This window comes from Aquila chrysaetos, chromosome 7 (genome assembly GCF_900496995.4).
Source record: "Aquila chrysaetos chrysaetos chromosome 7, bAquChr1.4, whole genome shotgun sequence".
Lineage (NCBI taxonomy): Eukaryota > Metazoa > Chordata > Aves > Accipitriformes > Accipitridae > Aquila > Aquila chrysaetos.
Genome location: NC_044010.1, coordinates 17,543,808 through 17,615,896, shown reverse-complemented (window position 1 = coordinate 17,615,896; position 72,089 = coordinate 17,543,808).

Below are 72,089 nucleotides of genomic sequence, written 5' to 3'. Positions count from 1 at the left end.
CTCTTCAGCTGCCATGTCTGTGTGTTCTGCAACCGCATCTCTCTTCCCCCTCTCCAGCTGTTTGTTTTCATTAATTTAATCTTTTTTTTTCCCTGTCTCTTCCTCTGTCTCTCTTTTTTTTTTTTTAATTATTTTTATGCAAGCCAAGTTACATGAAATGCTTTTGCAATCATACGTTCAACTATTTTATGATACGTGGTACAATCATTACAACTGCTAATATTACAATTAAAATAACTAAGCCATGCATAAGCAAATCTTTCAACCATCCCGTAATTCCCAAACTTGTTAGCCATCCAGTTAAACCTGTGTCAGTTATCGTGAGCCTTTTACTGTGAATCATATTGATATCGGGTGTTAGTAACGTAAGTTGTCCGAGGCTACATGGCCTCCTGTTAAGTTTCGATGGAATTCCTCTCCCACGCTCTATTCCCACAAATTAAAAACATCCGCGTAGGTAAAGCAGCTGGAATAGAAAAAAAGAGTGTGATATTCTGGAATAGATATAGTTACACCAAGCTGTAGCATTTCTATATACAGGCAAAATAGCATTTACATTCTGACCCTTTTGAGTGGTGTTATGGGTGTAATTAAACATCACACAGGGATTCATGATGACTGATCCTAAGAACTCTAACTCTTGAGGTTCTTGCATTTCTTGAGGCAGGTGTGCATACAACAGGAAAAGTAAACATGGTATCTCCTTGCTGTAGAGCTTTTCCTCGACAGCATTGCATCAAACTATGTGTATTTTTTCCCAAATTATTAAGTGAATCGTCATGGATTAGACAGAGGCACAGAGTTAGAGGGAGTAGCAGGAGAAAGAGATACAGGCAGTGCAGCAAAGCCAGGTTCCGTTTTAAGTTCTGCAGACCCTGGAGAGGGAGTACCAGGCGATTGGGGTGGGGGGGTGGGCGACGGCGGCGGCACGGCAGCGGTCCCGGCCGCGCAGAGGCCGTGGGAGGCAGCGGCGGGACGGCCGCGGCAGGCAGCGGTGGAGGTAATGAGGGATATAAATCTGGCTCTTTTTCAGAGTCCACCCTGCCTGATACAAAAGAATTATTATCAGAATCAGAATGCTGCTCGTTAGCGGCCTGCTTACAGACTGCCTCCTCAAAAGCAGTATCAGGCTGTACCCGCCTGCAAAAGTTCTTGCAAGGCCGCCACTACCGGACGCGCTTCCCGTTGTTGCTCTCTCTCCAGTACATGGCGTATCATGTTACCTAGGGACGAACCCGCTGGCAAATGAGAGACAAGCGCTGCGCTCTGTGGGTTACCTTGAGCCCTAGCACATTCAAGCACAATCGCCTCTTTAGCCGCCTCCGGGAGGTTTGCCGCCTACACAGCAAGCTGAAGCCGATCTAAAAAGGCAGTAAACCTCTCGGCAATCCCCTGCGGAACTTTCACCCAAGGGGGGTCCGCTCTATCCATGGCCGCGACACGCCCAAGTGCGGCCAAGGCAGTTGTTGCAAGTGCCGTAAAGTCACGCCCGCGTATGCCCTGTGCCTGTGCCTGAGGCGTTGCAAACCGTCCCTCCCCATGAGCTGCCGAACCACCCGCCGCAACTCCTCTCATGGATAGTGGCGGGGGGGGGCGCATCAGGTCCTGCTGGTGCCGCCTCTGCAGGAAAAACCTCCGTCTCCGCCGCACCCTCCGTGCCCATGTCCGCGATCAAAGACGGCCCACTCTGCGAGCCCCGCTCCACGGCCGCCCGCTCCGTCTGAGTCCGACCCGCTGTCCCCGAGGGCGCTGTCCCCGCTGCTCCCGAGGCGACGCTGCACCCGCAGATGCAGCAGCTCGCGCCGCCAGCCAGCACGCCTCAGCCTCCCGTCCCGCCGCGACCACCTGCTCCACCTTCCCCCAACTCTGCGATCGTTCAGCAGCTCCGCGCTCGGATCGGAGCAAGGACTCCGAATCTCTCCCCAATTTGGGGGGCTCAAAACTTATCTAGGAAACTCAGTGTCCCCCCGGCGCAGCATCCATTGGATGCATTCGCCCGTGGGGCCCCTCCAAATCGAACCGCGGGCACCCACCTCATAAGCTAACACCTTTAATACCTTAATCGCTTGCGCAAGCCCCATCGTCGCCTGTGCGGCCGATCACGTCGGGGTCACCACTATGTAGCAGTGCTACATATCAAGGTGCCGCGATTAGATCACTGGTCGGCCTGGACCAGGGAAGAGACAGATAACACACATGGTGTGAGTGCCAACTCCGTCCTTTATTGCGCAGTTAATTCCTTTTATACTAACAACGGTAGGTGGGATTACTGATATGTCATAGGGAGGCGACGACTAGCCTTCTACCTTTCCGTGACATCGCGAGATCTTCCGAACGGTGTTCCCTACAGTCAGGGAACTCTATATGCCAAGTCTGATCTCCTTCTGTTTACTAGCTGTCAGTGGATTTCTCTTCTATGATCTGTCTCCCCTTGAATCGGATTTTGCACCCCAGAGTATTGTGGGGGTCCCAGATACTGCATAGACAATCGGTTCCTTTTTTGTGTGTGGAGCCTGGCTCCTGCTATCTTAATTTGATGCCCCCTAGTTCTGATACTATAGAGGAGAAATTTAACAATTCATCCCTATCCACTCTTTTCACACCAGTCATGATTTTGTAAATTTTTCTCATATCTTCCCGCAGCCACTTCATTTCCATGCCAGAGAATGTTAGCTTAGTTGTGCTCTGTACAAAAGCTGTCCTACAACTTTGATTTTCTGCTCATTTTTTCTGCACGTTTCATGTTACTATATCCGTTCTGAGATTAAGGAATACACAACATTCAAGATATGGGTATACCATGGATTTATACAATGGCATAATGAACTTCTCCATTTTATTCTCTCTTCATTTTGAAATAGTTTCTAACATATGATTTGTCTTTTTTGACTACAATTGAGCACTGAGCAGGCATTTTCATGGAATTGTCAATCACAATCAAAAGATCATGCTCTGAAGCTGTAATGCTCATCTCAGCAGCCATCACTTTAAACGTGGAGTTGAGATTATTTTTCTTCCATCTGACTAACAGTACTTTTACCTATATTGAACAGCATCTGACATTTTATTGCTCAGCCTCTTAGTCTCATAAGATCCTCCTGCAATTTTTCATGGGTCTTGTCCTTCCTACTTTAATAACTCAGTATCGTCAGCAAACTTTGTCAGCTCACCACTCACCCCCCTTGGGAGGTTATATTTATGGCCATATAGAACAGTAGGGGTCCCAGTAAAACTCCGCTGATGATTTTCTTTCACTGCTTGAGACCCATTCATATTACATCATCTTTATCTCATCATTAAGCCAATTATCTAGCCAGGATTTTTTCCCTTGCATACGGCCACCTAGTTCTCCAAAAGCTTTTAGTGAAAGAATTTATTGAAAACTTTTTGGAAGACTAAATAGGTTATATATGTATCTAGATTTCTGTTGAAATCCAACTCTGAGAACATCAATAGGTTTTTAAGGTATTACTTCCTCTTTGAAATGACATGTTGGCTTTGTCCAAGCAGATCGTGTTTGTCCAGGTTTCTATTCATCCTGTCTTTTATTAAGGCTTTTACTAACTGGCCCAGTACAGGTATCAGACAACCATCTTGTTCCTTTGGCATCTTTTTCCTGCCTTCATTTTATTTTCTTTTTTAATGACATCATATTTTTTACCTTCAGGTACCAGCACAGTTTTAGGCAGGAATTTATAACCCATCCTGCTTCATCCTCAAGCTCCCTTGAAACTCCTGGGTGGACACCATCTGGTCCCGGTGAGCTCCTACTGTCATTTTGTCCATTTGTGTCATGACTTTTTCTACAATGATTTCAATTTCATATGGATCCTCTGACAAGTCTCCCAGGCAAAAGGATTACAGCATGGGAGTCTATAGTACTTTCCATAGTGAACGGCAGTGTAAAAAATTAATTTGGCTTCTCTGCTATTTTTGCACCTTCTCTGAGTGTACTTTATGTAGCCTTATCGTTTATTGGTCATACAGGCTTTTTGATGGTTTCTTGTCCCTGTTAGAGGAAGGATTTATTATTAGGTTTTGTTGCATGTTTATATTGAGTCTGTCAGTTTGATTTTTGTGTGTGTGTGTCTGTGTGTTTTCATTAGTGTAGGGCTCAGCCTGTTTGAAGGATGTCTTATAATATCCCAAACCTTAGTGTTTAAATATTCTGGCTTTTTCCTGCTCTTTTAGAGGCGTTTCTTAAGAAGGTTTATATGTTTTTTCAGAAAACTGTATGTATTTACTTTGCCATTAGCTCTGGATATTTGGGATGTTCAGTTTGTTTGAAATCCAGTTGCCATGACTGTTCCAGTAATCTGTTGACAAATTCTGAACAAACAGTTAATTCTTTCATCAGATACATAGAGTAGCCTATAACTGGTGTTTATGTATTTTTTCAAATTAATCCATTTGTAGTAGAGCTAGTGAAAAGTATCTAGAATTCTAATCAGCTGATTTCTTGTTAATTTGAATCTGTATATAAACAAGCTTTAAATGAAAAGGGATATGGAAATTATTCAGCAAGGGAGACCCACAGAGACTTCTATGATTGCTCTAAACATGAGGGATTCCAGACGGGATCCCCCACAGGAGCTAACGTATGGAAACCTGAACATTGTGCAGATTCTGTAAAAATTCAGTAGAGCGAAGATGCCAGTTTATTCTTCATTGCTTACCCATCTCATCGCACATTTAAAAAAAAAGATAAAAAGAGGAAAAATATTTTCAAGGTTAAATTCCTGTCTTGTCATGACTGAAAAATTATCGAACGCCTCTAACAACTCCACACGATACTTTTTTTTTTTTTTTTAAGATATGCAATGTGTATTGAGGTCATACTGTGGGCAGTCTTTCCCACTGTTTTGGGGGGCTGCTGTAAATTGGAATATCACATTATGTTGTCAGTTACAGAAATTATGCAAGATTTCTCAGGAGCACAAATGAAATTCTGTTTTGTGATTTTGATTCCGGGAGAGGGACTAGGGAAGGGAGATGGGAAGAAGTCCTGGAGTCTAGAGGTAAGATGAGGTGATGGGAACAAAGGGCCTGGAAAGGCCTTTGGAGTAGGGGATGGGTTAAGAGAAAGTAAACTGGGAAGGAAGATTGTCCTATCCCTTCTGGGAAAAGAGAGACAGAGAACTAGGCCAGGGATCTTGACGGCAGCATCATTAATGAGGAAAGGGATGAGAGTGGATGTAGCAACAGCACCCACCCCATGTTATCTACAGCCATCTCTCAGAAAAGCACATCAAACAGGCGCTGGTTAGTCAGACTCCTTTTGACTCCAAATCAAATTAATGAGCCTTACCTAATCTGAATGGCCAAGTCTGAAATCCAGACATTTTCTTCAATGCAGATACCAATGCTCCTACAATCACAGCCTGAGATTTGCTTAGTTTGTTCATTTACTTGGCTCGTTCTCTTAAACAGAATACAGGAATGATACTTTACAAGCCTGTGAATAGGGAATTTACTCAATAAGTGAATTCCTAAACTTTTACTGAGTAAGCAATGGCATCAATTACTCATTTCAGATACGTTGATTATTGAGCACCCAAGTATGTAAAAATCTTGGCTGTGGGATGAAGGCAAGCACTCACAGGTCTGCCCTGTCAAGCACAGAAGAAAATTTCACCTTGAAAACTGACATATTTATCTTATTTTTTGGCATGCACTAAGTTAGATTCCCATGTTGGAGATGTCAGTGGCTATCATGCTCACTGTGCAACATGGAAAAAGGCTAAAGATTATCTACACGGCTCTCAACTGTGGAACAGGTAGGTGGCATGATCCTCCATTTTTTGTCCTTGGGGTTTTTTTTGTGCGTGTAGTGGCTACCACAAGCATCATGAGTTTTGTAAATGGAGCTATAGAGGCTTTAACTAGCCCTAACTGCCTCATAATTAATTCCTACCAGGGCATCTTTTTCCTGCTCTCGTAAGAAAAGTTAAGCAGCATTAGTATCAAACTTGGGAATTAGAATTGAAAAAAGCCTAAAAAGCATAGGTATTTGCTGGCTAAGGTCACAAGGTCATGAATTTTCTGCTCTCTTAAGTATCTTCGGCAAAGATTATTCCCAGGTTTCTCCATTTGCAATGCTATTATTTAGAAGCCTAAGAAGAAGCCCAGATTTGTCAGTAAAAAAAAGGAGGGAGAAAACTGGGGATACCAGAGCAAAACAGTTTATGGGCCTTTCTTCATACACACACTGGCACAAATAATAGAAGAGGATTAAATTTAATCTGCTTAGAAAAAGAGGCAAAATTTAAATGAGGTAAAACACAGAGGGAAGCAAGAGAAGCAGAGACAAGCAAAATCACTCAAAGGCAGTTAGTGAAGTGCCCATTAGTTAACTGCTAACATGGCACAAGATATAGCATTTTATTGATTGTATTTTATTTTATTGGTAAAGGGAAGCCTCATGTATGTGCGTAAACTACATTTCTGCAGGTTAATCTTAGGGACATGTATTTTTAAGACATATAATTAATGGGAGCATCTGTCAATGACATAAAATGAGAAGAAATACAGATATTTCATAGAGAGTAATTCTACCCCACTCCTCTGCTATTCAAGAGATAAGAGCTGAAATGCAGCTTGGAGAGAGACCCAGGGGAGTAACGTGCGTTGGAACTTTATGTACAGGAGCAAGAACGAGTCCCGTTTCAATGGAAAGTCCTCTTGCAAGGTTATATTAAAGAATGAGGTCATTTCACATTTATCCCAGTTAACACAGCACTCTAAAAGCTCCTGAAGAATATGAAGTATAAGAATTAATTAAAATACTAGGGAAAGGTGCTTCTGTGTGGAAGATGAATAGTGTGACTGGTGATGCTTACGCAGGGGAAGCAGCAGCAGGCTGTCAATTTCTGCTTGGAAAAACAGTTTTCTCTGGATTTCTAACTTTATAAGTAACAGAGGTAACTGCAAAAGTAGATCAGCACACTAGCATAAACAGATGCCTGCTTATAATGTCATGTTTGCATACATTCAAGACACCTACTTACCCTGTTGCTAGTAATGTGTTGATTTGTAGTTTAAGCTGGCATTAGGCACCCATTGGATTTCATGCGTAGATAATGAGGAATTCAGAGAATTGGCAGCTCACAGAGATAACACTACAGTTTGTCTAAAAAGGACTCTCTGTTGGCACTACAGCTTGGCAAACAGCACTGCTTTGGTGGAGAAGGGGTGCTCAGCTGAAGCACAGCCTCAGGTCTCTTGCTTCCATGCCTGGCAGAATGCACATGCTTTTGGGATGACCTGTAGCTACAAAAATCAGGTTCTGAGGCTTCACTGGCAGTGTTGGCTCAGCGCTCAAAAGCGGTCTCCTGCCCAGCCTCTTGATAGGCTTCAGAGGAAGCTGCTTATTGACTTCTCTGGAAAAAAAGGCAAATTTCATGTTCATACTAATCTAAATTTTTGGAGACATGGCAGAGGAAGAGGGGTGGGAGGGAGAGAAAGTTCTCATGTCACCTTCACACAGACTGTTGATAAGGATAGGCCAGTCATGGCCAAGAAGCCCCACTGGTCTCTCCTGCAGGATGAATTGATGAAAACCTTGTATATTTATATTTCACCTCACTTTTTTTTTCTTCTTCTTTTTTTTTTTTTTTTTTTAAATCTTCACTATCAAATTAGAGTTAGAAAGTGTTCCTTTTCATATGGGATCAAAACACCCGCTTGTCTTGTTTTGACCTTTCCTGCATAAAATCTTACTAGGTTTAGTGTACCTGGTGTATTGATTCTGTGACTACAGCTGCACATAAACCACTAGAATCTTATTTTGAGAAACATAAAGCCAACCAAGGAGGGATACACTTGCTTCCAAATATTGCTTTTCCATTGGATAAAGGACTAAAAGCTGCTTCATAGGTGCTTTGACTTTTTTTTTTAAGCTGTTTGGCTGTGCTTCTTTAAGAGGACTTTAACTTAATTTGCCCTCTTTGCTTCTGTATATCAGATTATTTACCTGCTGTTCGCCTTCCCCTTTAAAATGGTAAAGAATCATTGAATGAGATTGGATTATCCCCAAAATGTTGCTATTCCTTTTCATGTGGAGATTATACATGCGATCATTGACTAATAATCTTCTAAGCCTCCTCTAACTGAGGCATGGATGGAAATTGCTGCAGTGATTAGAATATGATTAGAGAACACTGTGTTCCTTATCAGTTGCAAAGAGAAGGATAAAAGGTTGGAGCGTCTAGACTTCAATTGAAGAAAAGACACAATGGTTCTGCACATCTAGAAAAAGGACTTCAACCTAGGAGATGTAAAAAAAAATAGATTGGGGCTTAGCAGTGCTTGTCCTCAGCACTGATTTCAGCTCGCTTCTCAGGTATTTGGCTGGAAAATGACACCAAGAAACAAGTTTTGCTAATCTGAAAAACAGTAATTCAAACACGCTACTATCACCTCAGAAAACAGGACATACATATTTATGACAAAAATAAGCACTGTCAGATTAATGACCTGCCTAATGCTGAAGGGGACATGTCCATGACTTTGTGTGGGTTTCTCCTTCCTAAAAAGCCCCTTCTCTCCACTAACAAAAAAGTAAGCTCTAATCTGTATAAGCTATATTATAAGGCAATTAATAGTGTTCTACCACTGAGGTCATTCATCAGCCTATGAGCTTCTCAAAGATTTAACATAATGATCCTTCTTTGTTCCATTTTCCCCTACTCCCAATATCTTTAGCACAGTTGCTAATTATTTATTTTTGTAAAAACACAAATGCTCCAGTGATCATTGCCAACAGTTCAGCACTAATGAGCAGCTCTCTTGTGACTAACCATTGTGTGCATTCAATACGAGAAAGCAAATCAGTAAGGAAAAAGCTTTAAGCAATGTTATGTTGTTATAGATAATAGTGAGGAGTAAAAAAATTATCTTTGCAATTATTAAAAAGTTTGACTATCATCCTGAGAACTGAATCTTATTGGACTATAATTATTATCCCTACTGCTACTATTATTTTTATTGGGGCAGCAATGTTTTGTTCATGATGACATAACTAAGGCAGTGGAGAACCACTAACACTGTTTGCAGCAGTTACTTTCTGGCTGAATAGAGAACAAGGAAAGCTTTTATTTTATCCTAAAATGCAGTTCAAGGTTGCCTGTAAATCCAACACGTTTTTATCTCTGTCAAATATGTCAGTCACGTCTGAACTCTATAGAAAATCTTTGAAGTATGAGTAAAAATTTGTAATTTTTCAGAAAGTTAATTAATTTAGCAGAGGACAGGTTCTGATGGCAAATATTTTATTCAGCTTCACTAGAACTCTCTTCTCCGGGTCTGCACTAGAAGTCAAGACCCCATTATATCATCTGTTCTGACCACCTGCATATCCCTTGACTTTAACGTTTCACCAGTTTATGAAACAAGGAGGTTCTGTGATGTGAATTCTTGGAAGCCTACTGTGGCTTGAACCCATACTGCAGCCTTTCAGCAGGAACTTCAGTACGATCAATTTCCTTACTTTCTTGTTTTCATAGAAGTTGTAAGAACTTAATCTTTTTGAAAATAAATTAGCCAATTAATATGAAAGATTGTCACACATCCCACACATCTTCCTTTTGGTATCTCTAGCTATCTACATCTGCTATGAGCGATGCACCAGAACTAGGTGCATAAATTCCAATAGCTGTCTCGCCCATGTTGGGACCATTCATCTCTTTCTGTCTCCAAGGACTTCATTAGGCCTTTTAACAGTAATACTGTGTTCACAGTTCATGAACAGGCAATCTCTGACCTCATCTTCACCCGACTCATTGTTTTCAAGGCTGTGTCCCCTGATGTCTAAAATATATTCTGCAATCTAGATCTCTAGGTATTACCCTGAATTTTTGGCTGACTTAAAATATATACTGATGGACCACTATTATTTAACCAAGAGCTTCATTTCACTCTTTAATAATCTGCTGCATCTCGTTGCTACCCATTAACGCTTCTGTGCTCTGCAGATTCTAATATGTTTACGCCCTTGTCCAAGTCATAGATAGATGCTATTAATATTGTTGTAGAAGTGTAGCCATTTAATTTCTTATTGTAATGTAGGAACCTTGTATCCCTGTAGAGCATGTTAATTCTTCAAAGTGTTCAAAGTTGGGTGTAACAGTGAACTTCAAAACATAGATCTGAGAGAAAGATGAGTTCATCTCCCCAGAAGAGTCTCTACTTACTATTAGTTCAAATATTCCCTGTTTTTTTGCTTTACAAGTATGTGGCTACTGATATGCACCTTCAGCCCAGTCCATTGACGGAGAACACATATGAGTCATTCTTCAAATATCAGTGAAAACAGAGATTGAGATATGTCTTTTTTTGAGAACTTCATAGCTCATCCAATACTGAGATTCTTTCTGGAAGAATTTTTATCTATTCTATGTTTCAAAAATATTTGTCTTGTTGTATTTTCAATTCTTTGTTTTACATTAGTTTTTCCCCAAAATAATTGTTAATTTTTGTTAAATTAGACTGTTTTCTTTTCTCAGCACTAGACATTTCACCAATACATAACTCTTATAACATCACAGCTTTATTCAGAAGAACATCTTATTTCATTCAAATGCAGCGAACACTAATTCTGAAAGTAGTCCCACTTTTATATGAATGTCATACTGTGAAAATCTTTTCCAGTTATGGTCTTTTCTTCAGCCTAAATGCTAGTGGATGTATCTTGCATTGATTTCTGATGCTATAGTTGCTCTGCAGATAGCTTCTTTCTTGCCTGCTGGCTCAGAAGTGCCAGCAGCCACTTGTAGTCAGTAGAAAGGTTGCCTTGGATTCAGATAAGCAATGTATCAGCCCCTTTGTATGCTGTAGCTGCTGTACTAAGAATCCCCTTGCTTTCATTTATTAGCTATGGTGTAATGTATGTGTTCCATGGGGTTGACTCTTGCCATTACCTTCTTACAAATTTGCAGTAGTAGCAACTGCCTGTTCAGAGCAGAGCGTGAATGCATTGCTGAAGGTAATAGTGGAGAAAAGGCAATGGAAATCAGAAAGTTTTGAAGTTTTAAAAGATACAGTGATTGTTTGTATGAAACAGCTTTGCAGATTTGTGCTGACAATGCACAGTTTGTTTCTTTGTTGCAAATGACATTTCCAGAAATTATGCACACAGGTCTTTTAAATGAACTGATTTATCTCTTTTTTGCAAAGGCACCATCCCATACCACCAAAGAACCCAGCCCCCACCCCCAAAATCCCCTCCCCCGCAATCTCTGTGAAAGTACTAGGCATACAGAGCTTAAGATAAGGGCTATTTGTTTATTCTGCTGAATTACTGTGTGGCAGAAGTGACTCTCAGCATGATCCGGCCTTTCCCGTATATCATCACAGCTGCAGTACGTGCTTTACCCACATAATCTCTCTGGGTCTTGGGCATCGTTGCGGTTCAGCTGGCACTCAGCCATGCTCATACAGTGAGTAAAGGCAGAGAAATCAGACTGTTCGATCAAAACAATGAATTATAATGGTTTGGGGTGGGTGCTGACGTTGTGATTTCTGTCTGCTGTCATGAATGTCAAGGTGAGGAAATATATTTACACAATACTGAGTAGATGTTGTAATTCGGGTAAAGTGAAACTTAAGAATTACTTGGGAAAGGAGAGTTGATGCTTATCGCATTCACACCCATACACTTTAGGGAGGTCATTGGGGCAGTGCTAACATAAAGAAGATCACAGATCAGGTTTGGATTTGTTTTGCAAGTCCTACAATGTCAGATAATATAAACAATGTGATTTAGGCATACCAAGTAATTTTTATGATCCAAGCAGCCTTTCTTCCACATTGTCTTTGCACAACTTACTGAATTTTCTAAGAATACTTAATAGACTCTATTAGGTTTTGTTAAATTAATATTTTATTAATTTAAATTAATTATAGCTTGATAATCAGCTTGTTGAAGCTGTTGCTTTGGAGTGCTTGATAGTGAAGAGGAATTCTTGGTTACCTTAGGCAAGAAGGAATATAGGTTTTGGTTCCAGCCCAAACCCATGAACTATTAATAGCTCAGACATAGACATTGGTATCTAAAATGGATGTTGAGTTGAAAAGCAGACTTAGAAGTTTTTAGATGAAGTAAGGAGACAAAAATCTTCCTCGAGTCCTTTGTCATGCTTCTAGTCCACTGAGACTTTTTAACCAAAACAGCTCCTATATTTTGTTAAGCTTCAGACTGAAATAACCCTGAAGAGAAAGTATTGTAAGGAAATGATGCTGAGGAACAGTCTGGCTCGCTTCCTCCAGTAACTTCTATAGATGTGTTTTAATGGAAGCGTTCCCTCAGGTATGAATGGGGGGAAGACAGCAGCGTTCACCTTCCCACCCTCCTCAGCCCCAATCCATGTTCTCACCCACCCCCACAGACAGAAGAGCTCTCAGGGCCCATTTTACTTGGTAGATAAGAGGATTGGTTCTTAGCGATGAAGCCAAACCCAGTTTTTGTAGGGTTTTCATTCTCAGCCTCTCACCTGTTACTTCAACATTTTCAGTCTTTCCTAAGTTGTAGATGTTATTAAGAAGCTTCTTTTTGTCTGTGCTGGGTTAGGGAGTGTGGAAGCAGCTGCCTGGGTGCAGAAACTTCCCTCAGAAAGACTCAAAGTGACTCAGAAGGAGCCCTGTTGCACAGGTGCATCGTGCAGTTTCTCATCTATGCTGTGGAGCAAAGGCTGCCCCTGGGAGCAGCTATACCCAGGTGGCAGTTCCCTTTGGTCAGCAGGTCTGCTGCTGGCTGCTGATGTGGGCTGCAGTAGCACCTCACGCTGTGGCTTCTCCCGTGATGGGTTCTGGGATCCCTCTTGGGAGGATGGCATCAGGTTGAGCTGCAGGAGGTAGCACGAGCTTGGGACCCCAGTTTGAGGTGTAATGGGAGGGCGATGGGTTATCCTGGCAGGAAATGTAAAGAAGCAAGGTAGGAAGGAAAGGATAGAGAAAAAAAAAGGCTGCCTCTTCTGCCTTTTTGCAGATCTACACAGAGCTGAGAGTGACAACTGCCAATGGTTGTGATACTTGCTGCAGCCAGTGATACCCAAGCAAAGAAAGTTGGGAAAGCTCTTTCCTAGCTTTTGCACTAGATGGGGAAGAATTTCAATTCCTCTTCAGCCTGAACAAATTCAATTCTGTATTTCCCATCTCCTTGAGGAGAGTCAATTATGGGCTGCTCTGGAAAGAAACCACGCTACACGCTTCATGGTGAAGCTGTTACAATTTTCAGAAAAGATTGTAAGATTCGTTGGGCCACAGAGAAAAAGAGAATGACAGAAACATTGCTGTACAACCTATTGGTTAGGCATTCCATGATAGAAAAGAGATACAGGTTTTGGTCCCTGCTTTGCAGAATATTACTGCATTTCTCAATACTGTAAAACAGATTAAAAAACAAATCTTGGAGATGAATCAGTTGTTTCCAGTCAAGATAATTGACCTTGAAAGTCTGAACCTAATAATGTACAGGGTTAATTGTTGATGTGGCAAGAACTGCTGAGATTTCTTTTCATGTTAATATCTTGTCTTTAAGTCAGCAACACTTAAAAGAGATATGGGACTACAGCAAAGGCATGAGACTGCTTTGAAAAATCTTTCCTGAGGAACTTCCTAAGGCTTGGCACAATGGTCTGTTAGTTTTATAGTATTTCTTTCTGTAATACCTCTTTCTGTTTTCCTTCCAAAAAGATTATTTCCACTTTTTTCCTCTGGCCTAGATTTTTTCCTCCCATAGAAACATTTACCTGCTCTTGGCAGTGTGTGAGCCTAACTTAGAGACTCTTTTAAGATTCATGACTTTCTCCACTGACTATGAAGGAAGTTGGGGAAGATTAGGGTTTCATCTAATCATCTAATTTAAGATTTCTACAATATCTAGATCTGCGCTAGGTTTCTAGACTCTACTTATCATCAAGGGAGTGAAATGTCAGTATAAGAAATTATTTGATTCATTCTAAGTGACAGAAACTGGATCAGAGGAGCTACTGCCTAGAAGTAAATGCTTCTCTACACTGACTGTGAATATTCTATCTCCATGTAGACCTGTAGCGAGGTACAGTCCATTGCAAATAGCTGTGTTTGTACACATGCATATCAGGCTTAGTTGCATGCCTGCTGTTGCACTGATTAGTTTCCAGGATCTTCTAAAATGTAAAACACAGTGAAACAACTTAAATAGTTTGGGAACTAGTTAATGAGATATTACTCTATGCTTAATACAATGCATGATGTTATCAGCCAATCAGTTACTGATTATTGACTCTAAAGTCTAACATAGTGTCCACTGGTAGGATGGTTGCACAAAAATAAGCTGAATGTTGACTCTTATCTTTGACTTTGTAAAATAGTCATTGCTCATGCCTCATATTTCTGTTTGTTTCGGTTGCTAAAAATATATAGGAAGTCTCCTTTTAACTCTTGGTGGTTCACATGTATCTTCCTTCGCAAGACCCTGGGAGGAGATTGGTGTTTCCAATACTATATGAAAGGAGTGTGAGTTGAGCATGAAACTAGGAGCTTTATGACTGAAGCCTCCCTGGGACGTTTTCTGCTGTTTTCCCATTTGATTGGTAAGTATGAGGCCAGCCAGCAATGCTTCCAGTTAGGGGAAATGGGAGAGGGTATAGTTACCAGTTTAATGAGAACCACAGCCTTGCACAGGAGCACATGCCACCTTTCATTAGGAAAGGCAACAGCTCCCCAGGTGCAGGAACTCATCAGAAACTGGGAGCCGGGAGGAGCTGCCTTTCGCAGAGTAAAATGCTGTTAATCAGCAGTTCTCTGGGCAGCCTGCTTCGCTTGTGCCCAGAGGAGCTTGGGAGGCCTCTAACTCTTATCTGACTGTCTCTGTGCAAGACAACAATTCTCTCTGAGTTTCTGCAGATATTTCTCTCCTCCTTAAAATGCAGGAAAGGTTTAAAACTTTTTTTTTTTTTTTTTTTTGAAAGTAGGGGTATTGAATGCCACTGTACTTTGTATGTGTTGAACAAAGTGGAGGTCTGCAAGAGTTGAAGCTACAGGTATTTTAGGTCCTAATCTGACTTTTAAAGTCCTGCTGTGCTGTCAAGTGCAGACTGACATTTGGTTGCAAATGGTTGATTCCCTTCCATGTCTGGCCTGTGGGCTGAGGACATATGGAGTGCGTACATTCATTATGTTTTGAGGTTCTTTGGGCAGCTCAACAGCCTTGCGTTGCATGTCCTGAGCTAGTTTTAAGAAGCCATAATGTGGGAGGGTACTATGCAAATATATTAATAGGGCTCCCCCAAACCAAGCAGCTGTGATAGGCACTTTGGCTAATAAACCTTTCCTTTTCATAGGAGTCATTGTTCTGTTGACCGTGCTGTGCTGCTAGAGTTGCACTGTTTCCAATTGCAGACCTTGCAGCAGTCAGTGCAAACAGAGCTATGTGTGCACCATGCTCCACTGCCTGCTATGTGTGACCTTTTCGTAGTTAGTGGCAAAAGGAAACAAGGCAGAATAACTGCCCTGAGCATTCAAATATTGCTTTCAAAGCTTCAGTAAACAGAGGATTGTGTAACCAGTCATGGGCTTTTTTGGTAAGTATTTTCAGGTTGAAGTATTGTCACCAAAGTGCTGATTTGTGAGAATGATTTTAGAAAATTCCGAACAGGAAAGAAAGATACACAACAGCCTAAAGCCATCTTACATTGAGATAGGGGGAATGATAGAGTTGTCCAAGCATCTGCATTCACACAAGGAAAGAGAGAAGTGGAATCTCACTGAGTGGCAAGTTTAAATGTACATCAAGAGGAGAGACAAAAAAGAATATGGGCTAAAGCCTCCCTAGAGATACATGCTATAAATCATAGAGTCCTTTTGATAGCATCAGTTCAATAACTACAACAACAAAAAAGATTATTTTTTAATAACTTGGTTTCCAACTAGGCCAGTACCTTGTAAAATCAGGAGAATGACTGACAGACGCAAATATCTTTCAAAAGAGACAGAGTCCCTTTTTAATAATGCAAGTTTAACTAAATTATCAATCATTTCATGGTTTTTGCCCAGAGAAATCCCATGTCACAGGCCTCACTGATACTAGCTTGTAGCTCAACACTTATGATGCCAAAACAGCTGCTCAGATACAAGTTTCCCTTTTTTGTGTGTGCAATTTCCCCATCATTTTTCCCTCTGTCAGTTTAATTGCTTGGAGACCAGATTCCAGATCAGATAGCCCCCACGGACAAATATAGAGAAGTGATGCTATTGCTGCAGGAATAGAAGTCATGGGAGCTTCTCACAAGAATTATTCCTCTTCTTTGGGATCACTTTAAAAGTTTGCCAGATTGCCTTTGGGCCTTATGTGTGTTTTTTAGGGGAAGTATATACAGGTGAAAGGAATGTTAACCTGATACATTGTTCAAGTTAGGGCAGCCACAACCTCTGTGCTTGATAAAGAGCAGGAATTCTTCCATTCACACAGTGTCCCATTGCCAAAGGTCATTGGGACTCTTTATGCCCTTCATGCGTTCACCACAGTCATGGGGGACTGGATAAGCAGGGTTTCCCCTCAGCCCACTGTCTTTCTCTACCGCTCTTCTGCACTTGTTTACTGGTTATGCTACGGCTACCTGTACAGCAGCCTACTACATCCTTCCTTGTTTCAGAAAACCAGCTTCAAAGGAGCTAGCGTTCACTCTTCTTCCTTTGGGTTCATCCTTAAAATGCTGTCCAAGTTGTTCAGTATGGAGAAGGAAGACGTGCAAAGGCAGTCCTTCCTGCAAGCCTGCTGTGCCCCATTTGAAGAAAACAAGGGCATGGGAGAGCATTTCCTTCTGTACTGTTGCTGCTACAGAGTATTAAGCAAGGACATATGATTCTTTCTTGGCACATGACAACCACATGACAGTAAAAATAGGTGACAATAAGGCAGATAATAAATGAGCAATTTTACACACCCCAAGTATTAAAAAATGTTGAGAATACCTTAAAATACATGAGCAATTTCTTAAAAATGATATTTTGAGGGTTTTTTTTGTTGATACCTTTGCTTTTTATTTCTGTGCTGCTAGTTTGCATGATGGTCATTTTTTATTTTTGTTCTCAAAAACGTGTAGGCTGGAAATTTGTTTTAAAGAAAAAGCAAGATAGCTGATATATTCATACATTCTGATAATTCTGGCACCAAGGACTACTTGGAGGAATAAAACGCAAACCAACCAACCAAAAAGAACAGGACTAAGAGGACTCCATGAGACAACCAAGGTGCTAAGATTGGCAGCCTTGACTGAGCTCCCTCAGCTTATGTTTGTGGAACCTCTTGCTGATTTAATGAAAGTGTTGCCCAGCAGTAAAAGAATGGCAATTTTTTAGCTAGCAAGTGTTTGAAATAGCATGTCACTAATAAAATCTTTCTTGCCACTTTCAGCCAGTCCCTTTTTCCCCACTCTACATATGAGCTTGTGACTTACATATGTACATATTCAGTTCCCTTTCATAAGATGGGGATGCCATGCTGAGTAGAAGCATGTTTTCTCCAATGACAAACTTTGGTCCAATTTTTGCTGCACTCCCCAGATTAAATTCTCTATTTTCTGTCCTTTGCTGAGGACTGCAATGGTATGAGACTTCCTCACCTGCGTTGGTTTATTCAGCAATATTAAACCCCACTTTGTGCGTGTCTGTGTGAGAATGAGAATATTATGTATTATACAACTATTATTTACAAGTGCTTAAAGAAATTTGAAAACAAGAAACATATTAAAGATGTCAAAAGGATGGTTTGTTCTCCAGAGGGTTTCTGCAGTGTTTCTGTTTGTGTAAAATATTGTCTTGAAAAAAAGAAAAAAATAAAAAGAAAAAGCCACCATGGAAATTTAGTGCTGTTGCCTGACTTGTATAGGAAGAAAAGATGTAGTGAGGTGCTATATTCCCCCAGCCAGCACATGTTTCTGAGATGTTTCTAGTGGGTAATAGTTTCTTAGTGGGATGATGTATGTTACCTTGTGGAGGCAACAGTGTACTGTCATTTCTGCAGTTTGTCCAAAGAATTTTTGCCAACCATACTATTTTTCTGAACAGAGCACAGCTACCCATTCTGCTCTGACAGGGCAGGATATGCTGATATAAATCACACCGTGGTTCCTGAGCTCCAATGAATCTCATAAAATGAGAGGGTAGTCTGCTGTAATTAAATTGTGGAGCAATCCCTATAGAAAAACATACTTCCCTTAAGGTATAATATGTTTTTAATAAAAAGGATAGATCTTGATGCAATGTATTCCATCCCAGCTGCCTGACAGTGCTTAGGTATGCAGGATGTTAAATCAAACCCTTGCAATAATAAAATCTGAATTCTGAGATGCTGTATTTCTTTTTGATGAGGAACTAATTGTACTATATCACTTACATGCTGAAGAAATGTTGCTTAAAGATCAAGCTCCAACATCAGTAAGCGCTTTTCGAAGTTGAAGTCGCACGCTTTCAACTATGAGAAGAGGACTTGTTTGTGATCTGTCAGTGATGTTAGGTACTGATTTTCAAAACTGGAGCCAAAAGAAGTCTGTTGCAGTAGCCATTGGAAATATGTTGGTCTTTTCAGTTCTGACTGGTTTACTTAATAATTTTTAATTTTAATATACAGTGTACAGAATTACTGAAGATAACTGATATAAAATAGTTCTCATGAATCAACTGAGCTAATTAAAAGATGTAAAAATTCTACATTTCACCATTCATCTAGTTCCTCTGGAAGTGCAGCAAAGGCAACGCTGTTGGGTAGCTGGGCTGAGACAGGAGCATGGACTTTGTCCTCCTGAGAGAGGTGGTACAGGGTGCAGAGTGAAAGATTCAGGATGCTAGGAAAAGATATTAAGAAAAGGGTGATCTGACGTTATGACCCAGTGAGGACCGGTCTCCCTCAGAAGTGTGTTCGAGACTGCACTCCGTGCTTGAGGGACTGCACCAGAATTTTTCAATTTGAGTGTCCTTAAGTGAAATGTATAAGCTGATCAGATTGCAGTGCTGAGAAGCGGGGACAGCTCTGCATGAATCTCTTTTGAAAGAGGTAAAAATAGGCTGACTAGAATCAAGACTAAATTGGGGGTGCATTAGGAAGGACTGCCTTCCACTTAGTTTCCTGTCAGCCTTCCTTGAGGCAAGGATCGAAGAAGTGAGTGCTTTTACTTCATCATTGCTGTTGGTTTGTTTGTGTGGTTTTAAACAAGAATCCATATAGTCTTAAAGAGAGAGCTGTAGTGCCATTCAGTGAAGATCAAAAATATCTCAAACAGCAAAAGGTCAAACCAAATTAGATACTGAACCAAGTCCAGTGGAATTCAGCAAAACTGCTTCTGAGCAATGGTTTGTGAATATTCATCCCTGCTTTGCCCTTTCTGTCTCTGGTCTTCTAGCTGATTGTAAGGACTGTACTCAAGCACTTAAGGGCCATGGGTGCCACTGAGCAATGGCAGTGTTTATGCACTAATATCCTAAGGACATTGTTCCATCAGGACTCATAATCTAAAGAAGCATTTGGGGAGGGAGAGGTGAATGAATGGTGGGAGACGAGGAAGGAAAATCAAAGTGCTGTTGATGACTTGATAAATATAATTTTTTTGAGGGATTATTATTGACTTTACACCATGACCAGAACCAACATGCTGTCTCTCAGCTGAGAGAAAAAGCTGTATTTCAATGAAGAAATATTGAACTCAGTCTCATCCAGCTTCTCAAAACATAGTCATAGGCTAGCCACAGTATTCTGCCTATTTGATTAGTTGTTTTCGATCTGCTCAATTTATTATGGGTCGTATTTTCTTTAATTGTGTGGGGACCTAAAGTTGCAGACATGCCAGTATAAGTTCATAAACCTTGAGGATTAAATCCCTATTGATACCGAGTCTTTGAAGCTGCAGCATTCTTTATTCTTTTCCTATATTGTTATGCAGTGATCCCCTGTGCTGCTAAAGCACTTCCAAAACTCATTGCAGCCATGTCAGCGTTTCAGTGATAGATGAAATGATCCTTGCCTGCTGTTTGCTAAACACTTTGACATCCCTTTGAATTAAAGGTGTTATAGAAATGTAAGATCATTATGTGGTTTTAGATTCCCAAACATCTCCTACATATATTTGAATATTGATAAACCCATGGCTTAAAAATGCTGCGATTGCAACTTCAGAAATGTCTTCTGTTCCAGTTTGTTTAACCAAAGCTTGTTTAACATTAAATATTTAGCAAATTTCTTTCTTCAGATCAGCATACTCATTAATAACTTAAAATATAAACTATCATACATTAAACATGCAAATCAGACTTTTTATTCAAACTGGGTCCTCAGTCTCCTACACATAGTTATGATAAATAGCACCTTCTGCAGTGAGTCACAGCACTGTTTCTGTCAAAATTACTCCCTGAGCAATGAGCGAGACACAAAGAGGCAGCAGAGTCTGGCTGTGTCTTTGGCTGGTGCTGGCTGCCTCTTACAACACACCTTTAAACTTTTGGCCTCTGTTTTCCTGTTACTATGCATTGGCAATGCATTATATTTAACTCACTTCATGGTGTCTTTACTTGGGGACAGTGATATAATTTTTTTTAGTGTGGGGTTTTTTGGCAGCTTGATCTGTGGCATGTTTACCAAACTATTGCTTCAAAACAGCATGTCTCTTTTAGGAATACTGGGAATTGAGGACCAGCCAGCCTGGTTCAAGCTATAGTTTTGAGAGAGAAAGTGAGGCTGGAATACGTAGATGTCTGGGGGAACAGGATCTGTTTCATGATGCTGCCAGACTGCATATAAGTACGTAAGACAAGCTTATATCGTATCTTAGTCATTGGCACAATAAGAGACCCTAGAGCATTCATAGATGGAAGATACCAACCTTGTGTGGAACTCGGAAGGCTCACGGTGAAATTCGAGCGAAAAAAAAAACCGACACAGAATTTTTTCTCCGAGTGAAGCATTTGTAATAGGCATTTGAGAAGGGTTCCCAAGGGAATTGTGAAGGATTGGTAAAGACTACAAGAACTATTGAACCCTTGGCAGGAGTTGGACGCTGTTGAAAATAGGAACATACGCTGAATGGTGTTGACTTTGAATTAAGCTACTATTTTGTATAAACAAAGTAGATCCTGGAAATAATAAGTAATCCTATCCAAGCTTAAATACTTAAATAAAAAGTAATTAGTCTTTGTTGGGAAAAAGGAAGTTCAAAGAGACAGTTAATACAGCCTGCCAACTCAACTTCTTTTGGCAAGGAGGGAAACTGAGGCAATGCATTACCCAGCCCTAAAATGGGCAAGCTCTTGTAGTCAGATGGAGAGCATTTGTTATTTCTCTTACTAAACCCTATCATAATGCAGAGTTTTCAGGTCACATCACATCAGGATTTAACAGACGTGCTGCTGCTCTGCCTTCAGCACAGTTTCTCTGCTTCTGTGCACTGCCATCATGCCAATGGTGAGCATACAGCAATTTCTTACATTATATGACTTTAAAAAAAATTATGAAGTCATTTCATACATACAATTTTTTACTTAAGATGAAACAAATATTTTTAAGGATTTTTAAACAAGAATTACTTTAAAAGACTAGGATGGTTTGAATATATAAGTATTTCATTCTGAAAACAACATGCTTTTAATATTTGTTTTGGTTGAGGCTCTGCTATTTGGTAATATCCTTATTTGCAGAAAAGAATTTCAGCAGCTTTAGCCAATGCTGCATCATACCTCCTATTTCAAATTATGTTCAAGCTTGTAGGGCCCAGGCTGTAAGACTGTGAGGCAGAATACGACTCATACAAGGAAGGAAAATATTAATAGGATGTGGATGGTACTAGATTCTACCCAGGATTTTAATTCAAATGTATTTTCTTGGAACTGGTGATCTTATTTTGACTCTGACGTGATATTGGTAAATAGCAGCCTCTAAATTCTGAAAACTCTGCAGTCTGTAATATGGTGGCTTAGTTTATATCTGAGCTCTTTGTTTTAAGCGTACATAGGTTTCACCTGGTTATCCTCTTTTTCCTAGGTTTCATACCAGTGATATTTATTAAAACAGAAAGTATCTGAATGTTGCCCTTCAGCTTTCAGAACATTTGGCTAAATGGCTATCACACTGCAGGTTGCCTTTTCTTTTAAACTATTTGTATTGCATCTAAGTATAGAAGCTCTTTAGAGCACTACAGCCATGTGAGAACGGTTGTTTTCCTTAATTCTTTATTTTCCTTTCATCCTAACTGATTACCACCTCAGTCAGAATTTATCAGCACTGCTCTGTGCACTGGACTGTGTGACCTAAATTTTATGACCTTGCGTCCAAAATCTAATTCTCTGGTACAAACTCATATTTCTCTGTTGATCTTTTAAAGACATTTTCCTCATTAGCATGGCAGGAAAGCATGTGGAAGCCAAGTGAAACAATATGCAATTCTGCATTACACTCAAATTCCTTGCTGCAGTGCACTCAACTAACCTTCTATTAAAATTGTATTTTCTCCCCATATCCTTGTTTTCCCTTTTGCAAACAAATAGTTTATCAGTGCTAAGGAGTTATTTATTTTGTCCATTTTTGACTGTTCCTGTTAGCTACCAGCCTTCAATTGGGGCATTTTTCTGTGGCTACTCAGGAAACCACAGTGCTACCAAAGCCTTTCCAGTACATTAAAAATCCCCAGCAACTGTGTTTCTACTGCAAGGGTATCTTTGTTTAAAATTGTAATATTAACGAGAAATTATATACAATAAGAAAATCAATCTAACTCTTAGCTTGTCAGAAATCAGATAAGTGATTGTGAGTAGCAGCCATTTTTTTCCCCCAGCACAGGATTTCTACAGGAATTTAGATTATTTTTCAAAATGTGAAACTAAGGACCTCTCCCAGGCATTTATATATCCATTCTTAGGCAAAGAAAGGTACTTCTATGTAGCCGTCAGCACAATTTTATTTGATCATGTCACTTCCTAATAGACACACAAATTCTTATGGGTCACTTGCAAAGTTGTGTAACAAATTTCCCTCCAGAAATAGCTGGGATCATCAGCTGAACAACTTTACATGCAATTTTAAGGTGCTCTTTACAATCACAATATTTTCTAAACCACATCCAGTGATGAAAAATCTATTTTGTACTCAATGTATGTAGAAAAATCACCACAGTGAAATTTGGAAATAAAACAAAAAAGAGTGAAGACCATCTAAAGGATTTTACTATGATGCATGGCATGAGCTCAGGCTGATACACTTTTGTTGTTACTTGTTGGTGAATTTACTGGTTGTATTTAAAGCTGATGTAGATGACACACCACCTTCAAAAACACCAAACTGGAAAAAAGGATTTGCTTCCTAGTCTTGTGTTCATCTCTAAGGTATTGTCTGACCTTGGAATATAATACCTAAGCTGGATCCAAGTTGTGTCCCTGCTCAATACACCACAGTTAACAGGAACCAAACACAGGTGAGGTTTTTTATCTCATTCATATAAGGAAACCACTCTACTTGTTCTGTGGTACATAATACACTGCATATTAAGTGAGTAGCTGGAGAAATTATTAGTATTAGAGCTATTTAGGGGAAGGGAGGGGACCACACAGATGATGAAAATGCCTGATGCTTACACATTTCCGTGGTTTTTGTTGGCAGAATTGGCAGATCCTGAGGCTCTGTACAAGGTAATGTGATCCTTTTCTAGTCATTACAAGAGAAGAGCAATTTTATGGAGTTATAAAGTTAGGAAATCCTAAAGCACTAACCCTTTTTTTCCTTTGTTTGCTGCTATTAAAATATGCGTAGCTTCAGAGAAACTGTTCACAGTTTATTCAGCACATGAAAATGCACTTGATTAGGTACTTAACCTCCTGTTAAATTCATTGACTCTTGCTGAGTTAAGGAGGGTTGACTTGTGTGCATGCTGAACTGGATACCTTTGTTGTGTGGGTTTTTTTCTACTAGCTGAGTTCAGCATCCCAAGGTTTCCTGCTGTCTCTCGTAGGTGACAAAATCTCCTGCCATGTTCTTTGTCAAAAGTGGCCTGGGAGGCCCTAGTTCCCACCATCTGTCTCCTCTAGAAATGGCCCTCAAGTATCTTGTCAACAGGAGCATCCCAGTAACCAGTATATACTCCTACAGTGGTCGAATGCAAAAACTGGTTTAGCCAAAACATGTTGAGGTCATAATTCAAAGATCCATGGCATCATTTTAGCCTCAAGAATGCAAATACCTTAGTTTTGAAATAATTGCATACGGAAGCATTCAAAGCACAAATAATAACAAGACAATGTGCAACGTTTGCTATGGCAACATGAGCTCTAAAGCCAGCAATAGAGTAATGATGCCTCTGAAGACAAAAATGTGGAATTGCTCTGGAAGGCAGATTAGAGAAAGCTGGTGAATCCCAAAGTAAAAAGATAGTGCAAATCCATATAGGCAGCTCTTCTAATGTTCGTGTAAGGTAAACTGAAATCTTCATGTGGCCACATTACAGAAGCTACTGCTGTGTTTGGTTATATTTGCACTGCTACAGTCCTCCATCCCAGGAAATAACTCTAGACAAAATGGTGCAGATTGGCTTAGCACTTGATCCAGACCTCCCCTGGACCCCACTGTTGCACCTTAAACAAGGCTATTTGTAAGCGTGTGGTTTCTTGCCTAATTCAAAATGTCTGAAATAATGTTAAAGCAGCCTATAAAAGAAGTATTTTTGTTCTAGCATGAGAGCCAAGGGTCCGCATTGCATGCTTTGGAACACAGCAGGAAAGTATATAAAGAGATTTTAGGATACAGAAGATGCTGCAGTAGTATTGGAGGACTGCACATGGTGAGGAGAACAAAAGTGGCAGTGTTATCCATAATGCAATATAGGCAACTGTCCCTGGAGTAAAGTATTTGGAACAACTTAGTTTTGTTTTGGTGGAAACTGGTTGGTTGACTTGAAAAGAGAACCTAGAATTGAATTCACTTGTATATGGTCTGGACAAGCAGGGTACCAGAACTTAGGCCTGAACTGTGGAGTGAAGTTGATAACAAAGACGACAAACCCTTTATCGTGTTTTCTTCTGTGTTCAGTGGTTGAAAGAAAGCATTTGGATGCTTATATATAAAATTCAGTCCAAGCGTTACACTCCCAGGAGAAACCATTTGCAAATGTTTTTATAAGCTTGAGTAGAAATCAAAGGCCAAAGTACATCAGAAGCTTATGATGTATCTTTGATAACCTCTAGGGCCACAGTATCTTGAGTGACAATAACAAAATATTTCAAAAACAGCTAACGTAAGATCAAGACTTTGTGTTGCAAATGAGATAGCTGAACGAGTCAGATCATTCTGATAGGTGAATGATCACAACCTCACTCGTGTTGACTAGTGTTGCGTTTCAGTAAGACTTGAAAAAGTATTGTCGGGAGCCATCTGCTACCACAGATTATGTGTTTAACAGGTTGACTGCAATTAAAGAAACGGAGCTGTCCTCTCGTATTAGATGCTTTACATACTCTCAGTTCAGTCGCTGAAAGGGCCTAAATGTGCACCAGGTGAACAATGTTTGCATCATTTTTCCAAAGCATCCACACAGCAAGTACTGTGCTGGAAAAAAAGCAGCTCCTGCTGGCTGTTTCCCAATGTAAATTAATAACAGATGTTCCACCAAAGTTATGACATGCTATCTAGATAGTTAGAGCAACAATCACCTATTAGTGCCACATTATTGTCAAAACAGGTCTTGAGAAATGGGTAAGACCTCGTGACTTCTTTGAAGGTTATTTAACAGGAGTTGAAAGTGTCATCAAGATCCTAGAGCCCATGCAAACTGTCACTACAGTTCTTTGTGACAAAGACATGCCTACAGTTTCAGTGATCCATCCAAGTTATGAAATTATGCATACACCACTGAAAGCTACCAGGCCTGGATTGGCAGCTCACTGGTAACAGCAGTGAAAACTTCAGTGGCTAAACATCTAGGCTTAGCCACCAAGCCAGATATTGTGAGGTTTATTGTTTTATTTCTTTGGACACACGCACAAACACACACACAGGGTGATGATAGGGAGGAAAAGATGTTCATTTTTTGCAGGGACCTGTGTATTGGATTCCAGATGCAGGATCTGTTCCCCTGAGGAAGCCCAGAAAATTAAGATTTATGGTAGATCCTGTAATTCTAGGTCTATAATATTGTATGGGCAGAGAGACACATGTAGGTGGTAACAGCACTTCTGATAAACCTTTAGAAGGCAAATCCTTGCAATTTATCCTCTACCTGTGAAGTCCTCAAGTACAAGGATTCCAAAATGTGCGCTTGAGAAGATATTAGTGGGTGTTCTGGTACAAGTCATGGGGGTATTAAATACGCTCATGTATGAGATTACCAGCTGAAAATTGAAGACAGTAAAATGTGATACCCCCATGTGGTTGAAGCTGTGCAAAAGCAAGTATTCATTACTGTCAGCACTAGCAAAGGAATACCCTACATATTCCAGCAATTTCAAGCAGTTAGTGAAAGAATCTGCTCAGCTGCTGGTGATATTATCAGTGTTCAGAAGTCTGCCTCTCTAGGGAGTATGTCAATCAACTCATTATCGTTAAAAAAAGTAGAGAGAAAAGTTTGAAATGTGGATAACAGTACCCTGAATTTACAGCGGTTTTCACATGCTCCTTGTTCATTAAAAACAGTTAATCTGCTTTTGTCAGAGCCGGTTTCATTTGAAACAGCTGCAAATATCTTGTTTTCTGTAGAGGCACATACATGAAGCAAAGTATTGCTATATGTACAATATTGTAGAGGACGCTTTTTTCCATTCCTGTTTACTAATTACCTTAAATAAGCTGCAAAGCTCACAACAGTTTAGGAAGACTGAGACTTTTTATAAAACGGGCTGAAGCACAGTTAAGAGATGTGGCAGTTGATAGAAAATGTCATGAAGGAGAGGAGAAGACTGATGGTTACCAAAAGGAAGAAATAAGAATATGTGGTATATCTAAATATATGTGTATGTTTCATGAAAGCTTTGCTTGATAAACTTTCAAGACTATCTATAAAACTTCACGATTAGGATACTTTTATATGTGATAGCTGAGATCAAAGAGAAAATCACAATGTTAAATATACAAAAGCACTCATATCTCTAGAATACATTACTCAGTCACGGTAAGCAACCCACTTTAGATTTCATGATTACTTGAAAAACACTTTGCGGCTTACACTCGGCAGATGTAGCACTTAAGATATGCTGTCATTCATGTATTGAGGGAAACAAGCTAGGAATTGCATAAAAATCTTACATCTACTGCATAGGAAATCAGCTAGGAAGCTTAACAGTAAAGATTGCATTAAGATGTCAAAGGCAGCTATGTTCAAGGATCCTTTGTGGGTTTTTTTCAACTTCACAAAATAGATGTATGATGGTCATTGGCCTTAGTCTTTCAATAAGTCACTTCTTAGGGGACAGAAATAGTGTTAAACAAATGAGAAAGAGTAAAAGTTGTATGAGCATGGTTTTTCCAATTCTGAGATGCAGAAAATAATGTGTGTTCTGCTAGGTTAATACCCTTGGTCAGGGACAGGAGGCATTACAAAGGCTTTTAATTAACATCTCCAGAGCACTTGTTACAACAGCGGATAATCAAAAGGACAGAGAAAGTTCCTATTTGTATCTTTCTTCATATGAAGGAACACTTAGAGAAATAAAAGTAGTAGGAATTAAAACAACAAGAAATAGGTCTTTTTCCTACTGGCAATAATTGTAATAGTGAGTGTTTAGTGACTTAAACATACTAAATGGATGTTTCATAAGAGATGGTGATGATCCCCTTGAAGAGTACATCTAGATAATACCTGTGCAAGAGGAGAGAGTGGGAGAAAAAAACACCTTATATTGTATAGTCAATGTTTAGGCATAACTATGCACTGATGGAGAAAATAGTGTCATAGGGAGAGCAACCAGTCATCTATTCTTAGCATTTATATAGTGCTTTACAGGCTTAAAGCACTAAAGACTGAACAATCTGTGTTTATAAAAGTGGTTTTAACTCCCCATGGGCCCTCTGGATAGTGTCAATACACACTATTTTTGTTGTTGTTCTTGTGTTTTCTTTTGTTTGTGGGTTTGATGTCCCCCCCCACCCCCTGCAAAATTACAACCTCTTCAGTGGGCAACCATGTATAATTACCTTGATCCATTTTAACAGAAGACGTATTGTTTGATGATCTCATGTCTGAGCAGTCATCTATGGAGACATGTCAACTGATTCTTGCTGATGGAAAGTGCAGTCTGTCATTCCTTCCCTTCTGTCTTCTGGGCTCTACCAATAAACTTGTATCACTGTTTCACATTTCAGTAGTAACTTGTGATGGATTTGGAGCTGCTTGGTAAGAGTGATGTGAAAGATTTGGAGCTATTCAGAAGTAATTTATTAGCTCAGCCAGGAGACTGGTACCTTTTCTGCTTGATAAGAAAGTGTAACTTCAGCTTCTCCTCATAGGAGGCACTGTAATGGTCCATGACTCTAAAAACCTCTTCTGTGTAGAACTGGCATGCCCATTTTCAGTCTGGTGCTTTCTTTTCTTGTCCTCAGCACTGAGAGACTTTCTCAGTGGAGCATATAAATCAGTCTGCTTTTTTACTGCATATCTCATCTCTTACTACTTTGTGATTTATAAAATTTTGAGCATTGACTAGTATTTTTAAGACCATGATCTGAATGATTCTTTATGTTTGCATTTTGTGTCGAATTTAACCCCACAGTGGCAAAATGTATGCTGCCATTCTTTTCATTTCTACTGATGACAGACTTACTAACAGGTGCCCATAGTCATGCTAAGTAAAGTATGGAAAGTCTTTGTTTATTTTCATTCTTTTTTTCCTTAATCTTGGTTACTGTTGTCTCTTTCTCCATTTGCTGGAACTGGGGGGGGGGGGGTTGCCTTTTTCTTCCCTGTTCTCCTCCAGCTTCTCATCCTAAATACAGTATGTGGCAAATTCCTTTTCTCCTATGTTAGCTCTCCTTTTTCACCATTGAATAGCGTATATGGCAAATTCCTTTTCTCCTCTGTTAGCTCTCCTTTTTCACCATTGCCTTGCTAGCAGTCTTTCACATTCCTGTCCAGAAATGTGCCCTCTATGTCTTGGCTCAGAGTCAATCAATGAATCGTGCCCAGTATCTCCTTCAGTATTTTTTCGGTGTGTTTGAATATCAGCTGCATCTCCAGAGTTGGGAAATTCTTGTCAATGACGTCCATTAATGCAAAGTTCACAGAAGAGCAAAATATTTCTGGTTGTATATGCTCTTATGCTGCAGCTGATCATGTTTCTTTGCTGAATTGTGGCCTTGAGAGCAATGAACTCTTTTTAGACCTTGTCAGAGGGTCAAGACATCTAAGGCAAGTATCTGTGTAAAATTTCCTTTTCACATAGGTTTCAGCTGAATTATTGGTACTGCACACCAGGTAGTATCTATCAGTCCTGAGACTTTACATCTCTCTCTTTAAAAAGTGTATCTGTGGATAGCTATGCCTTAATTTCTACAGAGGGATGGTTTTGGTATAGCTTAAGGCTCTTGTGTATTTCTGAAAGGTGGCAATTCTTTTGGTTTAAATCACTTGAAAACTACAAAGTAAACTACATGACACAAAACAGTCCATTCCTGTGAAATAGTTTCCTTTTAGATTAAAAGCAAACTTGTGTTTTTGCAGCTGGAAAAAAAAAACCTGGAGAAGGTGTTTTTCCCCAAGAGGGAGTGGGTGTTGGGGCTTTAAAGCTATTTTATTATTGTAATCTGAAGCCAACTATCGTGCTTCAAACCATGACTATACACCTTCATTTTGGCTTGGGGAAATGCATGCTCCTTCGGTTTTGAAGTATCACCCCTCTTCCAGTGCTGTAATTGCACAGGTTGCATATGTTTCAAATAGTTTTGTATTTATGTAGCTAACTTGAGGAAAAAAAGGATCCTTTGGGAGGTATCTCTCATTAAAAACATGAGTGCTGCTGCAAATGGCACCAGTACTGAAAACCCAGGACTTTGGATAGTGGAAGTGCATGTAATAATCCAGTATTTTGCAAGTTTGAAGACTGCTGGGGTTTGCATGCTATGGAGATACATTTTCAAAGGTATTGAGCACTGAACTAGCTCAGCTCCCTCAGCTGCTGAGAGCTCTTTTCCATCCATTTGAAGCAGTGCTCAGTCAATACAGAGTGCCTTTGAAAGTATCATCCGTTCCACATTCACCACCAATTTCACAACTCCATAATTTCTTTTTTCCCGTTTGTGTTTTCTAGTACATTATGGTATGTATTTCTCTTCTCCAGCGCCTTACTTAATAAAGAAGTTGTTCAGAGTTAATATCTTATCTGATGATGGCTGGAGTCAATTTCTCCACATATGAGGACTTTCAGGACTGATGAGGTTTACTTCACTATCTGTTTTGCATTTGCTGTTTGGAGTTTTTTGAGGTTTTCTTGGTTTTGTGTGGAGGATGTTCAGCATTAATATCTTGTTGCTACTCTGTTTTATGTTTGTCTCCGATTTGCTCTTTTTTATCGAAGAGATATCTATAAAGACATAGGCTCTTGTAAGATGTGTGTGAAAACTCAGATATCCCAGAATTTAAAATTAGGCAAATTATTTCCATATACTATTGTATAATTTTTGCATGTACAATGGTACGAAACTTTTTGTGGCCAGTTGAAGATAACGAGCCCTCACATAAGTGCCTGCATGTAATATAGCAGCAAATTACTTTGATTTATTGCACTCTAATTGTATAGAAAGCCCATGAATTGATATGTCATATGCTCAAAGTAATATAATTTAACTAGAACAATTATGTAGCTAAGTAGAATTAGAACTTGATTGCTAGTCTATAATAACCTCTCATAGCAGACAAATTTCTTATTTATCCTTTTTTTAGCAATAATGGAACTTAAGACGGTGTCTTCACACTTCAGGAAGGGAAGGCAAAAGAAGGAAAGATGAAAGCAAGATGGAGATTGGAACTGAACAAATCTGTTTTTATCCAGTGCTGTTTGTTTTCTCTGTGTATATGGACAGATAACAAAACAAACAAACAAACAAAAAACCAACATAAAACCTCCAAAAAAGAAAAAAAGTATTTATTCACAATATTCTCATTCAAGCCCAGTATGGAACCAAATCCTAACCTTGTCCCTCCAAAAACTTCTGCTGTAACCTGAATGTATAATTCACCTCATGTGCCATTTTAATGCAACGCTATACTTAATAGGTATTGACAGCTGCAGTAACTAATGCTGAAGAATCAAGTGTGTGGTGGTGTGAAAAATTTGTTGTGCAAAACGTGTTATCATTTTGCTGAAAACTGTAGGTCATTGTTATACTTTGCATCAGAGGAGAAAAGGCAAGACAGCATCTTATACCAACGATAGACTTTTAGAAGGTGTATTGTCAAGTTTCACTAGCAATCAACCTTGATCTTGATTGGTAAGTCTGTGTTTTATGCACGAACATTGCAAGGAAGAGAACCTCAGGAAAAGCAGCAGGGCTAAAATAGGATACTGATGGACGGGAGTTCATAAGGTCCTTTATCTTACTGTGACATTAGCAACTTCTATGACTTCTGTCACTACACCTCTGAAGCTAATTTCTGATTTGTGTTTTGCTGCTGTGTTGAGGGAAAATACGTTGCAACTATTCACAGCTGCTTCACAGAATACTCATTTAACAGTTTTTGAAAGGTATAGGGTCCCTACTGATATGTAAGATACATCCTACAGCATCAATTGTTAGGCTGGTGTTGTGATTTATGTAGTCCCTCAGCAGGCCTTGATACTGCTGCCAGGGGAGAAGGGACTAGGTGTGATGCAGCGTGAAATGCAATGTCTTTGATCTTATGTTGCAAATGAATGTGTTTCACCCTCTACTTATGGTAGGATGTAAGGGAGCAAGTTTTTTTCTTCAGGCAGTGAAACAAGGAGGCATACTAGTTATTGCATCCCACTACACACAAGTGCGAGAGTCCAGCATCTTTCTCAATATCAGTAAAATGAACATAAGAGATGATTTCTGCCAGATCATTCCCACTGAGCCAGTAGGGTAGGAAGGAAACAATTAACTGACATGTACTGCCAATAATAGCTGCTCTAGGCAGCACATTAAAGCAGTGCGTTAATTGATGTATTAATTGATTTATAAACACCAACTTCCTGATTAGCTTGATTATTGCCATCGTACTGGGATGAGGAGGAAGGGGGGGGGGGGCTGAATAAGCCTTAGTGATAGTGTAATTAAACATTTCTTTTGTTGTATACTCTGTGACATTCACTAAGACAGTGCAGGTATGATGCATTTTTCTCTGCTTGATTAATGAGTTGGATTCATTTCAGCAAACTTTGCAATGCTTAGAGTTGCATAAGGGTTTTCTGAACTACAACTTATCTAAAAAAAAAAAGGTAGTTTAGTGAAACGAACAATGAAAAGATACAAGGGTCTGGAAGGCATAGAGGGGTTAAGAACCAGGTGTTCAACTGTAATAAAGAGTGTAAGGAAAGTCGTTTTGCTCACTGCCACATATGGACCTTAGAAGACAGTGTGCCTGATGAGGGGTTTCCAGGTCCCTTTTCTGACATGAACTTCAAGCTTCAGATTGTCATGAGGAACTAAAGTGTGACTTTGTGTTACTCAGCCAAGCAGATAGATCAACAGTGCAGCTCTCTTCTCCTGCTGACTCTGCTTTTGCTTACAGAGCAGATGCTGCCCCTCCATGCTCTGGGTATTTCCACTGGCAATGGGCAAAGGGGAAGCCAAGAGAAATAGGGAGGCTGTGCATCCCTGATCAGTCCTTCCCTGCTCAGTTCTTTCCTGATGCTGGACACAAGGGGGACTGCAAGAGTGTAAATTGTGCCCTTCAAGGGCCACAGGAGAGGGTATGTGTGAGACAACTCAGTTACATGTTTCTTCTCAACCAGAGTTGTACCTAAATGTTTGGACTGAACCAGGCTTCCTCTCTTCCTCCTGCAGCATCATTTGCTCACCTTCCCTTTGCAGTCTCTTCCTCCCTATCTGTTTCTGCAGCCTGCTCCTCTCTTCCCAGTGGATCAGCTGGAGCTCTGACTCATTCCATATCTCATACTGGAACTCAGAGCAATATTTAATCCCTTGACATCCCCTCAAGTTGTTAATGGACTCTGTTTCTTCTCTTTTTGCCCTCTCATCACAGCAGGGGCAGAGAAGCATCTCTGGGGTCCGTCAACACTTTGCTCAGTCAGTTGATTGGACATTGCCTCCGTGTCAGCAGCAGGCATTAGCGGAGAATTGGGAGTGTAGGGAGCAAATCTATTCTAGCAGATGCTGCCCAGTGCGTAGGTAGGGTGTCATGGAATCATTGCTAAGTGTGGGCCATGGGAAATCAGAAAAAAAAATTATATACACGCATCCCCCTTCCCCACGTACCATTTCAAACATCCCATTGATTGTTTTTAAGGTGAAAGGGTTTCTCATTGCCTGCAGCACAATGATGGAAAGAAAGAGAAGTTGCAGTGGAAACACAGAATAATAATACTTACGTAAAAATCCCTTTTTCCAAGATTTTTCTTTGCTTATCTTTTCAGTTAGATGTCTTACGCTAATTTCTAGCAGTTCAAGGTATGTATGAACTCCACAGAAATGAAGTTCTAGTGATCATGCTCTGTATTTGTTATGAGCCAAAGGTATTGCCTGTACCAGTGAGGTTTCATTCTCATAGACGTTAACGTATTCTTCCCCCATGTACAAATGCTTGAGGGCAGCTTAGTGGTCAGGGCATGAAACCGGTGCATCTGGACTTAATCTTTCTGAGTTGCTACTATGTACTAATATTTGGGCAGCGAAGGAAGCTACTAAATCTAATTGTACCTTGGGAAATGCTGCAGACATTTGTAATCTAGGTACAAATCTGGTGAAAAGAATGCCTTAGACTTCATGAGGAGAGTGAAAAGCAACTAGGAGCAAAAGTCCCATTAGTTTCAGTAGAATTTGTGTTGCTGGAATCTCTTAGATATTCTTGAAAATCCCTTTCTAGCTTGGCTAGAAATGTTGGAAGGGGAAACATGAGATACGTTTCTATGCTAAATAACTCTCCAGAGCCTGTCTTTCCCTGTTGATTGTAACTGATAATAAGTAGTCTTGTTGCTTGGGTCATTGGCACTGTCTGAGTAATTTGGGGCAAGAAACAGAATAACTTCAGTAATGTTTATCTTTTATTTACTTTTATAGAACCTGTTCCATAAGGACCGCAGCTGATAGAAGAGTCTGTTTCTTCTTTAACAGCAATGCCGTTAGCAGCCTGCTGGTGGAAGAAGGGATCTGGATAAAGAGGCAACGAGGTCGGGAACTGAGGTTCACAGGCTAATGCCACGGTTCAGCTTGAAATGGAAGCAGGGGGATGATTCTGTGCTCTGTTTGCCATTTTGCTCACCTTCAAATCTGGGCTATTTTCCTATGTGCTCTGTATTTCTGTTTTTACATTAGTAAAAAAGCAATAGCTCAAGAGCAATACAACCATCCAGGCTCTTAATAAATGCACCATGACCCCCTTATATTACAAATGAATAAAACACAGAACAAATTTCATGTAGCTCAATAGTTTACATGAGGGCATCTCATCTCTAGACAGTTCATTTCTATCTCTGCTATCATTGAGGCAGCTCTTCTGGCTAGTCCTTTTCTACAAAAGTCCTTTCCTGTAATAAATGGTATCTCTGTTCTCCAACTGCACACAAAGTTTGTGGATGAAAACAAGTTTATTCTTTATAAATGCCGGGAAGTTAATATTAAGTTTAATCCTCTCATATTTTACCGCATATTGGTTTTGTCCTAAATGCTCCAGAGGCACTGAATTCAGGCCTCCCAATACAACTATAATGGCTTACATGTATTACTACTAATCATCTGTTAATACGTTGTTTGACTGACAGTGTCACTTTAGAGTGGCAGCCTTCCTGACTGTGGAGATGCGTGCAAAATCTGATCAGAAGCTAGGCATAGGTACTGTGTATTAGCTGTTATTACATGCATATTACATGGGTTTATCAGTGCTGCTGAGTATTGTTCATTTATGTCTCTTAAATGGAATAATTAATATGTGTTACTGCTACCTTCTACAAATAGCAAGTCAACAGCAACAGACACTATGCATGCTTTGTAGGGAGTAACATGTCCAAACTGGTGCCTTTTAGTATGTTGGTTGCTTATGTATTGCTGCTACTCTGCACTTGCCATACAGGGAGACAGGTCTTTCCACTCTGGAGAACTGTTTAAATAATTCAGGGTCTCTTGAATTTGATGCTATAGTAATCACAAAACCTGTTTTAACCTGCTTGGCAAATGATCCCATATGATGAAAAATGTTATTTCTGAAGATGTGGATTGTGACTGTTCCTTACCTTCAATGGAGTGAGAATGAGCAGATTAAAGATTGTTAGGTACTCACAGGATGATGGAAATGGGGTATCTCAGATACTTCTGGAAAAGTGTTATATATTTCTCCTGTGCTACTGGGCCTTAGCATCAATGGCATGCATTGGCATCCAGTCTGTAAGTCCATTTGAGCCACAGAACAGTATGATTCTGGGGGGCCGAAGGTGGGAAAAGAGTTTGTGGTTGGGGTCCAGCTTCCACCGACACCTCTGTTACTGGTAATGCTCCTCTTTGGTTTGCTGGCATTCTGCGATTTCTTATTGCGTGGTAGAACAGTTGCTTACCCAAGCTGTCCTTTACTCTTAATAAACAGGAACACTGTTGATATTTCAGGGCAATAAAAGGTAATGGTGATTCTTCAGCCCACCAGACATGTTAAGGTGTTTTCTGATTGTTGTTTGGGTTGCAGTAATACCTGGAGTCTCCGCTTGCAAATCAGGCATTGTCCTGAGCTGCAACAAGTGCAAGGAAGCCCTTCTGCCAAATACTGTGCTGAAAATGTTGGCCCTGCAGCCATCAGAGCAGGTTTGTCACATAGGGTGGTTCCCACTGCCATTGGTGACAAGGGGCATAAGATCTACATGAGGAGAGGGACTCTTGTGACACCAGTTAAGAGGCAAAGACTCTAATTACACTTGAAATTGTAAATGGGCTCCTCTAGACTAAATGGGCATTAGATCAGGTACTCTTTGAGAGGTAAACAGGAAAGACTGAAGAACCTGATGTCTTACCTGGCTTTGTCTCATTTTGCTTCCTTTAAATCATCACTGTTGTTATGCTCAGATTTTCCTAGTCATGGAAAGATTTGAAAGCAGGAAGATTCTTGAGGGTTCATTGATAAGATGAAAAGTGCAGAAGCTTATGCTGGTGGGTTAGGTTTTCATTCTCTTGGCTAGAGATGCAGTATTGGAGAATGAAAAAATGTCACTTTAGGACATATAGCTCCAAATATTCACTCTTCTGTAAGGCTGGATAAAGCAATATAATGAAATTACTGCTAATACAATGAATTATGGTTTACATTAGTGTTCACAGACAATGTCTGTTGATCTTTTTTTTTTTTTTTCCCTGTAAGCAAGGCATTTTGATTTCAAGTTTAATAATCTCTAATAACATCTTTTTAAAGGTCTGCTAAACTAACAATACGGGGTAACTACCATTGATCTTAACTTGATTTATGGTCTATAGATGACCAAACAAAGACTTGCAAAACTACTTTACACTAAAGAATAGTTACAAACCCCTCTTCCTCTTTCCCATCAGAATGAATTTTGTTAGTCTGAAGATTCTGGTAGAAAAAACCTCAGTATCATGCTCACCAGATAATAAATTATCTGCAACCTTTCCCAGTCTGCAATCAATATGTTATTCGCTATTTATTTCCCAATTTTAATCAAATCTAAAGACAGAAAATTTAGAAAAGCCAACCTAGGACAAAACTGATGATAACAATGACATTTATTGACATTTCTGAGGCACAAGGAGATTTAAATGAAGTTAAAATACCTTTCAGCAAACGACAAGGGGTGTAATGAAAACCCAGTGAACACAATAAAATATGCACTGCCAGCTGCATGCAGGTCAAAGATGGAATTTACATTAAAGTAAGATAACTTTGCTTCTGTGCCAGTTTATCCTGCTGCTAGACAGCTGCCTGGTTGTTGCAAGCCACAGCAATAACAACATGCTGCCCAGGCCACATATCCTCACTTCTGATTATATAAGAGAAGGAAACTGTAAGGAAGGGATGAGAGGCAGAGACAATCCAGCAGCTACAACTCAAAGATCTTTAGGTACTCTTTCAGTCATTTATGACATATATATTTAACTGGATTTCTATTTGCTAACAGGCAGATGTCTTTATTTACATCTCTGATTCTGGTGGATACATGCATTTTAACATTCCACGTGTTTGGCCCTTGCATTCCTGATACCTTTTGCCCTGTTCCATCAGATCTTCTCCATGTACAGATGTTATCAACCCCAGTTTCAACTAAGGAGGCTTGTTTTTCTCAGTCTCACCAGGGACAATGCTATTTGACATTACTCTGCTCAGTGTAAGACCCTCAAAATGTCTGAAAGGTTCCCTCCTAACTGTCATCTATCATTTTTATGATCACTTTGGCTCTAACCTGCAGTGACAGAGGGGGTTGTATAAAAAAAAAAAAAAAATTGGGGGTAAATTCCTGTAGCAGATGACTGTAGGTATCACAGTACCTTTAAGCTGATTCTTTGTAAGGTGGAATAAATAAAGCCTTGCTAAAATCTACTTGAACTGTGGTATTCAGCCCCTCCAAAAATCCAGATCTTACTTGTCTCTGTAAGCCACAGTTCCGGAGGCAGGGCTTGCAAACCTCTGTAATCTGAAGGACTTGTTGGGTTGCTGTTTCAGTTCGTTTATTAGACTAATTTCATGCTGCTATTAAAAAAAATCTGTGGCTGAAGACAGAATCAGGCCGTATGAAGAGACAATGATGAATGGCTGTTACTAGTGTAGCTGAAAGCAGGCAAGGTAGCAGTCAACTCATGGAGCCTGCTGGGTTGAAGTCATGGAAGAGGGAAACAAATGAAGTGTTGACTATGTCTGTCTGTCTGTCTATCTATCTATCTATCCATCCATCTATACAGGTAGACAGCATCCATGAGATCCTGCAGACCATGTGAAACACGTGGCATGTTTAGCACAGCAATGCCCACTTCCATAGCAGTGATCTCTGCAGCAGCTGTGTGGACAGAAAATATGTGGCAGAGTAAGCTTGCAGCACTTCCAGCTGCTTGAGAGGCCATTTTCAGAGAGCAGGGTTGTACATGAACAAGGTACACTAGAAATTTGCAAAACTTAGGTTTCAGTTTATAGATTCTTCAGAGCAAGTACTGTCATTTGTTCTCCTGGCACCTAAAGGTCTTAATCCTAGAACACAAATAGTAATTTACTGGGGGGGGGGGGGGGAGGTATACTTGATCATGGTTTGTATGAGGGCCTGCCACACAACCATGGGAGATGTTTAAGGGAAATGGGTTTTGGAAGCAGCAGGAGAATCCGTAACTCAAAGCAGCATTTAAATGGAACCAGGTAGGGCTGATTTTGCAAGGATTTTCATGTACCTGTGGATTGTACATCATAAGACTGTCAAAAATTGCAAGGCTATTTAAGCACTGCACAATAATAACTATTCTGTTACAATCTCTCCAAACTGCTTTTTAATGGCTCTGAAATAGAACTGTAAGTCCAATGAGAAGTTTAAAAAAATTGGGGAATAACTTCAGTTTTCATGGTCCTATCATGGGTGATCAGAGAGATTCAGGTTCTACTCAGAAGTGTAGTGGTGTTTAGAACTTATGTACTGCAATTACAGACCTGGATTTCACACTGCTACGTACTATACAACTACTGAAATAAAAGCAGGTCCTTGTCTGATCTTTAAATTCAAAATCATACAAAAAATAGAGGCAATACTATGAGATTATATTGGTAGCTGATGCAAAAAGGGATCCAGTGGACTTTTTGAACATTGGATCAGGCTCTTGGTAAATACATGCAGTCACTGTATATTGTTTATCAGTCTTTGTACGGTAAATAACTGGGTTACTGAGTCTTATTCTGTTAGTATTCATTTTGTATGAATATATAAAATGACATATGTATAATTACTCCTTTGCAATATCACAAAGCAGAAAAAAATATGCAATCAAGCAAAATTCTTGTTTTACCTTTTTTCCTAGGCTGGCACAAAATGTGTGATATAGTCATTTAAAAGGTATGTTTTTAATTCTTGCATACAGAGAAAAGAAACAAACTGATGTGATATAAATGACAGCTTCTGAAGGGGTACTTCCATTTACTTAATTCTGCCTTCTTATTCTTTCCTATTGTATAGCTGATGACTTGCTTTTAAAGCTGTTACTTTGTGTGAATTGTGTAAATACCTTTAGTGTTCTGGGCATCTGCTGAAATATTTTTACAGTTAGGCAGCTGAAAGTGTTAGCTTGTCTTTCATTATAGGTTGTTTTTTTGCATTTGTCTTTGCTACTTCATGCTCTTTTGTGATCTCTTTCTGTCCCGATAAGGTGGAAATCACAATCAAATAAAATTTAGATTGATTTTATTTTTATACTTATCATCCTACATCATACAATTTGTCGAGGGAGGACCTGTAGTAAAGCTGCTGCTGTACGTACTAAAGTCATTATACCATAGCTCCATTGTGCTGTTTTACGAGACCATAATCTGCTTCCTTATGAGGCAACTAGATTAGTGCCTCATAAAAATGGCAAAAGCACCACTATTACTGTTCTACAAGTTTTTATGCATTGCTGAATTTTATCATTATTATTGTTGTTTTACCGTTAGTGTGGCCTAGTGAAACTGTGTTTAGAAGTGAGAATTCTTTGTCTAAAAAAAAAAAAAAAACAAAACCCACTAGCTTGACAGAAGTGTAACTCCCTTTGACAGAAGCAGCATTTTTGTCTGTGGGTTTTGGAGAGGATACATGCCCAAGCTACATAGGCGTCCATGATGCTGTTGGTGGGGATATGTGATGTGTGAGGCTAAATAAATTTGCAAGTCTGACTTTTAAGTGGGGTGAAATAGTTGAAGTAAGTGATAAAAGGGTATATGTATCTCCACATTTAGTTATTTAAATATCTGTAGCAATATTGAATACTAAACTTCTATAGCTCTTACAGAGCCCCTTACTTGTCACTTTTGACAAAAAAATTTATTGGCACGTACCAGCACTTTCAAAACTAGAACCATTTTTTAATATCTCCGTTTCTGGATAACAGCTGTGACAACAGGCATTAGCATGCTGAACTTGGGACAAATGGTGGATATTTTGCTTCTAATTGGGGGCAAACAAGCAGAATTCTATCCATTTAGTCTGTGTGGAAATTCCCCAAGGAAACTGAGGGAGTCTTGTCTGTTTATTTACATATGTATTTACTGCTCTGGGAAAGCTATGAGCAGTCTTTATTTTCCTCTAAGTGTGCCCTCAATTTCAGAAAATCAGGATAATCAGAGGGACAATGGTCCACAAGTTTTAATGAGCACTTCTGCAGATGCAGAATGGTATGAATTATGTCCCTTGTGCCAGGGGGAGGAAGGGAAATCCTTGGAGTGAGAGGGCAGGCAATTTGTCTGCCACTGCAGCTTTTGAGGAAGAAAGGACCTCTTTTAGGAGGAGAGAGCTGTAGTTTCTGGTGGGCAGCTAGGCAGAAGAGCTGAAACCAAAGCATCCTGGGGGCAGGCGGCGATGTCCCTGCCTCTTGCTCTGGGCACTTTGCCTCTGCCATGACACAGAGCTTGGGGCTGACCTCTGCAAAGGCATTTAGAGGCAAGGACCTGTGATAGCCTATAGTAAATCATTATGCCACCTGGCTGAGTCAAACCCAAAGAATTAATTTCTTTCTTCGTAGCTGTTTGTTAACTGACTTGAACTTTTTAGTTACCTTTTGGTGCTGCAGTTTCCAAATACCCCACCTTTTAAAGTTCATTTTCCTTCTGTTGTATCTGGTGCTTTATGCTGAGTATAAATCATAATTGCAGACACAAATAAGAATATTTATTCTGACATCACTTTTAATATATTCTAGCAGAGTGACTCCTGAGTGCCCATTCAGCAAAATGCATCCTTTCGGGTAGGATCATTTGCTTTTCGTTAACCTGTCAGACGGAAGACTTTTTCAGCTATAGGCTCAGTATCTTAGGAGGCCTTTTGGTTTAAATTTATTAGAAGCCAGGAAAGTTGCCCTGCTGCAGTGTAACCTTGGATGTCTTACAGGTTTTTCAGCTGCAATATAAGGGCAATGCCCTGAGTAGATACAAATTTAACTAGACTTGAGAAATTGCAAAATCTTTTTTTTTTATCACCATTTTTCAGGTCCCTTGATTTGACCATCAGAATAAATTTTCTATGATCTCATAACTTTAAAAGCTCTCTTCACTCCCCTCTTCCCCCATCTTTTTAACCAACAACCTATTCTCACAAACACTGAAAATCATATTATGAACAAAGTTGTCGTGATAGGCCTGGAATGTACTGTGGATCCATGCTGAATTAAGTTATAGCTGTGCTGAGACTATGCAGCCTAGAGTAAAAGTGGCTACTTTTTATTTTCTTAAAGGTAGATTTTCTGAAAAATACCTTTTTTCAGGGAAAATAATAATTAATTTGGGGCAAATTTAGAAAAATGTGGATGATTTCTACAGATGAAATTGAGTTTTTTATTCAAAAACTTTATAAATCACCAAGGAATATGGATAGAAATTTTTTCCCACCATTTCCTAATATTACTGGTAAGTCAGAATCATAATTTGGTGACTTCTTTATTTTGTTCCCCTCAATAATTGAAGTCAATGTTGCCAATAATCTCTCTCTCAGTAAATACACACTGAGTATCCAAGATCTGAATCCAGTTGTAGGAAGTGAGATCAGTGCGGGGTTGTCAGAGATGGTGGTTATCATGAGGGATACCAAGATGCCTATCTTTAAAAACTGAAGGAGCCAGTGAAGTACAGCTATATCAAGTAATAAAAATTTTTGGAAAGACGTTAGACCAAAGCTCCCCCAACCGTTCTAAGCACTTGGAAGTTAATGTGGAGACAAATAGTTCCAGAGTGGATTTTTTGGGGGAAACAGTTGTGTGAAACCAACCTACTTCTGTTCTACAGCATGCCAGACAAGAAGCACTGAATCCCTTGTGTCTTGACTTTGGGAAGTCTTCTGACCCTGTCACTCCTGATATCCACAAAAGTAAAGAAAGCATGGTCTGCAAAGACCTGCGACAATGTGTGTGCAAAATTGTTTGAAACTTCTACACAGAAAGTAATTATCAGTTTCCCTGTCAAAATAGAGCGATATATGGAGCTGCCCTGTACTGCTCGTTGTTCATTACTGATCACCACCCTCAAGGCATTAGCAAGTTGAGAGGGAGGAAGCTAGATGCTCGGGATGACAAGAGCAGAATTCAAAATTACCTTGGCAACCTGGGGAAGATGAGCTGAAATGGAGTAGGGGGAAGTGCATGGTACTTCACGTAGGCAAGCTGAGTCAACTGCATAAATAAAGAACGAGGAGCAGCTGGCTAGGAAGCTGTTATACAGAAAAGGGTCAGGGGCTGTACTGAACCACAAGCTAATACATATGAGTCATGAGTTAAAAATGTCATACTGCTGTGGTGAATCCAAATACCATACTGGGAGGCAGCAAGACACTTGAGGTAATATCGCCATTCTGCTCATCTTTGATAAAGATTCAAGGGCCTCAAGGCTAATATTGAATTTGGGGCCTTCACTTAAAGAAAGATCTGGATCAGAGGGAGACACTTTAAAAGGAAGTTACAAAAATGATTAACTACCTAGAAACCATCATCTGAGATGAGAGACCAAATTGGAATTGTATAGCCAAAAAAAACCAAAAAAAAAGATGATGGAGGGGAGCACATAGTATTTCTTAAAACCACAAAAATTTCTGAAGGAAGGAAAAACGGATCTCTTCTCCCTGCTTATGAGGTAAAACCCACAGTCTGTAGGGGGCTACAGCTGTAGCAGGGTAAATACAATTTATTGGAAGACACAAGGAGGGCTTTGGGAAGGGGAAGAGTTCAGGAGTTTCTTCACTAACTGTGTAAATGAGGATTAGGAACTGTTTGGATTACCAGGGAAAAGGTAGCAATGTCACTGGTAGGATAGTAAGAAGGTGGGATGGTTAATCTTGTCTTTCCCAGGCGTATAAAAGTTCCAGATACAGTTCTGCCGACATCTAGAAAATGGGTACTGGCAATTTGGAGTGTGACAGGAAGGAAAATGTGACAAGGAACAACCTGTTAAGTCAAACTGACCTGGAAAACAAGAAGAATAAAGGACAGATTATTTATGGAGGAAGAAGAAGAGACTCTGCTAAGGAAGGAATATCACTATATTGTATACATCAAAGGTTTACACGCAGACTTTCTTTGTATTTCTCCCTGCTTTAAAAGATAAGGAATTAAAGTGCTTCTTTTGAAGTTTTAGGAGATTGAAGACACTCAGAAGGGGCTGGACCAGTCTCTGACAGCCCTTACTCTACTGAAAAATGTAGTCAATGTACAATGGTATGTGTTTGTAAATGCTCCAGAAACCTTCTATACCTACTTTGGTTGCCACTGTATCATGAAATGCACATCATCATTGCTGCATAGCTATCGCTGTACTAGCCAGATACAACTAGCAAGGAGTATTGACACTTACTACGATTACACCTTTGTTCTGCTTTGTAGATGTCCCCTGTGGTGCAGAGGTCTTATAGAGTGTCCATGGGCTTTGCAGGATGACACCATTTCTGGTGGGCAGAAATAGAGGACCAGTCAAATGTCATCTTTAATTTAGTTCCCACTCAGAAGCCATCATCTGTGTCTTGGCTTGTATTAAAGCAAATACTTAAGTCAGGAGGTGAAGTCAAAACTTCAGGTTACACTGTCAAAATAGAAAATTTCTATCCTTCAGGGACAAAGGAAAAAAAAAATAAACAAAAGCAAAACTGGATCTGACTGATGCAACAAAACAGTTCTGATTCTTTGGCTGACTGGACAGAAGAGAGATGAAAAAGAAGGGCCAGGAGGGGAGATGGAAGAGGGCGCAGGGGATATACTTTCTCTATCCATCATGGGCTTTGTCTAGGATGGTAAGTAAAAGAACTTGGACTGTGGCTGCAGAAAGGGGCTGTTTCACTGCGACAGGCATGCTCGCTTGTGAGGTCTTCACTACTGCCTTTCTTTTGTGAGGGGAAAGGACCCTCTTTATTATTCAGTTATTGATAATCCAACCACCAATGTGGCAACCTACTGCTGTTCTGTGTCCCATGCTGTTAACTCCATGGCTCAGAGAGAAAAAGAATAAAATCACAGTCAGGCCAGGTGAGGATGGGTAGAAACATAAAAATAAAACATATGGAGCCATCAGCATGTGTTTTTTATGGAGACCTGAGTTAAACAGGTATGACCCAACCAGAGTCCTCAGTCCTGAGCAAATTTTAGTTCATCCCTATAGCCATGTAGGTTTTGGGATGAGTTGTTTGTTCTTTTTTAGATTTTTAAAAAGTGTGTTACTTTAAAGTGCCTGGACACTGCACATATCCATAAAAAATTACATTCTCAGTGAGATCAAGAAAGCTCTACAGTATCCTAAAATAATGTCTGAATTCTAAGCAAGAAAAACAGAAAAAGGAAAAAGAAGAAAAGAATCCTTCACTTCCTTTAGATGAAGAAGCCATTTATCATTCTATCATTAATCTTCTCATACTGGGGAAATATTATGGGAAAAGTGGTAGCTCTTCAGTTACTTCATTATCTCTTTAGCCATGTGTCTTCTGAGAAACTTCACTGTTTTTCTGACCCAAACATAGCAGAGAGATAACCTCGCTTCTTATTAACGTTGACAGAGGTACCTTGTCTCAACAGACTCCACAGATCTCTCTTCCTTTGGCATTGTACATCACAGAGTCCTTGTATGAACATCTCAAGGATATGCAGTAGCTGGCTTTGCAGCTGTGTCCTTTAAGGCTTTTCAATCTTTCATATCACTCCCCCCAACCTTTGGAAATGATGTGTTATCCAATTCTTCACATTAAGAATTTACCATTCCTTGGGATGCCATGCTGGCATCCATCCCCTGTGGTGCTTAAAAAGACAGCAGTATTTCATAGCTTTAGTCACTCTAAGGGTAACCTAGTTTTACACACACTTTTAAATAGGATTGCTCTTACAACTTTGGAGTGAGCTTTAAAAATTATTTGAACTCACCCCATGAACTGAGTATTCACATTCTTGTCACACCCATCCATTTGGATCTAATGACGTCATAACAGATTTGGGGAAGGCTCAGGCAAGTGGCTTTTCAGCTTAAATAATTCTGGAGAATTCTTTCTTCATAAAAGCTAAAGCACATTAAATTCCATAGTGCAGGAGCTGAGCAATGTAGCTCTGTATGCTTAAAACAAACATTTAGCATTAAAAATACACTGGAAAGAGTGGAGGAGAGGAGCTTTGGAAACTGTTTATATTGCTGAAGCCAAGAAAGAGGTATTCAGGACTCTCATTTAGTGATAAAATCCAGATTAGTTATCCAATCTTTTTACCACAAATCCTAAGAAATAAAACATACACCAGGCAGGTGCAGTAAAAAAATGGAGCACAAATAAATGATAAATGTAACAACCCAATCTCAGGGGGACTGGGGTTTTTTTTTTAACCTATATCCTGCTATTTGATTATGCAGTGTCAGTTTTTTTCACTGCCGTCCTAGTAATTTTGTTTTCTTTTGGGGTACTGTATTTTTTGTGGTTTATTGCAGAATGCACTCTGCCATCCACGTCACTACTGTATAGCTCACATTCTGCCCTCCCAGTTATAGCAGGAATATAAAGGGAGTAAGAGACTAATCAGAGTGAGCACAAAAGGAGACAGAATGTGTCCCTGAATGCTTAAACTCATCAAGAGAAGGCCTGCTGCCTTTTCTATTTTGAATGCACAGTTGGTGCCCAATATCAAATACTTTTCTTTTGGTAGTGAGGTCTATGGTTGCCTGCACTGAAAGCATTATGATCCAAGCACTAATTCCCATTCCCTCCACTATTCCACAAAAAGTTGTCAGTTTACCTCTTGAGGCTTGCATGCACCCATGTGCAAATTTGAAGTAGTTTAATCCTACTGCGTTTCTGACGCCTGAATAAAACCTTACTCGCTGCATGTTTTAAGGGGCTGAGCAGATGTTTCCATGAGGCAGAAATGAAAACAGGGATATTCAGGTCAACAGCATTGCAGAGACAGTAGTCAAGGACCAAAAAAGGCATGAGATGTAGCAGCAAGTTAAGATGAAATAGAGATAATACATATGATTACTTTTCCAATCAAAAAAAGATTGGAAACACTCTTCAAAAAACAGTGTTCATTTCATGGCCGACAGACATAAGAATAGATTTTGAAAATAACTTTTTTATTTAAAGACCTAGCAATAAAACAAGAGAATATTAGAGACATTAGTTATCTCCCATGTCTTAATATCAGTGGTAGAATTTCAGCTGTCATAAAGCAACAATATCAGAAAATGCAGATCACGGCAACAAAGAATAATCTACAGATCTAGGTATGTAACTAAAATAAAACAGACTGCATCAAGACACGCTTCACAAACAGCAGTGGCAATTCTGTCCAAGGTCCCAGCTTTTAAGAGTAAATTCTTATAAACCTCTAATACACAGGAAATGTAAAAATTGCAGAAGGCTGTAGTCCCATTTAGAAATCCAATTTTGCCAGTTTCAGGTGTCTTACACCTGCATTGTACTTTCACAAGGGTAAAGGAGCAATTACAATAGCAATGCCCTTGATTCGTGACTTCTGCTTTCTTTTGTCTTGCAGTGTTATGTGCCAAGCTCATCTTTCCTTGTGACATAGCTGTGTTGATCTGTACAGAGATCCTTTTTATGTTTCATGTTAAGCAACAGCATTTTCCAGGAATAGCTGAAAAACCTTTTCCTGAGGTTTCTAGGAATAAAGGTTTTAATTCTTCCACCCTGATCAAATATCTTCCTGTACCCTTCCCTTAGCTCTTGTGGGCCTTCATGCAAATAACTGAGCAGCAGTAAGGCCCTCATGCCATTAGCTGCTTGTAGCTTCTGCCTTACCTGAGCCCTTTTCAACCTCCAGAGCAATACATTATCCATAATCAACATGTCAGGAGTAATTTAGTGTCATCTGCTCTTCTGTTCCCACCCTGATAACCTGAGACCCCTTGAGAAGGTTTCTTTTTCTCTGCAGGTTTGGCCTTCCTGTGGGCTCACTGTGATGTGACAGGGGTCCTGAGGTACATTCCCTGAAACACATTCTCTATTCTTCAAATAATTTCTCAGAAAAGACTTTAGGAAGTTTAAGATTTACTTCTTTTCCTTCCATAGTTATCTAAAAATTCGTGTTTTCTCTAGCAGATTTGGTGGGCAGGAGAGTAACCTCCCTATTTACTGTAAGACTCACCAAGAGTCAGAGGACCTGTAGTGCCCACAGGTTGCTTATGAAAAAGTGTTTTGCAGGCCTGAGAGGGAAGGATGGCAAGGTACCAAAACACTGTCTAACTCTTAAGCATTGGATAGTAGTACTGCAGGTTATCATGGACTAGAATCAGCAAAAGCCGTTATCTCACCACTTTTTGGAGACCATGTACTACCTCTACTATGACAGATACACATGGCCAGCATCCTTCTCTATTTCAAATGGATGCCAGTGACAAATCAGGAAGATTTGTGACATTCCCTGTTTCCCTAAATCATACTATACAAGCACTGTGTTCTCCCCAGTGATGTTATGAAAGAGTATTAGCAGAATGTATTGCTCTTTTCCTGTTTGTTGTGAAGTGTTTACGCTGCTTCCTTTTCTGATGCTTGCATTCAATGAAATGCATAAATTTATTATGAAATTTATTAGAAGATTGAAGATGCCCAAACAGCACTCTACTCTCCAAAACTGTTCATATCATTTGTTTATATGGCACTTAATTGCAATATTCTAGCCAACACACAGTAAAAAAAGCAGGCAATTCAGTACTCAGACATATTGCTAAGATCTTGTAGGGCCTCTCTGATCTGAGCAGACTCTCGGTAGATTTCATAACTGCCTTTGTATCTGGACGTTGAAAATTAGCAAGCAAATTTTCTAATTTTAATGTGCTTTTAACCTCTGCTGCTAATAGTTACCTTAGCTTACAAAGATGATTCGGTACACTGAACATAGCAATAATAATAGAAACATTAACTTTGCTAGTATCAGTCTGACTCATGACACATTTTCATATCCTCTCAGGAAACTAAAACTATATTAAGTTTAGTCTGGCATGTTCTCAAATGTTAGCTGAATCTTTGTGGTACTGGTCAGATGTCTCTTTTATGGGCCCAAAAATGTTGGAAACAATGGATAAAATTACCCTTGACATTGCAATTCCAGAAATGTGGAGGGCTTGGCCAAGAAAAAAGATCCCTGCTTGCATCTTCTGAAAATGACATATGCTCCTAACGATGTAAATGTTACATTACACACTGCCTTTGACCAGCCAGCACAGATATTCAGTGAAATGTTCCCACTTGAGACAGGTGCTTACATAACTGAAGAAAATTAACAGCTTTCCTGTTCATGTAGTCATAGGAAAAAGAAATCTCATTAGGATATGGGTCATATCTCTGACTGCACTGCTCTTCAGGAAGCTATTTCCTTCTGACTTTGCACAGAAAAATGCAAGTAGTGGCTTTGCATACTTGAGTGACAGCCCTTTTCTCTGTGTATTTTCTGACCTGAAACTGATTCCTCAGTGACTGGCATCTGCCTGGTACAAGCTAGACTTGCAGTCTTCAGGTGACATTCACCATTCTCTTTTCCATTGCCAAAGTTAACTTGCTTTCTGCTTCTGAGCTGAGTTGTAGTGTAGATTGAACCCTTCCTGGCCAAAAGTTTGACAGCCATTCCCAATAGTCCCAGATTTGCCTAAAAGAGTGGTCCTATCAGTTTGTGATTGTTTCTTAGACCGTGAAGTATCATGCTTCTTTGTGTAGCTGATAGATGCCTGCATTAGCCAGCATTGTTTGCTTGTTCACTTCAGTAAACTCTATTTCCTCTTCCTGATGTCTTCAAATGCTACTTTAGTTACACTTGTTGAATTTCTGCATATGCAGAAGAATTGCCTAGGATATCTCTAGATCAGACACAAGAATGCTGCAGATCTGTTCAGTGTCCACGCAGGTGGCAGAAAGACTAAAAGTAGGAAGGAATGGTAGGGTGTTTTCAAAAGGGTGAATATTTTAGGAATATTCAGAAAACCTTGTAGGATAGAAAAAAATTAATTATGTATCTGACATTCAGCTGGCATCTCATTATACACTGCAGCTGTACCCCTGTGCATCCTGGGGCACAGAACCACCCAAGAGATGGAGAACACAGAGATACTGGTCATGGGGCCCTGAGTCTTTGTCATGCTTATTAACTGGCAGTAATGATACAGGACTGCCAGTGTGAGCACCCAAGGTGCACAGGCACAATTAAAAATGCAGTACTGTTGACTAATAAAGCTTCTGGAAGTTTCTTCCAGAAGTAAATTTGGCTGATCTTGGCAGAGTTGTAGATCTACATACACAGACGAGCGCTAACTTATGCTTTAGCACTCTGTAAAAGAGCATCAATCAAACTTACATTTCTTGTTATTAGAGAGTAGCATACAAGAAAATAAAAAGAAGCAAAAGACAACCAGGAAAGAAAACAAACAAAAGAAACCCACCCAACTGATGGCAAGGCTTTTAAATAATTTCTTTCAGTGAAGACAAGTTACTAAATGTGCATAAGAGCAAAAAAACACCAGCCCGCCCTGCAATCATGACTTGCAGTGACACCAAGGTGACACACTGAGGCTCTTTGCTGGCTCACGATCAAAAACTGAAAGGAGCAGTTCACAGGAGAATGCTGTAATAAAGGTGTCTTAAGGCGTTAGTTGTTTGCTGCTGAAGGAAAAGAAAACAATTATAAATATTTCTTAGCTGTCTGGTAAATGTGAATTTGGTTGAACTTTTTAAAAGTAGAAAGAATGATGTTTCAGGCATTTATTTTATTTTCTTTTTAAAAAAAAAACCTTTTTAAAGGGAAAACATACCAATTATAACCCTTTAAGATAGCAAAATTATTTAAAATAAATTGTCAGGAGAGATCAAAGAATGAATCAGGAATGTAGGAAACGCTATGATATATCAATAAATAATGAGTGTTTCTTTAGTGTGTTGCTAAAGGTAGCCAGGATCTGGTCTTTTGCATAAACCACAAGAAGCCTTGATGTAGGTGCTGGTTTAACATGCTTGAAGAAAAGAGGAGGAAAAAGTAAAACAGACATTTTTAGCATCTTCTCTCAGCTGTAGATTATTTTTTACAATCTGTTATTTGATCAATTGTTGGGACTGGTCAGACCTTTATAGCAGATACTGGCAAGGATGAAAGAAATGCCACAGACAGGGAAGGAAGGAGCTGAGAGCAGTGGCTGTGCAAAGATGACTCATCTATAAACAAGATACAGGTAGCAGAGAAATCTGGTTGGCTGTACAGCTCAAAAAAAAAAAAAATCAGGAGCAATCTCAGTGCAGACCTCTCCTTTTTTCTTGTTGCTCAGAATTTTCTGGAGTGTTTCCGTTGCTTTTCTTCAACTTGTTACTTTCAGGTATCACATCTTTAGCAGGTCAGCTGCTTTTCTGTAGGTTACATCTGAACATGTAGCCCTCTTATAGTTGCCCCCAGTAACAGTGAGCGACCTGTTCTCTGTTTCTTTGAAAACTGAAACATGGTTTGAAATACAGGATTTTTAAACACCCCCCCCCCCCCCCCCCCCCAAAGGACTCATCAAGTCACAGCCCTGGAAGAACCTATTGTGGACTGAGAGCAGACCTTGCATCGTTGCAAATTTTCCTCTCTTTCCCCATACACACCTCAACTTGTGTCTGCTGTATTTGCCAGGCACCCTGAAAAATATGTTTGGAGGCTGCAGGTGGGCTATAGCATCATCACTGTGCATTGCACAGCCATGAGTCGGTAGACATTGCTGTAAGTCATGTCCCTGAAAAGCAAAGCTTAATGTCACTGGCAGGATACCTTTCTGACTTCCAAGATATGCCTGCTGATATTAAGCCCAGCTTAAGTGGAGCAGTGTGAGGGGTCTATACCACAAAACACTTAGTGCCGAAAGATAAGCGTGACTGAATTACTAAATGCTCTGCTAAATGCAACTGTCTGCCAGAACCAAGGCATATATAAAGTTTGCCCTTTAATGTTTCTGTACACTTACATGTCACAGGGGTAGAGTTGTCCTGGGATGGGTACCAGGACAGTTTCTGTGGTTGTTGTGTTTCAGAAGTGTACTGGGTCATTACAGCACAGAATGAGTAAGAAATTGTGATATATCTTTTTGCAGCAGGTGCACAGCTAGCAGTCCAATGGGTGGGTGGGTGAATAGCCTTGCAAATACTAATCGTGTGGTGGGAGTGAACGTTCCCATCTGACAATAGACACTTAGCTAAATGGGGACCTCACTGAACTTTAATTAGCTAAAAATAATAGTTCTTTTAGCACAATAAAATAGTACATGAGCTGGTGAAACATAAAAGAGGAGGATTAACGGAACACATTCCTATGAGTCAGTGAGAATATCCAGCTAGTTATAGAGGGTAGGTTTGGGGTTTTTTCTTCTTGGTGAACTGTCTGGAAGCCCCTCCTCATCTGCATTTTCTTGGCAGAAGCAGACCTTCCCAGGGTGAGAAAACAGATTATATATTTTGTTAAAGTTAGAAAAATAGAAAAATGAATGAAGAAATAAATATATTTCTATTTGGCTAAATAATTCTATTTCAGAATATTTATTTTTCTTGAAGTGTCATAATTTAGGCCTCATTTTCCAGGCAAGCAAGAGTATATGATCCTGTTGTGTCTCAGTCCTGCTTCCACTTACTTTTGAAATTGTTCCCTATTTCAGCCAAGACTTACATGGATTAGGAGATCTCAAAGATTAAAATTCTATTTTGTGAAAACTCGTCCAGGAGTAAAACTGGAGTCCTTGCTTCTATGAAGGAAAATTCACAGCATCGGGTAAACAGTTGATTACCTCACTGGCCTCTTCTCTAAGTAAATCCAGAGCTTAGGAGAAGTGCTAAGGCTGGCTTTCTAAAGAAGGAAAATGGTAATGGTTGGCACAGGGAACAGGGGTTTAAGTTGTATGCAGAATTAGGAGTATTCTGGTAACAGAGGGATAGTGAAATCTGTCTCTGGAAAGATCTGCTCATCACAGAATCAGTTGTGTCCTCCCTTTTCCTTTCAGGCCAGCTGGTGAAGATGGTTCTTACTTGGAGATAAAATTATATTAATGTTTCTTTTTTCTTGTCTTTTTTTTTTTTTTTTTTTTTTTTTTAAATTGGTATTATCCCTACCTTACCACGGATTCTGTGGAGATGAATTGAGCTTTGTATTCCAGAACAATTCCTTAAATCTTCTGTGGAATGATTTCTATCTCTAGTGTTTGTGCACCACACTGTGGTAGTGCTGTACAAACAATGCAACAATAAGCATGTGAAGGAGTCTCAGTAGAAGATGATTAATTTGTAAGCATGATAATTATTTTTTTTATTAAACTGTCTTATTTCCTAGCTACCAATGACAATTTCCCCTTCCAATATCCCCTCTTAATTCTCTATGTCAATTTTCACCTTGGAGTTCTCTGATACTAATTCTGAGGTCTTTGCTTAGCTGCTTTCTTAAGTGGACAGAGGGATGCTTTGGTGCATCTCATTCCTCTCTTGAGTGCCTGGAAGCAGAGAAAGCGAGAAGATTGAAGGCAGGTGAGTGCAAGGCAGTGGCAGGTTCTGTTTTCTCTCACCTACACTGCTCCATGAGCTCCTCTTGTAGCTCTGTACTTGCTACTTGGCCGCGGAGCCCTGGCCCAAGGTAGGACCTGCTCTGCCAGAGGCTTGCAGTGACAGCTTGATGAGATGCTTCTTCAGTCATTATGTGCAGAGAGAAACAGGGGAGGAGATTTAAAAAACAAACAGACAAACCAAAACCAGGGTTGACTGCACCTGTCTACAAAACAAGACCGCAGGAATTGCCATGCCCTATTAGACCACTGGTCCATTGAGTCTTGTGTCCTAACTCAAATTCTGGCCAATGCCAGATGCTTCAAAGCGTGAAACAAGGCACTGTGCAGCAGGCAGCCATAGCAGCAGGAGGTGTGGCTATTAATAATCACTTGCTTATACTTTTTTTTATTTCCTGCTCATTTTTGCCTTGGAAGCCTAATTCATTAAATGAATTTCAGCACATTCCTTTCTCCTAACCTTTCCTCTGCTTCAAAAAAAAAGTTTGTTTCTCCTACTGCAATAGCAGTTTCCCCGTCATCTTTGCTAAGCAGTTGAAGGATTCACTCGCAGGGAGAAATATGTGTTCTCTTAATAGTAGTTTATTTCTGTAGGGATTGAAAGCTGAGGGAATTCATCTGCAGTTATATCTGCTCTTTGGCTGTGTGTAGTAACTTCTCAGGCAGGTCATGTACTCCGTTCCACTGCTATCTGCTGTTTCTCTGTATATTTTCCTGCATTTTGCATTATCATTTGTTAAATACATTCCAACCTGCAATTTATCTTAGTCAGCAGATTTAGGACCTTTGTGTCTCTCTGCACACCCAGCGAATTCAGAAATAAATCACTGCTCCTAGGGGTTGTTTTTAATGCAACAACTGTTTTAGAGAAAGTCAAGAGGGGCTTGGTCAATATCGTCTGGACTCTCTTGTGCAATAAAACATTTTCCACATGCTTTCCCAGGTGGTAGGAGAATCCTGATTCAATTCAATTTTCTGCACTTGCTATTTTTAATTTTTAATATGTATTTTGTTCATTCAAGCTCTACTGGTTAAATTTCATGTGTTGGAGATAATGCAGGCAGTAGTCAAAATTATTTTTCTACCACTTATGCATTGATTTTTGTTGGCAGGCTTTACACAAAAATACTCTTCCTGAAATGTTTTGTAGGTTAGATAATGCAGAATAAGCTAAGAAAACAAGAAACCGCATGCAGCTCAAGTTTGTTAGGCAGGGTTTCTTAGATATTCAAAAGCAGAACCTGATTTTAATAAGATGTTTCCTAAACTACATTGATTTACTGAGGTAGAAACTCATTAATATAAAACAAACATGTCGTCTTCTTAAAACCTGTCAAAAATAGGGCTCTTTGAAGTGAGGGGAAGTATTTGCATAAAGATCTAGGTCTCCCTCCTGCAACCATTTAAACAAATGAAAACCTTTACGCATCCAAGTCTGACCTTATGGAGGCAGAGATCCCGCTTCCAGTGAGGTGAGTTATACTTGCTAGGCTTGCTTGCCTTACTTAACCACTTACCTAACTATTAGGTGCTGGTGTAAATGGGCTACTTTGGTGCTCAGTGTAAACACTCATGCCTCTGCGCTCCTCTGGGTCAAAACCAGAGCACTTGTCACTGGCAGGGTTGTACCATCACCCTTGGCTTTGATGTCCCCCTTGGGTGCTGGGTGGGTGGGTGGTGGAGCTCCTCTTGTCACCACACATGGTATGTTTTGCACCCTTGACTGCAAATGCTTTGGAGTGAAGGCTGTTTGCCCATCAATTCATATATTGCTCTCAGCAGGACAAGTCCTCCACAGTGATGGGAGTCACTGAGCACTCAGGTAATAAGGCGTAATAAGTAATCACAGAGTAAAAAATTGTTGCAAGGCTTGTGTGAAATTGATTCAAATGGGAGGCAATTGTCTCAACTTAGTTCAAAAACAAAAGCAGTGTTTTTTAACAGAGCTGTAGCTATAATGCTTCATTATTGCAATCAAGCTTCTGTCAAGAGCTAAGGAAGGCCGGGAGCTCACAGGGACCCCTCTTGATAAAGATGTAACATTCACTTTTTGTTTGTGAAATTAGTCTACGGGTTTAACAAATTATAAATAATTGCTGAAATGAAAAATGATTGAATAATGCATTCAAGGGACAGTTTTCATATTAGCGAACTGATCTGGTATACATTCAGAAGAATTCTCTGCCATCTTATTTAGCAGCAGGGATCAGAAATATTCATTTTCTCACAGTAAGATGCATCTAACGCTTTTCTTAATTTGGAGACAATTAAGACTGGAATGTGGAGGGACTATTGCAGTGGAGTGACTCATGCCATACTTATTGGGGAACAATAAGATTACTTTGATTTCTGAAGCAAAGCTAAATCTCCAGACTACTTATTTTTAAATAACTGCAGACTATATACGAATTGGGATAATCGGATTCTAGAGATTTTTCTCTGTTATTGAACCAACAAAAAGCTGACACATCTATTTGCTGTGTCTGAACAAAAATGAAGAAAAAACCAACAACCTAGAGAAAATTACTTAAGTTTACAAGTACAATTGATGTTTGCATGTGTGTGTTAATATTCTCAGTGTGGTTTTTCGAGGTGCTCCCAACAGTGTTAAATGAAGTATTTTCAGCTGAGGCAGTGGGCAGATCTTTGCAGCTTGTGTTCCTTATCACTTCATCAAAAGTACAGTCCTGATACTTACAGACAAACTGTGAAAGAAGGAAGATACTGTCTTGCCAGTGTGCCTACCCTTACCTATTTGCTACGTTGCAAGACTGCTATGTCTTGTAAATGCAGATTTAAAACACGTGGCATGCCTCTGCCTCCAGCTGGATGGACGTACCTCTCTTCAAAGCTGTTTCCCTTCAGATAGGCACAAGACTTTCAAATAGCCATCCTTCTGCCTTATTGGCCTGAAAGTCACCATCTTATAAATGTTTTTCCGGAAAGTCCATTTGCTTAAGACACCTATGGCAAGAGAATATAGCTGGAAAATTGTGTCTATGCTTTTCAGGTTTTATAGCTTTATTGACTTAAACAAAATTTCACATGAAATTGTTTGTGTGGGCTTCAGTGCTAAAATTTTTACAGAGGAAAGTTCTGATGTCACAAACAGATTTTGGGCAGAATTAGAGTCACTGAAATAGGAGACACTAGCAAAAATGCTCTATAATGTTGAAAATTGGAGTGGGACTGTCTTGTGCAGCCTTTGTGGCTTTCTTAACTCATCTTCTTTTGGGGAGATATTTGTCCTTCACTGAACTTCAAGTGTAGTAGGAGACTATAAGGAAAGAAGAGGTCCGCTCTGTGCAGAGGAAGAGTTTTATAGAGATGTGAGGGCAGAGTATATGAACTGAGTGGGGTGAGAGGGAGAGCGTGGAAAAAGGAGTGTGACCTTGCTGTAGTTACAGCAAGAAAGGCAGATGAACTTGTCCTGGAGGCAGGGAGAGCAGAGGAGCAGGGAGAGTGGGACAAGGAATTTTAGTCATTTCAAAGGAAAGAAGAGGCTTAGCAGTGGGAATAATGAGGAATGATCAGCTATGCAACCCAGAGACAGAGGTAGCTGTTAGGGAAAGGAGGCTGTACAGAGGTAGCTACAGGGAAAGGAAGATGGAGAAATAATTACATAGAAGTAAATCACAAAGCAATATGTCTGTATGAAGAATTTAAGAAGAAATTCAGTAAAGAATAAGATTTTTAAAATACATTTTCAGCTAGATTTCAGCTCAAATAGATTTAATTTAGATATTCACTTTTTTAAGGATCAGTGAGGAAGTTCTTTGCAACGTCCTTCCGAGGAAGGAGTTTTGTGACATTTGCTAGGGAGTACAAGGATTTTCAGAAGATAGTATTGTCTGTCTACAGTCAAGCTTTCAAGAGAATCTGAAGCATTTTAAGGCATCAGTAAAGTAGCCAGTGGCACGCTGCTTGAATTCTCCAAAAATCCAGACATCATTTTTGCAGAAGTAATGGCTGGACACTGAACACTTTTTGAAAGTGTGTCTTACTGTAGTCACAAGCATTTAAAAATCAGCTCCTCAACAAAAAATCCTCTTTTCTTCTGATACTTCTGTCTTTTTTTTTGCTTTTCTTTAGATTTATTAAAATAAAAGAATCTAAGAAAATCACATCAATTCCTTCTAGTCACTTTTGACAAGGGCACTAATACTACATACCCAAATCCACATACTACCAGCAATGGGATAGCTGGTGAAAAATGAATTAAGTGTGATCTCACAAAAGACGTCTGAACTGATAAACTCTGAACACCTCAATTGGATTTAGTAGAATTGGGGATGTTTTGAAATCACAGGAGAGTTGTTCAGTGCTCTTAAAGACCATATCAGCAAAGGAGCGTGGTAGAACAACAACAAAAGCTATGAGTTGCAGCAGCATTGGGATAACTTCGCTTAATAAGATTCTTTTTTATTTGTCTTACTGTGCTGATCATTGTGATCCTAAATGTGGAGGAGCTTAGGAAAAGCAATTTATTTATCCAATTTCTCAGGGGAAAAAAAAGCACAAGGTAAATACTAAAATTCAAAACCTAAAAATGTAGGGAGCTCATGACTCGGTTTGCATCCAGCTGTGAGCCATTACTCACATGAGTAGTCACACTGATTACAGTGGATCTATTTGTGGAAGCTGGAGCTTACGCCTGGGAGCAGAGCCAGCAAACAGCATAGGAAACATAGGTACCAGTTTAGGGAGGCAGGCTGTAGCAAGGAAAGGCTGTTCTGCCTGTGTTGGAGGACGTGTAAGTCAGCATGGATATACTCCTACAGTCTCTGGTGGTACTAACATGGACGAGGTATGAGGGCAGCTATTGCTTTATTACCCTGAAGCCTCTGCTCTGCACTGCCTCCCTGGCCCAGGGGCAACAGAAGCAATAAGGAAGTGATTGGGATAGGATTATTTGGATCCTGAGCGAAGAAGAGCAGCATAACAGAAGAGAGAGCAACAGAAGATGAAGGTTAAATTCCCAAGCTGGATTTTCTTCTCCCCTCACTTACCTGGTTATTCCACCAATGACACTCTACCCCTTTCCCACTCTACTCCCTTTTCTCCATGCAGAGCCCCAGCTCTGCCTTTCCTAATTGAATTTGCTTGAAGGATCTTTGGAAGGACAAAACTGAATTTGTAGCTGAGAAGCCTTGAGCCTTCTCATCTATAAAAGAAGGTGGGGGAAACGTCAAATTCAAAATCCAGCATTTAGTGATTCACATGTGAAATTAGTTTTAAAGAAATGTGTTAAAAGGGCTATGGCATAAAACTTGAAGATCTTGGCTAATAGCTCAAAGCTAAAAGAACAAGGCATGATGTGTTAAATCTCCTTACTAAAAACTACTTACCTATTCCAATTACAGAGATGTCTCATCACAGGGCTGAAATATCATCTGGAACCTACTCCTCAAACTGTTTTTATGGTGGCAGAAATTTATAGTTGGTTCACAGAGAAGCAGTGTGACAGATAAAAGGGACTAAAAATGACCTTTGTCCTTGTTATAATTTCCTCCTTAGATTTAGGACTTGGGGATCTTTTTTTGCTAAATATACAGAGTGTGATGGACAGCTATATGTATCTCAACATTCACATGACTGGAAAACTGGAAGGATAACTGGCCTAACCCGTTTCTCTTTGACTTTCCTTTTTGCCTTTGGTATTCTTAATATTTCTTAAACAATAATTTGTTTCTAGGATTCAACTGAAGATTTACAGTGACATTCAACCAAATACAGTTGGAAGTTTTGGCCAGCTTCAAAGTGTCCCTGGGAAGCCAGTGCCTCATTCTAGGAAAATATCTTCATTCAATATAATATTTAGACAAATACTTCTGTTTATAGTAAAATAAATATGGATTGGAGCAGGTGCTTCAGTGCTTTCATGGATCAGAGACTAAGATCATAATAAGCACCTAATTCAAATTTCATTTCTTTTGTCTTTAAATGCTCAAAGTACATCTGCAGGGAATCCAGACAGTTATCCAATTCAGTTAATATGTAATTTAGTAAGATAGCAGCCACTTGACATAAATTCCATGATTTTATTTTATTTTTCTTACGTCATCTGAATTGTTCTTGTTTATTGCTGGGTTTTTATTTCTCTGTCTACAAAACTAAAGATAATCCAGGATTCAGTTCTGTTGTTTAAGGGCCAGTTTGGCATTCAAGACACTCAAGCTCAGTGCTCTGTCCCAGCTGTAGAAATCTATGCTTTCAGGTGAGTGGCTAGAGTCACCAGCATATGTGCATCCTGTATTCAAATTTTTGTAAGAGCAAGGTACGTAGACAGCTCCTCAAAAAACATTGCTTAGCTTATTGGAGGTCTATACTATTATGAGTAAAACTGCTCAAACAAGATCTATTTGTGAGTGTGCCTCACAATATCTAATCCTGATAAGGATTTAGCTCTGATCAGCTGTGTTGCAACCCACAAAGAAAGGTTTCCTCCCCTGTCTTGCCTGTGTGGCCAAATCCACTGTGTGTCAAAGCAAATCCACCTGATGCTTTCTTACACAAAAGATGGCTGGTCGTGGCAGGCATGCTGTCCCCTTTTTATTTTCCCTTACTACCAGGCCAAAGAGCAACATCCCCTCTGGCTTCCTCCCTCCCTTCTTCTGATCCAGTTACTAGCTAATTTTTCAATACCAACTGAACTATTTCTTGTATTGAAAGTGAGAGCCTCTCATCACTCTTGAATACCTGTCACTCATTGCTAGAACACCTTTCTCAGAAGATAGAGAATACGGGTTCAAATAATCTTAAATGACATTCTCCCTATTTCTGTCTATAAACTTTAAAATGTCTGCAGACCTAATGGGCTGCACATCTCCTGAGCCCAGCAATTGCAGAATGTGTCAGATTTAATCTGTGTGGCAACCAGCGCATCCAAGACATGTTGAACTTGGAGCACATTTGCTCTAAATTGTTCCCGAATCCACAGTGGCATTTGTCTGGCAGTCTGGGGCATCCAGACTTCCTGCTCATATGTCAAAATCCTCAGGTTCTGCTGGCTGGAAAAATAATTTGCCTGAAGAAAACCTGGGTAGTTCAGCTCAAAGGGAAAGGTATTCTGGGCATGCCAAAAGCCTGACTTCGCATATGCAGGGAGTTAAGTATGCAGAAGACTCTGAAATCCTATGGGGTGGACTTTGGCAGCTAACCATGCGGTCATTAAATACAGGGCAGCCATTACCACAGCCTCTACTTCATGACAAACAGCAGACCTGGACACCTAAATCCCAAAATGGTGGAGAGGGTCTTAATCCGGAATGGAGATCAAAGAGGGGTACCTCTCTGCAGCTCATCATAAAGCACCTGCACATCTTAGAGAAGAGTAACTCTGTGTCTCTTGGGTTACTTAGGTTAGGTGACTCTTTCCGCAAGCTGAGGGTGGTGAAAACCCATACCTAGGCACCAGTGTCTTCCAACACGCTGCATGCACTCCTCACCCTCAGCCAGGGATTGCAGCAAGTAGCAAAGAATCTAGAGGTTGGGAGCTACAGCATGGGGTTGGAAGCTGTGGCTTTATGGGTGGGTGAGCTGAACTTGTGCCTTTCGTACAAAAGGAAGCGAGCTCACTTTTGCCTCCTTCATATGCAACTTTGGTACTAATCAGATGCTTTTGGAAGTTGTGCTCCACCTTCCCTCTTTTGGTAGGAGAGGACTTTCAGAGCAGCTCACCAAATGTCTTGTGCAGCTCTGCTCTGACATTCACAGTCTACAAACCACAAGCAAAAATGACTTTTCTTAATCGATGCCCATACTAAAAGACAGTGAGGAGCTCAGCTGTTCCAGTAATGGAGATGGTATAAGTATTGTAGACAAATTTATCTACATTATTTTATCTAAACTAGGTAAAATATTTCAGACAAGATAGTGTGTTCGGATTCTGGAGTGCAGCATCATTAAATTTTGCAGTATGTGTTGATCAGAATTGGAGAGCTCAATGATGGCAAAGGTATGTAGTGGCTGAACTGGATACCCTCAGAAAAGTTGGATATTTTGGGGCAGTTATTGCATGGAGTCACGTACGTCATGCAAATGTGTGTGGTCCTGTATGTGCCCTTGAATTCCACACACCAAATGGGGCTTTTTCCATGTAAACGTAGTTGTGCTGAAGTCAGATGTAAACAACACTGGGTATCCTCATTAGTCATTTTAGACAGATACGCATTTTTTAAATTCATTGCCATTTGTCTAAATGCAAACTTGTTATTAAAAATTCTGAAGAGTTCCATTTTTATTTTTCAAGAACAAATTAGAAATTATTTTTGCAATTTTATGCACTGTGATACAGTATCTTTATGCATAAGTACTTTTATTACTGATAGTTTTCTGCTTTTCATTACACTAACCATTGCTATGTTCTAGAAACCATTTTCCCACCCTATCCTGCAACACAAGGCAGATGAACCCCAGGATGGGCCATTTTACCACCTCTGGCTGCTCGCTGAACTTGCTTGGGTTAAAGTAGGTAAATATTCTAATTTCCGTTCTGTTTTCCCTGATTGCTTTTTCACATTTCTGAGGAGATGTCATATTTGTGAATTCATGAAATGTTCTAAATATTATTATAAATGCTTCTTAAGTGTTGTCAAGTTTAGGACAGAAATGACACCAGTCATAAAGTTTTCAGTAAAAGTAAAAAGTATTTATCTCTGCTGCTTTGGTCCATATGACTTAAAGATGATGTGACTTTCTCAAATCAGCAAGAGAGAGTACAGCCTAAAATAATGTGGTTTGAAACAAAATATTTAAATAACAGTTTGTCATTTTGGCCCCAGCTTTGCACATTTACGCATATATGTAACATTCAGTATATGCATATTAAGTAACTTTAGGTGTGTATGCACGTATGTGTATACATAAATATGCATGTACACATATGCATAAACACTCATATATGAATAGAAGTATTTGTAGGATTCTTTGACAAATAATGTTAGGTTTCCTCTGGAACAGTTAACAATCTGTTTCAGATGATTGGCTGTTGAGATATTTAGGAGCAATGCTCTTCCATTTAGATTTTAAGAACTACCTTAAGAAACCGGCATTTCCCAAAATTCTAATACAGCACTTATTTTTAAATATTTCTGTGGTTAATAGGCTTTCTTTTTATGGATTAGACATATATGACACTTTTTTTCCCCTATAGTTTTAGATTCCCTAGTCTTATTTAAAATAATGAATGTGGTATTGGATATCATGCACTAAAATTTGTTATTTAAAATGCGATACATGATATACCCATGAAACATATTTTCTTGATGAGAGAAAAAATTACCCAGAGAAAATAAAAATTGTAAGTCACACATGAATTACCCGGAGAATGAAATTTCCTTCTGTTGTATAATAACTTTTATAAAGATAGTGGTCCTGCTGAAGATTTCATATTGCTAGCTCTAAAATACAGCTGCTTACATGAACTTATGACAACACAAAAATGTTGGAAGGGGAGTGAATTCACTCCTTTATAATGGTAAAGTTACTGAGCTATGGCAACCATTTCTGTGTGGTATATATTGACTGAGGAAAAAATTGTGCTCTGGATGGTTAAGCCATTGGGTTGAGAGGGGATCTGGGTTTATTCATTCTGGCCGTTCTCCCAGAAATAGATGGTTGACCCAGAAGACACTCAAATCCAAGGTGTTTGGACACAAGCCCATTTTAAGCTGCAGACCTTGTTGACATCCTAGAGCTTGGTGAGGGGGAAGCCTTGGTCAGTTATCGTGGTCCAAAGCATGCCACCTCTTCCAGTGTGGATGGGCCACGTCTGGCTGAATCTACCTCTCCCCATCCCATAATGCCATGGTGCTGACTGACAGAGCAAGTAAGACTCTTCCTAGAGTGGCACAACACTTACGTATGTGTGTACATTAGTGCTGCAGTCTGGGTCAGGAGTGTGCTTTTGAATCAAATCCTCGAGTTATCCTCACTTATTCACTTACGTAATGAGCCTCAGTTTGTACCATGAAGCAGCCTCAGAGCACACAAACTGGATGCCCCTGACATGGAACTAAGCAGGAAGATGCCCTCCAGCATGCCATCAAGAACTCAGCCCACAGGGCTATACTAGTTATCTCCAAGTAAAACCCACAGAAATGCTTATAGTCTGAACTCCGCATCTTTGCCACCAACTGGGGGACTCGATAAATCTCCTACTGAGTTGCTCTACCCAGCCACTGTGTGCAGTCATGTTGTAGGAGATGCATAAGCAGTGAATTAGCAGTATGGTCTTCCTGACAGCGTGGTATGTGGGGCATAGCAGGTACAGCATGCCCCAGTCCACTCTTAGACCAATGCAAGGCAGGATAGACATTTGACTCAGAGTAACTAGTTTTCCAATTCTTTGCCATTTTCCTTTTTTTTCATTCGTTGTATTTCACTGGTATTTCTGTGAGAGTGAGTACAAGAGCACTTTTAAAATGCCTACACTGATACAGATTTGATCTCATCTGAGTCTTCTAGGCACCACTCTTATACAGATAAGGTAACAATGATGTTAATAGCCTCAGAGAACTTGTGACAAGGCACTGCAAATTTGTAACCAAAATACCTAATCCAGGGCATCTTCTCAGTTACAGTTTAGTTTACCACAGCAACGTGAAACCACTATGTTTCTCAAACATCCTTCAGTTTGAGGGCTGTCTTCATGTTGAAGATAATTAGAGTCAAAGTTATCACCATTTTACATAGTTTAAAAGCTCCTTTTCCTCTCAATGTTCTTGTTAAAGTTACCTTTGAGACAACACTTCCCCCCTCACCCCAATAAACGATGATATAATAAGAAGAGCTGTTTCTTAAGTGGAATGAAGTCTGTGGTGTTTTGATGATGTCGAGTTTGGGGTGTTAATTTTTTTTCTTTAGTAAATATTTGGAGTGCCTCAATCTGGTTCTTATGCTACACATGTGCACTCTGGCAAGTTGAGAGCTATGGGGATAATTCTGATCTGAAACAGCCTTTTGGTAAACACAAAAATGAGTGTATACCAATTTCAGAACCTCTCTATGTAGAATTACCAAAACAAACAGCTTTGAAATTGGAAATGTGTTTACCCTGGCCCTTCAGCCTGGCAGAGCAATCTGGCCCCATGGAGTAGAAATTATGCATTTGAAACATCACAGGCACTATAAAGGTTTGGAGACCAAATGTGGAAAAGGCTGTGAGCATTCTGGCTTGAAATACATAAGGAAGGGAAGAAAGAGCTAGCTGGATTCACAAGATAATGTGAGACCCTTCAGTTGTACAGGGTTAGTCACAAAGCTCTTCATTTTTTAATGCAAGCAACTAATGTAACTTCAGGAGTCTGGAATTCCATGAATGCTAAAGTAACACTAACTATTTTCCAGTGGCACTGTAAACATTGTAATGGGAACTGTAGTATGCTTTTGTCTGTACTAGCTGTCTATTGACAGTAAAATAAAAGGCAGGAAATTATTCTTTTCTAACTCTATGGTTATCAGTCTTGGAACTTTTTGTCAAAAAATATTATATCTTATGCTGTTTTCTATAACTTACATGATTAAAATACAAGTTAAAATTACAAAGTTTACAAATTAAAATATACACAGAAAAAAAATTAATAAATATTTTGATGATCCCAAACTTTAATGATTAAATGGTTTTATTAGGTCTTCTGAAGAGGTTATGGAAAATAGTAATAATCTGAAATAGGCCACATTAAGAAATTTTGTGCGTTGTTAAAATACATGCCACTTGGCAAGAGTTTTTAAAGCAATGTGGTTGTGTAGTGTTGACCACTATTTTATACACATAATGGGCCAGAGCTGACTGAAAATAGTTTATCTTAATAGTATCTATGGACTAACTATGTGCTTAAGCATATCGTTGCTATATTCGGTGTATTTATAGGGATCCTAAGAAGCAGGTAATCAGTGCATTGCAATTTTATTTCCAACATCGACTAGCAATGCAAGTCTGTGAGCCAAGCTCACAGATGGCATAGTCAACTTTAACTCCACTGATTTCTATTGTGCTGTCCTTATTTAATCCACCAATTATTTCAAAATTAAACATTATTTCAGAATTAAATCTATAATTTGATCTTTCCCTTTGTAATCCTGAACTATTCTAGCCAGTGCTGTCTAACTTATTTGTAGTTATAGTCTGGTTTGTATTCAAAGTAAAACTGTGAGTTGGTTATATTTCTCTCCAGATATATTTAGGCACAGCAGAAAATTACAGGCCTCCCAAAGTTGTGTATATCTTAGCAGGTGATGCTACACAATGGAGATGCTCAGTGTAGAAAAGCAGATGGTGCTAAGAATCCAGCATACACACTGTAGGCATTCCTGCATTTGCCTTTGGACTGGCTCTAGATTGATCCCGTGGACTGAACACCCAGTCATGGCTGAAGCATGTAAGGAGAACTCATGAAGTGCATCCTTTGGTTTAGCTTGATCTGAAAGGGACCAGTTTGTGCACTCTGATGCACTTTGTGATGCAGACCAAGGCATGGTGAATAGGAACAGCCAAAATTTAAGTGCTGGTCTGAACTGGAAATTTTCTGAACTGAAATGTTCTGTTCTGAAAATGAATTGAACTGACATGTTAATGTACAGGCATTCTGTAAAAGACACTCAAAGTCATTCAGAGCCTGGATAGCAGTTTAGATCATCTCATCTTTCAGCAGTCTTGTTTCAAGTCAGAATCACACAGCCTAACTTCTATGTATCAGTGAGAGGTAACCCATGACACAGGTCTGGAATTCCTTCCAAAATACTCTCATTATCTTCCCTCTTTTTTGTTTTACAATGTCCAGGCATCCCTCACCTTAGAGAAGGAAAGATGCACCGATTTGAGGGTTTTTCTTTTCTTTAATACTGTCAAAAAATGACCAAGGTATGAAAGTAATTTGCTTCAAAAATCCAGTGCAGTGAAGGAAAGAAAAGCAATGATTTTTTTCAAAGACATAGTAACACCATGGAAGATAAGTTACTAAATTAGATAGAAGGGAAAGTAGAAACTATTTGGGGCTTCTCCACCTAAGGTCTTTACAGTACAGACAAAGCAATGGAGTATAGGATTTTTTCAAGTGTTTGTGGTGACATCTAAACTGCAGTAAAGTTGTTGAGATGAAATATGAGTTTGTAAGAAAAGCTAAATCACTTAACCAGTCATTGTCTTGTCTTCAAATGGGATGCAGTCTTAATGAACAAGTCTTCACACATCTCTTGCAAACACTTTAGCCTGATAGTTTCCAAACCTCTGAAAGGCTTTACCATTTGGCAGCCAATGAGCACTTCAACAGAATATTGTCTCATGCTTCTTCATTGAACAAGTTATGAGTACTTTGGTGATTTAATGAGCATATACCTAGTTGATGCAGCAAAGAGCAGAATTTTTAACATGAACAAATGATGCCAAGTCTTGGACTCAGATGGGGCTTTTAGGTGAATAGTATCATAGTATCTGAAAAACTTACGTTGACAGCACAAACCTTCACTCTTGCATGTTCTAGCAAGACAACACAACCATTCTCCTCACTTGTCAAGGTATGCGCCCCATTTGAGCATACACTATCTAATGAAGCCTACCATTTCCAATAGCTGTCACAGTTTTAGGACATTTTTTTGACTCTTTGAACAAACTTTGGGCAGTGTCGGTAGAAGAAAGTGAGCAAAGGTAATTCTTCAATTATACCAAAGTTTCCATGCGTACACTGAGCAAAAACACTCAGCTGTATAGTGACAGTAGAATCACAACTCTCATGACTTGCAAGTGAAAATTATTTATATGCAGTTGTTTAAAAAGTAATTTGGGTTGATATATCATTGGGCACCTCCTCAATTCCTTTTTGTCACTATATTATGTGAAAGTACAGTCCCATCAATTGTTACCTGCTTTTTCTGGGTTACTGCTATGCACATCAGTGCTGCCTGATTCTTTCACTTCTTTACTGCTTCCTGTAAATTGGAATTAGGGTTATTTCATGTCATCATGATAGACTACACTTTATTTTATTATATATTATATGTATAGGTATGTCTTTGTGTTTATACATCCTATGCCATTATATATCTACATCCATATATATGTGTGTGTGTAAAAGTACATGGATATATATAAATATACACATATGTGTGTGTGTATGTACAGGATCAATGAACTTCAAATGAATATTTTACTGGGTGGTTGTTGTTCTTTCTAGTATGAAAGATGATCACATAACACATTTGCCAAGATACTGTGGAATAATTTCTTTGTGGTTTCCATGAAATGTTACCTTGTATTGAACTTCTTTGTGGGTATAGCCTTACAAGCCAAACAGGCTGAAAATTAATTTGTAAATAAGACATGGCTTTCCCATATTGTATTAATTTTTCACCTTGCTGTGTCATCATCCTTTTTTTCGGTGTTTTTTTGGTCTTCCTGTTCATGATCACAGTATACCCACTTATAACAAAATTTGAAGTAACTTTTGAAGTTATGTCATAAAATGAGGCAGGTGAGACCCTGGCTGCATTCTCTGAGGGCTTTTTGTCCTTTATAATTTTCTTTTTCTGAAGTGTCATCAGTCACAAATGAGGCAGACCTTGTACTGTGCAATTCCAGGCCCGCAGGAGCTGTTAAAGATTTGTGCTGCTGTGACTACATGCAGAAATTTTCATCACTGGGTGTCCTCCTGACTGAAAATTGTTCATTTTGGTTATTTGCTACTTGAATTTTGTTGCTTTACGGGTTTGTTTTCTGGGAGTGCCACACTGGTTTATAATGTTTTCTCTCTTTGACGTATGAGTTCTGTCACAACTGAGAGTGTATAGCATCCCTCATGGTGCATGAGCCATAGAGTGGTCACTCCTGCTTTAAACTTAAGAGAACTAAAATAAATTCTGTGGGGTTTTGTGCCTCCCTTTGGGTTCTTTGCAGAGAAACAGCATTTAGAAGAAATCTGCAGACCATGACTGCAAATTACCATAAACCCTGTAATAAAGCAAAATGAACTTAAATACTTTAAGCTTCCATATGACCAAGGCTTAGGAGTCCTAGTCCATTATCTTTATAATTCTACCTGCTAATGAGTTCTGTGACTTGCTTCTGGATCAAAATGCAGCTTATCAATGTTTATTGTTTTTCCCTTAAAAAGTTGATGTTCTGAGCCTTTGGGCTTGAGGAGTGTTGCTAAGAAAGATGCTTTATAAAAGAGCTATTAGTCTTGTGCAGCCTAAGATTTGACAAGCTGGGAGGTTACTGAGACCATTTGCCAGTATCATTTCACATTCCTTAGGCATCTCCTTCAGCAGCCAAGGAAAGATATGATACCTAGGCTAGTTTTCTTACAAACCTGTGAGACATTATGGAAAAATATTTATTTTATGACAGGTTGAAACAGGACATTTCATCTAAATGTTTCTTAAAAGTTATTTTTACACTATTACGTTTCAAGGTTGGCAAATATGTCGGTATACAAACATGAACAGTAGTTGACAAAAATATCTGCATTTTCTTAGGCAAGGGACTTAATCAGTTTAAGGAGTTATTTATTCAAACAGTTATTCAGAAGCTAGAAAAATTTCAAACTTGGAGATGAATTATTCTATGAATTGAATTTAAAACTGCAGCTGACTTTGCAGTGAGGTATAGGTCCCTTGTTTAAAGAGTAAGAGGCAGACTATACTTTTTTCTGACATTTTTGATTGGATTAATGTTGGGTACAAATAAAACTATTCTGTATCTCTGAACACAGACATTTTTCAAAAGGACAAAAATGCATGCTGTTTAAATATTAGATATCTGTGTCAAATGTTCCTTTTGTACATATTCTCTCAGTATATTGGTATTACTTAAGGTTTAACTTACCACATTTCTACTTGAAGAATTTAAAAATTATTATTTTCTGGATTTGTTTTTTTTAACATTAATAGTTTTGTCATGTCATACATTTCAACATTCTGCTTCTCTTTGGGAAGCATTACTCTAATGGAAAGTAGCGTTAGGATTTCATGACAACAGCATGTTATCCAAGACAGTCAATTACAATTGTAATTTCTCACAGATGTTTTAACCTGGTGGGTTTAAATTGATATCCAAGTAAGTTTTAGGAGACTTCACAAAATGGATGTGTATCACCATTCTACATACAATTATCTTCCTGACAGTACAACTTATTATCTGTAAGGAAACACCATATGGCTTTAAGTCAGATGAGACAGCACCACTGTGTAGTAGATGAGTTTCTCTAAAGCTAACAGCAAAACTTTAATGCACCATGCTAAAATGCATATGTGAAGAAACCAAGACTGTTATAAACACAGGTGACAGCCTGGCAGGCTTTTCTGGAATCATCACCTGTCCTATCAAGATGACGCATGATGAATAGATATTGGCTGTAAACCTTCTTCTTCCTTACTTAGTGCTTGGTGATGTTTATATTGTTTATATTGGGTTCTTTGGTAGTACAATTAATAATGTTGTCAGTTTTGACCTCTAAAGACCTATGCAGTAAATTACATTCTCCAGTGCTTTATATTAGTCAGTTGACTCTAAAGCCATGGGAAATGCATGTATTATAGAGAAGGTTTCTTAAAAGTTGCATTTCCCACTGGGCTGCCATAGCAGGTGACATATGGCCTCATGTTATGTGTAAAAGTTAGCACTGTGCAAAACCCTCTGCAACTCTCATGAAATACATTAAGAACTGGCTTAAATGAGAAATCTCTCAAAGAAATTGGAGTAGGAGCATTTTTCCTGGGGTCATGGAGAGATTTGTTTTTCACCTGAGTTACTCAATAAGTTGCTTGTGCCTTGGCTTTTGCAAACTGATGCCTTGTGCCAAATATTTTGGTGTTTGTTATTTTGCTGAAATATCTGTAATTTGTGGAAAATTTTGGTCAAAATGGTTTTTTTGAAATGCTTCCACTGGGAAAATAAAGTTTAAATAAAGGAAGAAAACGGATTTCTTATTTGACAAAGTTTTCTTTTTAAAATGCAAATACTAAGGTCAGCAGAGGTGAGTTTAACATTTACTTCTTCTGAGCCTAGCTGGCGACACTTTTTAAATGGGATGGGTGTTCAGGTAAGACATCCTTGCCTTTGCCAAAAATAAGATTCCCTCAAGGTAATACTGAAAATATGCTATTTCTCTAACCCACCTTGGGTGTTGATTGACTACTGATACCTTTTTTCCCCCTCATTTTTGTATGTATGCAGGAATTGCTTCTTTTTTTTTATGCCTATCTCAACTGTGATTTCTCTACCACTAGGGCAACATTTTCTGGTAGACTGGTTTTAGAATTACAAATCCAGATGAAAGCTGATCCCATACCCAGTCTCTCAGTTACCCAGTCTCAACACAACACACTGTCAAACAACTAATTTATGCAACCATTGTAAGGTTTACTGGAAAACAGCATAGGAATAATATCACTCTGCCACATCTGTTACCATCATTCTTCTGATATGTCTTGGGAAAACATAGTGCAGATCTTCATTGTTCCCACCCTCTGCACAGAACTAATGGAAATTCTCTTTGCAGAGCAGGAAGAGATGAAGAAAAACCTCAAAGTAGTGAGACTGGGTGCTTTGCCATTCCTTGCTGGAGTATTTTTTGAGACAATGGTGTAATTATCTAGCATGATGTGATTGTGGAGGCAGAAGTGTAACTTGAAGACGTCAATAATAAGACACTAAAAACTAGGAAATTTAAGACTTGACTTTGCCAAGTGTGAAACGGTTGAGGAAGAACTCCTACAGATCTTGCCAAGTTGTTCTGTTCTCTGCTGAACATCCTAATATTGTCAAGAACTTTTTTAAGCCTTCTTGTGCCCTTGTAGCCACTGAGAAAAAAGACCGCAGTGCTGTTCTGAACAGCTCAATCAGTAACAAGACTTAGGTGCTATGAAAAGCAAAACAGAGCTGGTAACACAGAAAAAAGTATTTAATGCTCTGAATGAATGCTGACTATTCACCTCAAACACTGTGTAGTTTTCATGCTACCTGTTAAAAAATAGGTGTAGAAAAAAACAAGTTCATTGGGGAGTAAACAAGTGTCACACATAGTAAAGTAGTACAAGATATCCTAAAGTTATACAGTTTTTTTTTTTATCATAGTGCTAAACTGACCTCGGCTTTCATTGCCACAGGATGAATAAACAGAGAGAGATTGATGTAGAAGCAAGTATAAAAAGAAACAGGCAGTACTACATTTAGATAGCATATGGTTGTTTTCTACTTACAGTAACATAAATATATATGAAGACTTTGGGGATTCATGCTTCAAGAGAGGAAAAATTTTTATGCCTTTATTCAAAATACTTGGTATATAGAAAAGGAAAACAGAGAGAGCATTGATTTGGTCTATGGTAAGATTATGTTGCACTTAAGCATTATTGTACCAACAATTCTGAAGTCTTTGAAATGCCTCATTCAGGGTAGGTGGGGTTTGTTCTAATTGCACAGAATAATCTTAAAGATGTCTTAATCTTCTTTTAATTTAAAAAATAAAGTAAAATATTAATGACTGCAAGTATAGCAATGAAGTGCTGTGATCTTTAGGGTGTACATTCTCCTCTTCTTCTAACTCAGTGTTAGTTGGAGGTCAAAGTTTAAACTCTTTTCCCTTCCTGCTGATGCTCTCCTTCCAGTTCCTTGAGGTTCTTTCCATATCATTCATGATGTTCTTTTTCCTTACATTGATTTGTTCCCTCCTCCATCAGTCTCTCTTTGCATCTCTCCAGTTTCCTCCAAAGAGAGCCTCCCTATGTTTAGGCATCCTCCTTTCAAGGCACACACTCTCAACACATGCATTAGGAAACAGAAGAGCATAATTTACTCTCATTATCTCTGCAGGCAATATGAATTCTTTTTTCACCTTGTCATTTATTTTTGAAAAAAACCCTCAGATTCTTCTCTATTTAGGTCTCTTCCTTTTAGGATCTCTGGTACAGCAGAAGGATGTGATTATTCAAGAAACTGCAATACAGCTTAAAATAGGAGATGAATACAAGAGATTTCTGTTGAGAGCCAAGGAAGTACGGAGTAGAGAAATTCAAAGCAGGGGGTAAGGCTGAGGAGGAAAACACCAAGAATCAACCACATACCCATAAATGGTCTGTTTGAGAGCTCCCTGCATCATGCCCATAGCTGCATTTCCACATAGTTCACTAACAAACCCACACTTCCCATCTGTTCTGGAAGCTTGTTCTCACCAACATCTTTAAACTTTTCTGCACCAACCTCTCATAAGAGATACACATATTTTGCTTCCTCACCCATGATGTAGTAAAAAGCAACCAGTAAATAAAATTTGCCAAATATTCCAAAAAAGT